This window comes from Neoarius graeffei, chromosome 7 (genome assembly GCF_027579695.1).
Source record: "Neoarius graeffei isolate fNeoGra1 chromosome 7, fNeoGra1.pri, whole genome shotgun sequence".
Lineage (NCBI taxonomy): Eukaryota > Metazoa > Chordata > Actinopteri > Siluriformes > Ariidae > Neoarius > Neoarius graeffei.
The window spans coordinates 28,458,290-28,530,378 of record NC_083575.1 but is presented as its reverse complement, the minus strand read 5'-3'; the positions used below and the strand labels follow the sequence as shown (position 1 = coordinate 28,530,378).

Here is a 72,089-nt window from a genome sequence, read left to right as displayed (position 1 = left end):
GATCATCTACGTCAGTCCGCCATGAGCGCATAAGTCCAGGCGGAAGCTCCCAGCTCTTTGTCTCTCGCGTCCGGATTCCAAGGAATCTAGACGCATAAAAAGATGCTCTCAAACCCGAAAACACCTCTTTCTTGCAAGATCCATCGTTCAGCGCGATTTCTTACCCTTGGCCAAGGTAAACTCTAGAGTCGCGCGATCTTTAAACTCAACCTGAGTTACAACCGGTTTATTCATATTAGACGTGACGTCACGACTGCAGCCCAGGCAGTTAAAAGTTAAGAAGCGATTGAAACCTTTTTAACTCAAAAGCGCTGTGCATATTATTCTGATCAGAGACTTTCCTCATCACGAGCCACGACGCATCGGATCAAGAGAAGTTCTCTGTCCACGGAATCGACTCACGTGCTCCATAACGGCGAGACTCATTAGTTTTAGAACATCTCCCTAATCTTGCATATAAGCGAGATACTGGAAGTAAGACGGTCAACATTTTGGGCATAAATAAATTTAGTCTTAGGAATTTGCTTTTATTGAAATAGTGTGAATTTAAACCCAGGTTTATTGTTACACTGTTAAAACACGCAGCGTGTTGATTTATTTTGTTTAATCTCAATTGTTTTAATAGATAGGCTGTGCATGCTTTTCTTTACTACTAACATATTTAGTTCTCTTATTATACATCTTGATCTCATCAAGATTTCAGTGGATTCAGTACTGTACAAGTTGGTGAAATTAGCCTATGGTTAATTTCTTTGGCTCATTAGCGTCCAAAGCTAATTCCTTTGTTTCATTAGCCTCAGTAGGCCTCACCAGGCCTAACCAACACACACTCACAAACATACCCTAGTTAGCCACACGGCTAATTCCTTTGTCTTAGCTTAGCCACAAAGCTAATCTAGGCCTACCACGTGCTCAGCAGGCCATCAGGCCTGATAAACCACACCTCAGCTAGAAATCCACATCCTAGCTTTTTGTTCAGGCCACGTGGCCACTCAAACACACCCTAGTTAGCTACGGCTAATTCCTTTGTCTTTAGCAACACGTGCTCAGTAGGCCTCACCAGGCTTAACAAACACACTTTAGCTAGGCCATAGGGCCTTTAACAAGCACACATTAGCAACAAGCTAGACCTAACACACCTTTCTTTAACTCCACGAGGTGGTCCTTGGGCCTTAATTCCTCCCCCACAAACACGTGGAGTTAGCCACAAGAGCCAACCCTCTCAAGAGCAACACCCAAGGTCTCTCTCTCTCTGTCTCTCTCTCTCACACACACACACACACACACGCTCTTACACACATATATGACCATCATATTTGAATATCTGCTGACATTATTCATTTTATTTTTATCTTTGTTATAATAAATTCATTTATCAAAGCTGTGTGTATTCATCTTGTTGGTGTACAAATATTTTCGAAGTCCCCAATCTCTCAAAGAATTCAAAAAGGTGCAGATGATTTATGTAATATGGTAAGTGATCAATAATAACTTGGAATATACCATAATTTAGCTGTTTGGTAATTTTATTATTAAGCACTAGAATTAATGGTATGATTCACTGAATAATTCACTTGAATGATTCAGTTCAAACGATTCAATGAGACTGATTCTATGGTATGATTCAATTCAAATGAGTCAAATTAAACGATTCAATGGGATTGATTCATTTTAATTATTAACCTTCAAATTTAATGAGACTGATCACTTAATATTAATAGTAACTGATTGTACCTACAGCACTTTAGATGCAAGAGATCTAATATTTAATAGCCCCACCTTTAGATCAAAGATGCTGGCAGCAGCTGTACAGTCAGTATGATCTAATTTTATATTGATTCGGTTACTGGAACGAACTCTCTGAATATTTCTACCTTTTTGTTTAGCACGGGGAACAGACAGTCTCGATGTAGTGGACCCTGCAGTGTTTCCCACAGACCAGGTAGCAATTTGTGGTGCTCCACTGTGCTGATGAGGGAATCGTGCGCGGTGGTGTCGTGGCGGTCGGTGGAGTCGGTCATTGGGGTGTATGCAAAATGTTTACAGCGGGCGGTGTTCAAACACAGTATTTTTCTTCAGAGTCACCTGCTGGGACTATTTTAAAGCTACAAGAAGCATTTGAGATTATTCAGTTCAATCTAAATTCTTTTAAGTTCTTTAAGAGAAGACAGCTAAAACAATTTTTCCCAGAACCCTGCCTGGTTTCATTCCTCAACCCAACTTTACATTACAGGGCAGGCCATTAGTTTGCTGGGCTTGATGTTGGTGGAAAACCTGTCTTTTAAATTTATGAAAATTACTCACCAAAATTGAAGTTAAAGTTTAGTTTTTACTAGAGATGCACCGATTGCAATTTTTTTGGGCCGATTCCGATTTTCCATGGAGTGTGACCTGCCTATACCGATTTTGGCCGATTCCAATTTCATTTTTTCAAACCACTTCACAGCACACACAGACTATTTTCTTTTTATCTTTTCTTTAATAGAACATTCTGCCAGATTTTCAGTAATAAATTTTCAACACCTCAAAGGTTGAAAACAAACAAAAAGACATTGTTCTTTGTAAAATCTTTCTTTATGTTTGGTATTAACATATTAATTCCTGAAATAGGAAATTCACACAAACATTTTTTCTTTTCCCATCCAGTATCTGGCACAAAAACAACTTCCCCCTCATATATTATTTGCCTACTGCTATGGAACACACTTTCATAAGCCTATTTAGATCTGAAAACTTATGCCTTATAGAACAACCCATTTCTTCATTCAGTATCAAAATACAAAAATAATTTCCAGTCATACTTATACCATAGCCATTCGATCATCTTTGTCAAATGTGTATTTGTAGAGTAATTTCCAATGGAATCAAGTGCAACCAAGGTTGTAAAACAAACAAAAAGACATTTTTTTTTCTTTCTCTCTTTGTACAAATCTAACTAGATGTTTGGTAATAGGCTAATATTAATTCCTGTAATGGGAAATTCACACAACCACAAACGTTTTCTTCTTTTCACATCCAATATCTGGTACAAAAATAAATTCACTATATTTGGATATCCAAATATAGTGAATTTTTTTTTGTTAACGGCGCGCGCGCCGGAGCTCGTTAGGCGCGCAGGACTGACACTGTTCTGCGCAAGCGCAACACAATCGCACTAGAAAGCATGTTCAAGCTGCCAGTGTAGCTGCAGTCTTTTTAGTTGCGAATTACGAGTATTTCCACTTTCATCCCTATGTGATACACAAGTTTTGATCGGCAGAAAATCGGCATATTTTAATTTTGACTGGCCGGTCGCCGGTCATGGCCGATCACGTGAAAATCGGCCGATTCCGATCAGCAGCCGGTCAATCGGTGCATCACTGGTTTTTACCTTAGTTTTTTGCCTTTTTGGTGGCAATCTTTCAATCATTCTTTAGTTGACATTCAAGGAATAAATTGCAAAAAAACAAGCTGGAGGTTTTTATTTTAAATATTGAACTCAACACTTACTCCAACCAATACTAAAATGAAATAAACAGCATAATGTAACAAAATAATAATAAAATATCATAATTAGATGTAAGAAACCACTTAAAGTAACACCAAGGCAACTAACAATAATAAAAAAGCATTACCCTAATTGGTGCAAAGCCTGCATGCCCTATCAGAACATTTAATTCTGCGTGGCTTCCTGAGAGAGGAAAAAAAAAAAAACTCAAGTGCCCTATCGTAAGGGAAGTCATTGCTGAAGCGGGATAAACGGGATAATGCAATAAGGCCGGTTCCTCGCGTCAAGCTGCTACTGTATGCATCAAAATTGGTTTATAGCCTGACTCAGGGATGTCCATTTCCTGTAAGCCAAGAAGGCTATGATAAAGCTCATCACGAGCACAACGTAGGCTACCTTTTAAAATAAGGGGTCGGAAGGCGAATCGGGAAGGCTGCGTTATTTTTAATTAGCCTAACAGGCCTACTTGCAGTCCGGGTGTATGCGCAACGGCAGGCCTGTGGACACGCCTCTCCGTCTCTGTCTGTGTGTGCGCGCGCGTGAACAATAAGAAAGAGCACTATGAATGAACGGAACGATACGCAACGGAATTTTTTCTTCAAAATCGCGAGTCTGATTGTGTGGCGATAGGAATCCATTGAGTGGCGCTGCGCCACACAATGGTCTATGTATGGGAAACCCTGCCCTGAGTGACGACTCTCTGCAGCTAGCAGACAGTCGTTTTAGCCTGTTTGTCTGCTCCCTGGCCTTGGCTCTGGATGGTCAGAAATTAACTAGGCCTGTTCTGAGACTATGACCTATGCTGCAGGAAATGAGAGCAGCACCTTCCCGAGTGGGATGGATACCTTCCCGAGTGGGATGGATACCGTCCCACCCTAACAGGCCAGCAGTGCCCTCAAAATTAGCCCAATTATCTATAAAGCCCACACTGTTTTCAGAGCACCACCTGGACAACTAGCAGTTCAGCGACCATAACCTGCTGTAAGCTACATCACCACGCCGCATTGGGATGGGGCCAGAGCATACTACAGCATCAGACATCACTTTCGCTAATTTAAACACCTCTACAAAGTTACTCATAGTAACCTCAGACTGACAAAGGTGTATATCATTAGCTCCTGCATGGATAACCATGTTCAGTATAAATGATACAATATATACAAAATGTATACAAAAGAATCAGTAGTGTATACGATAATTGAGGCACTAATGGTGATCGGAAGTAACAGGGCGAGTGGATGTTAAAATGTGATAGGGAAAAATCACGTGGTTACACACACACACACACACACACACACACACACACACGCGTGTGTGTGTGTGTGTGTGTGTGTAATGTGAAGGGAATGCACGAGCCATGCCAGGCCACGCCTACAAGGAGAGTGTGCGAAATTAAGACAAAGGAATCTGGAGTTTGAACTAGCCTCGGTTAAAAAGCGAGCACATGCACAATCTAACTACACAGATAGTAAACCAAGTAAATCAACAACACACGGTCCAAGACCGACTTTTATGTGAATCAAAATGCGTATATTTAAAATCATAAATGAATTCAAATAACACTGTTCACGTTAACTAGCTACAAGTAAAACTAACAAACTTTGCCCAGATGCCAGCCTTACTCATTAGCGATTGAAGTGTGCTTTCTCCGGGATAGCGCGGGATGCAGGTCTGGGAAGAAGACGGTATTGAAAGTGAGCCTTCTGATCCGAGATAGCGTGGAACACGGATCCCGGAAGAAGACAGTATTGAAAGTGAGCCTTCTGATCCAAGATAGTGCGGAACGTAGATCTGGAGTGAAGACAGTTTTGCTCCTTCCGCAGCTCGTCAGCTGGAGATCCTCGGCGTCTTGTAGGGCGCCCGATGATCTAGAAAGAGTGTTGCTTATAATTTTGTCGATGTTGGTGAAAAAAAAAAAGGGATCAGGTTGCCTCTTTATTTTTTTTGAAGTACCGCGTAGGCTGCAGTAACTATAACCGGTTCAATTATTATTACAATTCCGCGAAGGTCAAGCACATTGAACTTTGGCTAAAAGTCCAGTATCAATAGCTGGTTCTCTGTCCTTCTGTAGCGCCAAATGCATCGGCTTCTCTCTTTCACGCGTGGAGTCCACCAGAGAGGACATCCATGGCCAGAGAGAGGGAGATTTCATTTCCCTCGCTGATTTAAAGCAGTCATGACATCACTGTACCTGGTATCAGGTATCCTCTCTGTCCAATACTGTTACAGGAAGTCAGAGGAAGAGAGGAGATAAAACATGCCATCGAGTACAGAGATGGGTGTGTTTCAAACTGGTTGTGAAAGGGTTACCATGGTTACGGACATGGCCGCTGTCCTTACACCACTTTTCAAATGTATAAATTGTTGGTATAAAAAGTTTTAGTTTTAAGTAAAATGTACAGGGGAGAACATAAGGGTATTTGCCATTATCGGCAGAGTTTATTTTTTGGGTTTTGTTTGGCTTTAAAGGAGCTGCGCAGTCCGAGTGAATGACCTTGACATCTGTGACATCACAGCAGGAAGGCTATCGGTCTCATCACCATTTCCGCTATACTAAAACACAGAGCTAGCTGCAACTTCGAGCCTCCATTTTGAGTTAATTTATCGCCATGCCACATAGATGTGTTGCTGGCGGGTGCAGCAACAGGATAGAAGGTTGATTTATGTTGCATTCATGGCTTAAGAATGTTCAAACTGCAAAGATTTGAATGAATGAACCCTTATCACTGTTACCAGTGAAACTGACCATCAACCTGTCCTTACAGAGGGGGAACAGGACAGGAAGACAGGGATAAAAGAAAAAGAAACAGTAGTAACATGAGGAAAGATGAGGAAAAAAAGAACACCCCCCACTATGCTCCTATCAGGAGTACAGTGTGGGAGCATTTAAAAACCTCCACACAAGCACACTTTAAAACATGGGACTTGAGGGGAGGGGAGGAGGTAGAGGTAACCCAGCGAAAGCAAGCAGCCGTCCGCTCCTGCAGCCATGAGGGCACTGGTCACGCACCCGCTTGTCACACTGGGGGTGAAAAACTGCGACCGCGGAAAATTGGGGAAGGAATGCGAAGAATGCGAGTGTCTCTCCCAGGGGAAATGTTGCCCCAGCAACGGCCTCGATCGAGGCCGGTGCTGTTCAGGGAGCCGAATGTCGATAAGATAGAGATTGTTTGGTCTTTCGAACAGACGCAGTCTTTACACGTCCAAACCACTCGTCCATCTCTGTCCATTTTGTCCATTCTGTTCAATTCAATTTGGTCTCCGAAATACTTATTCCTTGCAAAGCTGAAACCGTCTCCAAGATGACAACCATGTTGTGGTTCAAGTTCTGCCACAGTCTGAGTGCCGACAGCTTTGCCCACCGCTTCAATCATATCGGGCAGCTTTGTGGGGCTTTGAACAGCTGTCACCTTTGTCTGATTTCCTCGATATACCAGGGCAATGCCTAATCCAATCAGCAAAAGTCCGGTAATCATGGTTCCAAATAGGTAAATATCTTCAAAGTCCTCCACAGACGTTCTGGCAGGACAGGTGGGTTCCCCCGAACCCAGGCTTCTCATTGAGAAAACTGTCTCAATTTCGTTAGGAGACCAATTTATCAAATCCATGCTTTTTTAGTTTAGAAATTCAATGTGGAGAGAGTCTCTCAAAAAAAAAAAAGTATAGGCAGACAAGACAAAACAAAGAGCACAAGCAGGGGGGAAAAAAAAAAAAAAAAGGAGAGGAGAGCAGAGAAATGTGACCACCTTCCGTGAGAGCACGGAGAGAGGGAAAAAAAAACGCGTTGGACGCGTTTTGCAAGAAATTCACGGATTGGGTGCCTACAAAGTGGTCTCTCCTCTGCACATTTTACTGAAGACTCGTACGAGACCTCTGATCTTTTGAGGAGCGTTGGCAATAAGCCCGTATTGAAAGAGGTTGCGGTACCAACAATTCAAGGAAAACTACAAGAAAAGGAAAGCAAGTTCAGCTGCATCAGTTCTCCCAGAGCGTGAGCTGAGCAGCAAATGGCGGAGTACTGAGTATGGAGAAAATGGAGAATGAGTGGACCAGTCATCAGATTTCTCTGCTGGATATGCTTCTTCCCCCCCCGCTGGATATGCTTGCCTCAGCAGCAATATCTCACCCTTATGTGGAAGAAGCGAATGAACGAAGAACTGAAAGTCAGATTGTTTCAAAACAATCAGCCACAAGCTCGGCCTTTAGGAAGCGAGATGCGACTCTAATCTGGCTACATAAACAAAAACACTCGTTGTTTACCTGTGTTGAGATTAATACATGTAACTTGTATTGTGTATTTAAGTTACCAGTATCAGATTATTTAATTTGCTTCAGAATGTGATCGTCTCAGTTCATTGATTATTTAATTAGCCTTTTATGTTTTATCAGTGAAAACGCATGCATGTACATGTATGTTGCACAAGTTATAACGCCTATCCTGTTTTAATGAGAGTCACATGAGACAATCAGTTCAATTCCATCCAATTCTCTAGATGGCTTTGTTCTCTGGCTTTATTTCGCAAGGTGGGGGCCTCCATGGCCGACGTGTTACAATTGGATTCACTTTCCGATGGTTCGAACTGATAAGGTTCTACAGTGGTGCTTGAAAGTTTGTGAACCCTTTAGAATTTTCTACATTTCTGCATAAATATGACCTAAAACAACATCAGATTTTCACACAAGTCCTAAAAGTAGATAAAGAGAACCCAGTTAAACAAATGAGATAAAATTATTATACTTGGTCATTTATTTATTGAGGAAAATGAGCCAATATTACATATCTGTCAGTGGCAAAAGTATGTAAACCTTTGCTTTCAGTATCTGGTGTGATCCCCTTGTGTAGCAATACAGTAACTGAAACTAAACGTTTCCCATAACTGTTGATCAGTCCTGCACACTGGCTTGGAGGAATTTTAGCCCACTCCTCCGTTCAAAACAGCTTCAACTCTGGGATGTTGGTGGGTTTCCTCACATGAAGTGCTCGCTTCAGGTCCTTCCACAACATTTCGATTGGATTAAGGTCAGGACTTTGACTTGGCTATTCCAAAACATTAACTTTATTCTTCTTAAATCATTCTTTGGTAGAACGACTTGTATGCTTAGGCTTGTTGTCTTGCTGCATGACCCACCTTCTCTTGAGATTCAGTTCATGGACAGATGTCCTGACATTTTCCTTTAGAATTCAAAGGTATAATTCAGAATTCATTGTTCCATCAATGATGGCAAGCTGTCCTAGCCCAGGTGCAGCAAAACAGGCCCAAACCATGATACTACCACCACCACATTTCACAGGTGGGATAGGCTTCTTATGCTGGAATGCAGTGTTTTCCTTTCTCCAAACATAACGCTTCTCATTTAAACCAAAAAGTTCCATTTTGGTCTCATGCGTCCACAAAACATTTTTCCAATAGTCCTCTGGCTTGTCCATGTGATCTTTAGCAAACTGCAGATGACCAGCAGTGTACTTTTTAAGAGGGCAGTGGCTTTCTCCTTGCAACCCTGCCATGCACACCATTGTTGCTCAGTGTTCTTCTGATGGTGGACTCATGAACATTAGCCAATGTGAGAGAGGCCTTCAGTTGCTTAGAAGTTACCCTGGGGTCCTTTGTGACCTCGCCAACTTTTACATGCCTTGCTCTTGGAGTGATCTTTGTTGGGTCAACCTCTCCTGGGGAGGGTAACAATGGTCTTGAATTTCCTCCATTTGTACACAATCTGTCTGACTGTGGATTGGTGGAGTTCAAACTCTTTAGAGATGGTTTTGTCACCTTTTCCAGCCTGATGATCGTCAACAACGCTTTTTCTCAGGTCCTCAGAAATCTTTTGTTCGTGCCATGATACACTTCCACAAACACGTGTTGTGAAGATCAGACTTTGATAGATCCCTGTTCTTTAAATAAAACGGTGCCCACTCACACCTGATTGTCATCCCATTGATTGAAAACACCTGACTAATTTCACCTTCAAATTAACTGCTAATCCTGGAGGTTCACATTCTTTTGCTACTCACAGACATGTAATATTGGATCATTTTCCTCAATAAATAAATGACCAAGTATAATATTTTTGTCTCCTTTCTTTAACTGGGTTCTCTTTATCTACTTTTAGGACTTGTGTGAAAATCTGACGTTTTAGGTCATATTTATGCAGAAATATTGAAAACTCTAAAGGTTTCACAAACTTTCAAACACCACTGTCCGCGTATAGCAGTAGCATGTACACCCACTCCAATTTCCGGACCATCACAGTCAGATGTATTACTATCTGAGGAATCCGAAGAATCTCCAATAAATCTGAACGAAAAGGCCATTGCAACCACTTTCGCCTGCAAAGTCTGGCTTTGGTCTATAGCACCGGTTACCCCAGTGACGTCATGCACTCAGGGCTGGCTGGCTCAGCGGGGCTGGCTGGCTCAGCGGGGCAGCTGGAATGCTAACTTTGCAGTTGATTTTAACTCTCAAAAAAAAAATTTTTTTTATTCCCAATTATGCAGCATACAAGAGTCAAGGATGGAGATACTATCCACTCAGAAATGTATTTCAAAATAAAAGGTTCTGCGTATCTGCTTTAAAAATCACCCACAATCCTAAGTGCACGTAAAGGTGGGGCCTTTTCAATGACGCACACCAACACGACTGTGTAGCAGGCACACAGGGTTAAACTGTAGTCTCAGGATGAATGGAAATCAGTAGTCTGGGGTGAAGGGAATATACAAAAAAAAAAAAACGAAGGATCGCATTAAAGCGGCAAAATGTGGTTTAACATTAAATCGCCTACTGAGATGAGCACAGTCCATGACTAAAGCTGTTTTCATATTTCTAAGAGTGACTAGTCTTTCAAATACATGCATGTTATTTACCAGCTGGGAGGTCCTTATTGTGAAATACCATGACCAAGATCTTGAAAGTACTGACCGAGGCCTCTGGGCCGAGGTCACGGTATTTCATGATACAGACCAACCTTAAGCTGGTAAATAATCATGGCAGCGGGGGCGTGGCCGAGCGTCGGTCTGTGAATGGTGGGCAGAGTCAGGGAAGGTGAATGGTCGCATCACTACACCTGTTGTCAATTAACGTGCTTGTGTCTCCCCTTCAGTGACCACGCACAATAAAAGGAGAGCGAGAAGAGGAGATCGGCGCCAAATGGCTCATTGACCGCTTGTATGTATGTGCATGAGTGTGTGAGAGTTTTTTGGAACCCTATGTTTCAAAGTGGTAAAATAAAAACTCCAACGCAAACAGCCGCCTGCTGTGCTTCTGTGCTCCACCCACACCTGAATCTCGCAACAGTGGTGTTGAAACCCGGGACAAGTGCAGAAGAGAACAGCCCCATGGAGTTCTCGCCGTTCAAGGACCTCATCCATGCCCTCGCCACAGCCCAGCAGAACCAGCACCAAGCGCTGGTCGCCCTCCGGAAGAAGCAAGAACAACTGTTCGAAGCCTTGGTGCTGGCCCAACAGGAAGACCGCCAGGCGTTCCGGCACCTGCTCGTGTCGGCGGGGCCCACAACCGCCAACGGAGCGGACCCTAACAAAGATGGGTCCGCACGACGACCCGAAAGTCTTCCTCGTGCTCTTCGAGCAGGCAGTGGAGGCATAGGGTTGGCCGGTGGACCAGCACACCTCCTCCCCCTGCTGACGGGCGAGGCACAGCTGACCATGCTGCAGCTCCCTGCTGACAGCCGGCTCGTGTATGCGGACCTATGGAGAGCCATCCTCCAATATGTCAGCTGCTCCCCAGAGCAACAGCAGCAGCGCTTCCGCTGACTGCACTTGGAGAAGGTCAGCCGGCTGTTCTCGTTCGGGCAGCAACTCCAGAACGCCTGCCGGCGATGGCTGAGGGCAGATGACCACAACGCCGAGGGAGTGATCGACCTAGTGACACTGGAACAATTGTCGTGCAACTTCCAGAAGGACCGGTGGAGTGGGTCCAGTGTCATTGCCTAGCATCGCTGGACCAGGCGATCGAGCTGGCAGAGGACCACATGACGGCAGTTCCGACGGCAGGAAGGCGTGCCTCCTCCTCTCTCTGCTTCCCGTCCTCACCCCATTCCCCCACCGCGGAGGCAAGGGCCGGTGCACCCGCGGTGTCCTCCCGTTTCCCCCTTCCTTGTCTGTGTCTCCTCCCCCCCAGGTGAATGCTCTCCGAAACACTGGTGCAGAGGGAGAGCCTGGGCCGGTATGCTGGCGCTACGGGGAGCCAAGACATCTCCAACATCAGTGCTCCGCGATGGAGGTGGGCGCGGTGGTCCGGGTCCCCGACGCGCCAGAAACCGTCCTCGATCGGGCCAGAGCGTATCGAATACCAGCAAGTGTCCAAGGGGATACGTATCAGGCTTTGGTGGATTCCGGCTGTAACCAGACCTTGATCCACCAAAGCCTCGTGCAAGGTGAGGCATTAGGGAGAGCACGAATGGTGAAGGTGTTGTGTGTGCACGGGGATGTTCACAACTACCCTTTAGTGTCTGTCCACATTATATTTTGAGGGGAAAAAAAAACAGTGTAAAGGCGGCGGTTAACCCTCATCTCACCCACTCGTTAATTTTGGGGACCGATTGGCCGGGGTTTAAGGAATTAATGACGCACATAGTGAAGAGTGGTTCCTGCTGTAATTCAGCTAGGGAAAGCCCCGGAATAGCATTGGTGGGAGAAGCGGTCACAGAGCCGTCTACGTCAGCACCACGTCAGGGCGATACGCGGAGTGAGGAGCGTCCTGCCCCTCCTCCCTCTCTCGGGGATTCCCTTGGGGATTTCCTGTAAGAGCAGTCACGAGACGGGACTCTGCGGCATGCATTTGACCAAGCGAGAGTAATCGATGGGCAAATTCTCCAGCCAAATGCAACGCCGGCCTTCCCCTACTTTGCTGTTATTAAGGATAGGCTATACCGAGTGACACAGGACACTCAAACTGGCGAAAAGATAACACAGCTGTTAATTCCAAAGAGCCGCCAGGAATTCATATTCCCGGCGGCTCACTTTAATCCCATGGCTGGACACTTGGGGCAGGATAAGACAAGCCCAAATAATGGCCCAGTTCTATTGGCCAGGGATTCGCGGGGATGTCCGTCGGTGGTGTGTGGCATGCCGCGAATGCCAATTAGTAAATCCCACGGCCACTCCAAAAGCGCCTTTGCGCCCTCTCCTTTTAATCAAGACCCCTTTTGAAAGAATTGGGATGGATCTCATTGGGCCATTAGCTCGGTCAGCACGGGGATATCGCTTTATTTTAGTTCTGGTGGACTATGCAACGCGATATCCAAAAGCAGTTCCTCTCCGCAATATCTCAGCACGCAGTATAGCAGAAGCACTCTTCCGCTTTATCTCCCGGGTCGGGATTCCGAAAGAAATCCTGACAGACTAAGGCACTACATTCATGTCACGCACACTGCGCGAGCTGTATGGGTTACTGGGAATTAAGCCTATACGCACCAGCGTTTATCACCCACAAACAGATGGCTTAGTAGAACGGTTTAATCGAACCCTCAGAAATATAATTCAGAAGTTCGTAAGCGAAGATACACGTAATTGGGAGAAGTGGCTCGAGCTCCTGTTATTTGCAGTACGAGAGGTCCCGCAAGCCTCCACAGGGTTTTCACCATTTGAATTGTTATATGGGCGGCACGGTGGTGTAGTGGTTAGCGCTGTCACCTCACAGCAAGAAGGTCCAGGTTTGAGCCCCATGGTTGGCGAGGGCCTTTCTGTGCGGAGTTTGCATGTTCTCCCCATGTCCGCGTGGGTTTCCTCCGGGTGCTCCGGTTTCCCCCACAGTCCAAAGACATGCAAGTTAGGTTAACTGGTGACTCTAAATTGACCGTAGGTGTGAATGTGAGTGTGAATGGTTGTCTATGTGTCAGCCCTGTGATGACCTGGCGACTTGTCCAGGGTGTACCCCGCCTTTCGCCCGTAGTCAGCTGGGATAGGCTCCAGCTTGCCTGCGACCCTGTAGAAGAATAAAGCGGCTAGAGATAATGAGATGAGAATTGTTATATGGGTGTAAGCTACATGGCATTTTAGACGTGCTACGTGAAAATGGGGAGGAGGGACCTTCACCCAGTAAGAACGAAATTTCAATACATGTTCTCGACCTGCGTGCCAAACTCCACACACTCACGCACTTAACCCAGGAGAATTTGCGGCAGGCGCAAGAACGTCAAGTCCGACTGTACGACAGGAGCACGCGCCTTAGGGAGTTCACACCAGGAGGCAAAGTACTCATATTATTGCCCACGTTGAGCTCCAAATTGGTCGCCAAGTAGCAAGGGCCCTTCAAGGTCACATGGTGAGTCAGGGGCGTTGACTATGAGGTGAGGCATTACGGATTTACCACCTCAGTCTGTTAAAATGTTGGAATGAGGTCCCCATGGCGTTGGTGTCGGTAATTCCGGAGAAGGCGGAGCTGGGGCCGGAGGTTCAAAAAAGGAAACTGACCTCGCCCGCCTCTCCAGTCCCCTATAGAGACCACCTCTCCCCGACCCAGCTCACGGAGGTAGCCCAGTTGCAGAAAGAAATTTTCCGACATGTTTTCGCCCCTGCCCAGCTGCACCCACCTCATAGAACTCCACATTGAGATGCCCCCAGGGATGGTAGTGCGCAGCCGCCCTTACCGCCTGCCCGAACACACACACAAAAAAAAGGTGGTCCGGGATGAACTTGAAGCCATGCTTGAAATGGGCATAATCGAGAAGTCCCACAGTGACTGGAGCAGCACGGTGATCCTGCTCCCCAAGACCGGTGGGTCGGTCGGGTTCTGTGTGGACTATAGTAAAGTCAACGCAGTGTCTAAATTTGACGCGTACCTAATGCCTCGCATTGACGAGTTGCTCGATCGATTAGGCGCTGCTCGTTTTTATTCGACTCTGGATTTAACAAAGGGATATTGGCAGATCCCCTTGACTCCTCTATCCTGAGAGAAAACAGCCTTTTCCACACTGTTTGGCTGACACCAATTCCTCACACTTCCTTTTGGGCTGTTTGGGGTGCCTGCTACGTTCCAGTGGCTTATGAACAGGGTCCTTGGCCCCCACGCCACCTACGCTCCCACGTATCTGGATGACAATCATCTACAGTAATGACTGGCCGCGGCACCTTGAACATCTTAGGGCCGTCCTAAAGTCGCTGAGGCGGGCGCGTCTCACAGCCAACCCAAAAAAATGTGCGATTGGGTGGGTGGAAGTATGGTATCTGGGTTTCCACTTAGGCCATGGGCAGGTGCGTTCCCAAATTAATAAGACAGCAGTGATTGCAGCCTGCCCGAGGCCCAAGACCAAAAAGGGGGCGAGACAGTTCCTGCGACTGGCTGGCTACTATCGGAGGTTCATACCTAATTATTCGGACGTCACCAGCCCACTGACGGATCTCACTAAAAAGGGAGCACCAGATCCAGTCCAGTGGATGGAGCAATGCCAACAGGCCTTATTTAGGGTAAAGGCTGCACTGTATGGGGGGCCCACTGTTACACTCCCCTGACTTTTCTCTCCCCTTTATTTTACAGACAGACGCATCGGACAGAAGGCTGGGGAGTACCAGTAGAACAATCAATGTGAGGATTGTGTTTCAACCAGGGATGGCCCAGAGCCAAAGGCACTTTCAGAGAGGAGATTATCTTCAGTTTAATAATTTATCTACGATTGCCAGACAGGAACAGAGTTACAGGAACAGTATAATGAGTGACAGGGTTCGTACACATTTTAACCAACAAATTTCCATGACTTTTCCATGAGTTGGCCACAAGTTTCCATGACTACGCATAACCTCTAAAATGTCAATGTATGTATTAATTCTGCCTTCCGTAGAAGTCATGCATTATGTTCATTGTGACTCAGTTATTTGTACAGTAAATACTGCCACATTGTTGACTAAATGTGCAACTGCAAGGTCTGCATAAGCCACGATTTCAAGCACTGGAAATTTTCAACACTGGAGCCTGGGACATAATTTGCCTTTTTACAGCGAAAGAATTATAAAGAATAAATATGCATGCAAATGTGCCATCATTCAACTGTTAGCTAGCTGTCTAGTTTTGCAGAGTGCAAGGGCAGCATAGTATGTATGAAATTCATTAAACTACACGTAAAAATTATCACTGTGAAATGACATAAGAATACGCATAATGACAAATTGTAGGGTTATACAAAACAAACATTTATTTAAACCACCACTGACATAAGCATGAATCAGCAGCCTCAAATGCATTGTTTCAAACTGTGTAACACTGGTCTGGATTGAAGACAGAAAGACCATTTCAACATACAAAAACAAGTACAAGGTAACAGTACATCAATGTGCAAACTTTACATCAAAGTGCATCAATCAATTTGAGAGCGATACTACCCACACACACACAATTCCCAATTCATTTTTTCATTTCTGCCAACTTTTCATCTATTTGTCTTTCAACTTTCACCAGAGATGCTTTCTTTTATCGTACGTCTAAAGCTGTTGGATTTTGAGATGAACGTGAGGTTGTCCGGTTTCTCTGCTTTCTCAGCATATTTGTCTGCTGATGTTTCTAGGGCACAGATATCAGCCTCAATTGTAGCCCTCTTCTTTTTCAAATCATGGAGCTCATCACTGAGGGCCTTCCTCTTGAGATCAAATGCTTGCTTTTCAGCCACTCTTTTCTGCTCATCCAGATAGGCATGATACTTCTGCCTAGCTCCTGCTGCTGATTGCAGCAGTTCTTCGTCACACCCCCCACAGATTGGACATGGTCAACAATGCGCCTCTGGGCCACCACTGACAATTCCTTCTGATTCTGATTCTCCACTATTACTTTTGTTAATAGAGAATCCCCTCTCTACACTGGCCTGTCCATGTGACAGGACCAGTACAAGTTTCATCCCATTCCAGACTGTGGAAAAGGATGGTTTTTCCCCCACTGTCTCAAAGAGAAGGGTGTCCACTCGATCCACTTTGCGGTCAAAATCACGGAAATTGGCCTGACAGCTAGCCATATCACATGCCTCCCTAAACTCCCTGAGGGTATCATCACACACTGCCTCGTCTGTGTGTTTACATTCAACAAGTGTATGTACCATTCTTGTCATTTGTCTAACACATTGCTCTTCGGATCTAGCCATGTGTGTGGGGTCAAGACACTGCATGTCTCTCATGTACTGCAATGGAGCCTTTTTCAGCAACTTGTCCAGCAGGCTAATCAAGAGTCTCTTGCTGTCCAGTCGCACCTCAAGCGCCTGCCTCTCTGAAACCTTTTTCAAGGATCGGAGTTGTTTCAGGCTGGTGTCTGCGGCAAATCCAATGTCAATTTGTGAAGTATCTTTGTGTAGAGTGATGTCCTGGTAAGGCACTTCCAGAAGCTTGAGTGGGGATGATGCCTCCTGCAGGTGTGTGCCCACCACAAATCGTCCCATCAGCCCTGCAAAAGATTTAAAGCAACACAATGTATATTTTAGTTTTATTTTGCATAGCAAATCATATTCAGAAGTCCTTAATAATTAACTCATTTTAGTTAGAAGCCTGGATTATGCCCAGAGAATAGTATACAAGCAGCATCATAGCAGCCTGGTGTTTGTGATGAATGAGGAACAGTGTTATGTGCATTGTCTAAATATATACTCGATCACACCAATTTTTACCAAGTTGTAAGCTGAAACATATTGGATAGGCTACATAATTCTGTAGGCTTTCACTTGACCATAAAATAGATAAGGAGTGTAAAATGATTGGTTCAACTGCAGTATTGTGTGTTTATATCATAATTGTATTTGTATAGCATAATTCATACAAACATGCAACAACATGCTTTAACAGACTGTAAATAAATATTTATTTATTTAAATAAATCTTACCTTTAAGGCCCACTTTACACGGGGACGGTATAAAACAAAAACGCAAAAGTCCGTTTTTGTTCTCACTTTTTTCCGCGTCTACACGACCGTTTTCAAGGAGGAAATCTGCGTCTATACGGTGACGCATAAATGTCTCCGCTATGTCTGCACGCATGCGCAACGTCTTCCGTCTTGTCTGATCTGCACCGCTGTTCTGTCAAGTTATCCTACCAAGCCTACTACGCATGCGCGAAATCCAGGAGGGTAGGAAAATTCAACAGTAGTTTTGTCCCACCGATCAGCTGGGCTGATAGAAAATTGGTGAGAATTTCACGCATTTGCCGATTTTTATGTTTTGTGCGTATTGGTCGAGTCTTTGGCCGAGTCAAATAATTTGTAATGACTTGTTTTGAATAATAAAACGGTCTGTATGAGAACTTGCTAGGATAACTTTACAGAACACCGGGTAGGAAGAAATTATAGGTAGGAAGAAATTTCAGAACACCGGCTGAGGTACTGTAGTGCTCGAGGGAGGAGCAGGAGCAAACCGAAACTCTTTTAATCTGCCTTTATTAAGTAACACTCACTCTTGTTTCGGTGAAGAAGAGAAAAGGCAGTGTCCATCTCAGCAAAATAAACCCGTTCGGCTGCTAGTTTTGTTTTCAGTCTCGGGTTTATGGTTTCACGAGCGGCTTGAATAGGCGGCGCGCGCGTGCACGCACACGCGTGTGCGCGCATGCGTGTGTGTGTAACTTGGCGACACCAAACTGAGGAGCTCCAGCCGGGCGGGTGAGCAGGAAAACACATCTACTGCATTAAAACACAGAGCAGCTTGAAGGTCCGTTGGATCGATGTAATCAGACATGCTCTTACTTTTTTACTTACTTTTTTACTTCCCGGGCTGGCATGTGCAGTATATGACATATGTATGACGTAAACGCGTACCCGACGTGAGCAGATCCGAGCAGAGTTTTGCGTATTGGGTAGTTTAGACGGATACGCAACGGGGGCCGTTTTTAACTTATCCACTCTGGAAGGCGTTTTCAATTTTATCCGTTTTTCAGCCTCGGAAACGCCGTCCTCGTGTAAACGAAAGGCACTTCTGATAAAATATTTAGTCGTTTTTACCCGACAGCGTCCTCGTGTAAACGGGCCCTAAATCAGTTTAGTCACATCTTCACAGAGGAAGGGCAGCATAGGCTTGTCTGTTTGATACATGACCATGAAGGGGTCGAGCTCTCTTGCAATGCTGATGAATATTGCCACTTTGACAGTGAACAGAGGGTCTGCAAAATGGCTCTTCACTTCATCAAATGATTTCACTTTCGGATTGGGCAGCTAGCCTTTTCCCACCATGTCAACATATGTGCTGACGTGCGGCCATAGTCGCAATCCTCTCTGCAACATTCACATTCTCGACCCACCGGTGCTTGCAGAATTTCAGCATGTTTGAATCACACCCAGTTGCGGTCACAAAATCCTCGTGTAAGGCTCGACTGTCATGAAAAAGCCAGTACAGACTTGAAAGTGCGTGTTCAATGTCCCATCCACTGGATTTGCATCCATCCCTGAAAGTGTTATGCAGGATGTGCAATCCACACGAGCCAATGTTGATGAGAGACTTGCCCGCATCCATCTCCACTTGCTTCTGCAGGGTTTGGAAGACTCTCCAGTTCACGTTAGGGCCGTCCATCGAGATCTGGACAAGGTTGAGGATTCCGGTCTCGGAAAGCATGAGATTTAATTTTTCAGCAACATCTTTCGCTGTCGAGTGGCCCAAAAATTCTGAGCCAATGTACGTCGGTTTCACCTCAGGCCCGTCCCAAAACCTGACGTGCACATCCATTTGCTTCAACTGCAAATAACGATTCAAACTTTCGTCGAACAACATAACTTTGCTCCGAGAGGCGGCTTAACGTCAGACCCTTAAAGTAGGGAGCTAGTCCAAATGTGCAGAGATATGCACGCTTGCGTTCACCACACGCAAATCTTGTGGCTATCTGACTATCGGGAAACATGGCCTGGAACAACCGGGCTGTATCCTCACACGACTTGAAGGAGTAATGAGCTTTGATTACCTTTAGCGCCCAGAATATCTCCGCAGTAAACGAGTCATTTCTAGTCACAGCACTTGAAAGCGTTCTTTGTCTCAAAGACGAAGCGGCAGTAATGCAGGTAGATGTCGGCGTGGATGTGGGTGTCATGTGAGGTTGAAAAAAAACTGGCGATTGAGTTTGCTTGGCGGACAGGACTACAGCTTGGTGCTTAGCGCCTTTGGCATGGCTAGTTAGAGCTGCTTCTCCCATGTTAGCTATGTCGAATATTTTACTGCACAAGACACATTTGGCTCTTCCAGGGTCCTCTACCCTCTCCAACCACGATTTGTATTTTTCGGCATGAAGCCAGACATTATTAAATGTACATTTCCCTGGCATTGTGTACTTTGTCTCTTGGCATAGTACAAGCTACGCAATCTGATCTAAAGACTGAGGGAAGTTTACATTGCATCTAGGCAACGCACATCACACGTGATATGAACAGTGTCCGGAGAGGGGGAAAAGCGGATCAGTAATGATCTCCGCACTGGCCGGTTAATCAAATCAACACACGATTTTCTTATTATAAAGTTGTTTACAATATACAATAACCAATTTTAAATCACATTGTCTGTTCACAAAGGAAGGCGGATAAATTCCATAACTTTTCCAGGGTGCTCGTGTTTCCAGGAGTATTCCAGTCCTGGAAAACGACATAAATCACATTCCATAACTTTTCCAGGTTTTCCATGACCGTATGAACCCTGGAGTGAGTCGAGCCAAAAATTTTCCATTTAAAGCACTGGCGGTGTGTGGAAATTGAAGCTGTTCGAGGGGAATACCAGATTGGAAGGCCAACTCTTCATCCAAAAAATTACCTTCACAGCACCAGAGTCAATCAAAGCCTCGCCCACCATTCAAAAACCGATGCCTGACCACGCCCTCGCTGCCACAATATCTAATTTACATGAAATATGCTCCAACTTACTTAATAAAGAGTTGCAATCGTAGGCCAGTAAAAGGAGAGCATTCATCAGGTTAACCAGTTCTGACGGAAACCATGTCTAAAACATGATACTTGGAACTCTAATAGATCAGGTATAAATGAACTCAGATTAAATTAAAGCTTTTACAAATACTGGTCATGTTTCCATCCTGAAAAAGAAAAAAAAAATCCTTGTCAACAAAATATTTATTCAAACACTGAAAATCAGGCTTCATAAATTAAATTGCATCTGATGCATTTTATTGTTGATATAAAATTATACTGTAACTTAAATTGGTGATCTCCAGACATTGTTTGATCAGGTAACTGCAACTCAAGCAGGTTTTTATATTTTTAATTTTGATACACACTATAGACGTGTTTTTCTAGTATTTATAATAGGATTTTGATAGAGTTCTAATACAAGAATATAATGTACATTTCTAATTGAACATAGTGCGAATTTCTTCAGCATATTGCTTTTCATGTAATTTGAGCTGTTATTCACTAAACAGATTTTAACAACTATTCAAATCAACATGGTCTCTTGCAAATTCATAAAACCCGACATTCAAATTGCATGAAATATGCCACTTTAAGGTTCGGGATGGGTGGGGTTCGTGTTCGTTTAGGGTATGAAATTCAATTAAGTCCAAATACATTCACCTCATTTATTTGAATTTGTACAAATTTCATGAGATCAGGCTATATACAATCATGCAATGATAACAGGAATGTCCCTTGTAACAAAGCCATCATGAAGCCTTAACATATTTGATTAAATTTAAAACCAGTAATCTTGTAAGACGGATCCTCAGTGAAGCCTAAACTGGTAAAGAGCCCGTAGGATGGTTGGTTCTCCTCCTCAATTAAGCAGTACACTGGGCAGCCCGTTGAATGTAGTTTCTTTGCCAATATGGTGACCAGGGTTTTGGCGTAGCCTTTCCGTCTGTGCTCCGGCAGCGTGTACAGCATTCCAACTGCGCCGGAAGAATAGGTCAATATCCATGACACCGGCTGACCCTCCAAGTCCAGCACACAGCACGAAGGGAAATTCATGATCATGTCTCTGATGAACCCTTCACTGAATTCACCTATGCCAAGCTTCCATGTACTATTGACCAGAGGAATGTGCGACTCGTCAAGTGACGACACTTGTAGGGGTAACCTGTGACGGATCAAAAAGACGTGGGTTTACCTCATATTCAGATCAATACCTAGCAAGTTGTACTGTGTACTTGGTTCCATTTGTTTTGAATTTATAGCAGAGCTACTTGCACACAAAGTGCATGTAACGGAGCTCCAGAATACTTCAGAATATGGTAATACATTGACCAGAGTTTTGATGGCTTTTGCAACCGTACAACGTCTGTACATACGTACGAATGACGTACGTGTACCACGACAAGGAACTCATTCGTAAGTGCAACGTATCTCAAACACTTGACCACCGGACAACAAAATCTGTATCTTTATTTGCAAAAGATAGACAGGATATTATCCAGCACTTATTTTTAAAAAGCAAATTAAAAATAAAGTGGGATTATTTACTAACACATTTTACAGAAAATAATGTAAAAAATGTTGTTTTTCATACCAGGTGATGTATCTTTGCAGCGTATGCTTTTTTCCCCCTGAACGATTTCTTACTCTGCACACTCATGTCAACATAAGTATCGTACAGTTCAATAACAATTTTGAGCATCTTTCCTTAGTTACAGAAGATCTAAAACTACTGCGAATTGATATAGATTAGTTCTTATGTCCAATAATACTTGATTGTAACTATATAGTAATGATGTAAAGTGAAAGCGCTAGTTCACTGCTGTCTACCAGGCACTCAGCAGACTTGCACCATAATAAATGTGTTGTTGTTTCTGGCACATGGCATGTGGTGTCAAAGATGAGAACAAACGTGTTTTTGTAACTGCAATGCGCACTTCATTATTGCCATCACTGTCACAAGACAATGCTGCAATTTATTGATGTGAAATACACTACACAATCAGAGACTCAGATTGTTTTGCAGATCAAGGGGCCCACAGGGCCCCTCCTGGGAAAAAACAGGGGCCCATTTCTACAATGGGGGGCCAGTGATTATCCTTCAGTTGAAGCGAACCTAGTGAGCGAAGCGAGCCCAATGAACAGCTGGGGCAGCCCAGGGGCTGTTTTTTTTCTTCACAATTCTGTTTTTTTTGGTATTAGAAGCCATATGAAGCAATGTAGATGACAAAAATCAATGCTTCAACCAAATATATTGAGATATTGTTTAATCAGTGGCAATATTTTGGAATTCAACCACAGGCCACTATATATCACATCTATATTATCTCCTCCTTGTAAATTATAGCACAAGAATGGGTTTCTTTTTTGCATGCTGTGACGGTCTAATTCTGCTCGTCTCTAATCATCTCTACTTCTAATTTCATTAATTTATTTTATTAACTTGTTTTCAGTTTGGTGTAGGTCTATAGTAGTAGTAGTAGTCACCAGTGGTGGTGGTAGTAGTAGTAGTAGTAGTAGTAGAAGTAGTGGTTGCTGTTGTAGTAGTTGATGTTGCAAATCTAGTATGACTAATTACCTTGGGTATCAGGGGTATCAGTTTTTTCAGGTCAATGTACTCTCTTTCTGCCGAAGAATGACAAAATAGATGTATTTTTTCTTTTTTTCTTATCCATGTTTTCTTGCCTCTTTCGAATATTCGTACATAGACCGTAAGACGCCACCTAGCGAAAGACTTGGATCAGGTTTTACTCGCTTGGGACGCTACAAACGGGGCAGCGTAAATACACAAATGGGTCCGACATATATTCAATATGGCGGCGGTCAAAACAAATTCATCCGATGCTGAAATCTGTTGAATATCCAGATAATTATGTTGGAAGTTGCATATTTGTGCAAGATTTTCGATATTGAGACCATGAAGTCAAGTAATACGCCACGAAACGTTCCAAATACGGTATAAAATGCTCGCGTCCATATTGGCCCCTGCCCCTCTCGACAATGCGTTCGTTATTCGAAATAGCGCGTCTTAGACACGGGCGCGCCAACAATCTGAGTCTCTGCACAATTCGAAGGTTCGTATGCTGTAATATTCGATTCAGGTTGATTTTGAACCCTTGCAAATATTTTGCTCATGCACTCTTCAGGAGCTCTGCTTTTAGGCAGGGCCTAAAAAAATAAGTGCTAGTATGTATGTATATTTTATATATATAAAAATTAAACTGCATACCTCCGCCAAGTCACATTCATATTTGCATCATGACCCACCTTTCCTCAAAATTTCATAAAATCTGTTCACTACTTTTTGACTTGCGCTAGGAAAAGACAAAAAAAAAATCCTGAATCCGCATTGATATAGTTAGGTCCATAAATATTTGGACAGAGACATTTTTCTAATTTTGGTTCTGTACATTACCACAATGAATTTTGAACAAAACAATTCAGATGCAGTTGAAGTTCAGACTTTCAGCTTTAATTCAGTGGGTTGAACAAAATGACTGCATAAAAATGTGAGGAACTAAAGCATTTTTTAAACACAATCCTTTCATTTCAGGGGCTCAAAAGTAATTGGACAAATTAAATAATTGTAAATAAAATGTTCATTTCTAATACTTGGTTGAAAACCCTTTGTTGGGTCTTGAACTCATGGACATCACCAGACGCTGTGTTTCCTCCTTTTTAATGCTCTGCCAGGCCTTTACTGCAGCGGTTTTCAGTTGCTGTTTGTTTGTGGGCCTTTCTGTCTGAAGTTTAGTCTTTAACAAGTGAAATGCATGCTCAATTGGGTTGAGATCAGGTGACTGACTTGGCCGTTCAAGAATATTCCACTTCTTTGCTTTAATAAACTCCTGGGTTGCTTTGGCTTTATGTTTTGGGTCATTGTCCATCTGTATTATGAAACGCAGACTAATCAGTTTGGCTGCATTTGCCTGGATTTCAGCACACAGTGTGTCTCTGAATACCTCAGAATTCATCCGGCTGCTTCTGTCCTGTCACATCATCAATAAACACTAGTGACCCAGTGCCACTGGCAGCCATGCATGCCCAAGCCATCACACTGCCTCCACCGTGTTTTACAGATGATGTGGTATGCTTTGGATCATGAGCTGTACCACGCCTTTGCCATACTTTTTTCTTTCCATCATTCTGGTAGAGGTTGATCTTGGTTTCATCTGTCCAAAGAATGTTCTTCCAGAACTGTGCTGGCGTTTTTAGATGTTTTTTAGCAAAGTCCAATCCAATGCATGCCTTTTTTTTTCGTTTCCGTTTCCGGTTGAGAGTATGTTGTGCGCATTCTGGCTGCCGCTTCTCACCAGAGCTTTTTTATTTCTTTTTCTATTTTCATTTTAATTTATTTATTTATTTATTGTGTGTGTTTGTGTAGTTTGATGTTTGAGTGTTTTGTCCGCCGGTTGTGGTGTAGCTCTGGACCCAGTTTTGGGCGTTGGTTTCCCTCCAGGCCTTGGTTCGCCGCGGGTGATGCCTGCGTTCCCAGCTATGGACTGCAGTGAGCTCGTTGCTCATTTAACATCGTGGTTGTCCAGCGCTCTGCGCTTTGACGCTTGGCGTGATGTTCCGAGCGATGTTGCTCGGTGGCGTCGCGGCAGCTGTGCAGGCGGTTTGGGACACACCAGCGCTCTGCGTGGCGGAGCTTCTCTGCTCGCTTTGCGGATCCATGGCGTGGCGTTTGAGCGATGTGGCTGACGGCGTCACGGCGGCAGTGCTGGAGATGTGGGACTTGTTTTTATATGCCTTTGGTGGGACTGTGGCTGCTACACCACAGGAATTACATCCTGACCCCTACTTGGTGGACTTTTTATTTTTTATTTTATTTAATTATTATTATTTTTATTTTCTTTATTTTTTTCTTTTTTTTTTCCTTGTCTATAATTGTAAAGCGTGGGTTTTTTGAAAGGCACTATATAAATCTAACATAATAATAATAATAATAATAATTATTATTATTAATTATTATTATTAATCTAGCCTTTTTATTCTTGAGGCTTATGAGTGGCTTGCACCGTCCAGTGAACCCTCTGTATTTACTTTCATGCAGTCTTCTCTTTATGGTAGATTTGGATATTGATACGCCTACTTCCTGGAGAGCGTTGTTCACTTGGTTGGCTGCTGTGAAGGGGTTTCTCTTCACCATGGAAATTATTCTGCGATCATCCACCACTGTTGTCTTCTGTGGGTGTCCAGGTCTTTTTGCATTGATTTCACCAGTGCTTTCTTTCTCAGGATGTACCAAACTGTAGATTTTGCCACTCCTAATATTATAATAATTTCTCGGATGGGTTTTTTTCTGTTTTCGCAGCTTAAGGATGGCTTGTTTCACCTGCATGGAGAGCTCCTTTGACCGCATGTTTTCTTCACAGCAAAATCTTCCAAATGCAAGCACCACACCTCAAATCAACTCCAGGCCTTTTATCTGCTTAATTGAGAATGATAACGAAGGAACTGCCCACGCCTGCCCATGAAATAGCCTTTGAGTCAATTGTCCAATTACTTTTGGTCCCTTTAAAAACAGGGTGGCACATGTTAAGGAGCTGAAACTCCTAAACCCTTCATCCAATTTTAATGTGGATACCCTCAAATGAAAGCTGAAAGTCTGGACTTTATGTCCATGTCCATTATATAACTATAACTTGAATATGTTTCAGTAAACACGTAAAAAAAGAAAATTTGCATCAGTGTCCAAATATACATGGACCTAACTGTATCTCAGTATGCATCTAAATAAATTGTTCATTGCCCCATGAACCACCTTTCCTCAAAATTTAATCAAAATCCATTCACTATTTCTTGAGTTACACTGGTGGAAAAAAAAAAAAGCTGGTGATGGTCACAACAGGAAAAATAAACATCTATTCAGTATATTTAGCATATACAATGTCTTGCAAAAATATTCATCCCCCTTGGTGTGTTTTGCCACATTACAAGCTGGAATTAAAATGGAATTTCGGGGGGTTAGCACCATTTGATTTAAGCAAACATGCCTACCACTTTAAAGGTGAAAATTTGTTGTTTTACTGTGACACAAACAATAATTACGATGGAAAAAAAAAAAAACAGAAGTATTCACCCCCCAAAGTCAATACTTTGTAGAGCCACCTTTTGCTGCAATTACAGCTGCAAGTCTCTTGGGGTACGTCTCTATGAGCTTACCACATCTAGCCACTGGGATTTTTGCCCATTACTCAAGGCAAACTGGGACCTTCGTCCCAGTCTCAAACCTCTGGCCGACTCAAACAGGTATTCCTCCAGAACTGCCCTGTATTTAGTGGCATCCATGTTTCCTTCAGTCCTGACCAGCTTTCCTGTACTTGCAAATGAAAAATATCCCCACAGCATGATGCTACCACCACCATGCCTCACTGTATGAATGGTGTTCTCAGGGTGGTGGGTTTGCGCCACACATGACATTTCCCATGTGTTTTCTTAAGGCATGACTTTTTCTGGCCACTCTTCCATAAAGCATCATTCTGTGGAATGTACGGCTTAAAGTGGTCCTATGGACAGATACTCCCATCTTGACTGTGGATCTCTGCAGCACCTTCAGTGTCATTTTTGCTGTTTTTGTTTCATCTCTAATTAATGCCCTCCTTGCTCGGTCTGAGTTTTGGTGGAAGACCTTCTCTTGTCAGGTTTGTAGTGGTGCCATATTCTTTCCATTTTGCTGTAATGGATTTAATGGTGCTCCCTGGGATATTCAAAGTTTGGGGGGTTTTTTGTTTTGTTTTTTTTAAATAACTCAACCCTGATCTATACTTCTTCACAACTTTGTCTCTGATCTGTTTGGAGTGCTTCTTAGTTTTCATGTTGCTTGCTTAGTAGTGTTGCAGAGTCAGGGTCCTTCCAGAACAGGTGGATTTATACAGACATCATGTGACAGATCATGTGACACTGATTGCACACAGGTGGATCTTAATCAACTACTTATGTGACTTGTGAAGTGAATTGGTTGGAGCAGCTCTTATTTAGGGGCTGAATACCTATGCACACTCCAGATTTCTGTGGGTTTTTTTTCATCTTAATTATTGTTTGTGTCAGAATAAAACAATGTGCACCTTTAAAGTGGTAGGCATGTTGTGTAAATCAAACGGTGCTAACCCTCCAAAAATCCAATTTAATTCCATCTCGTAATGCAACAAAACAGGACAAACACCAAGAGGGATGAATAATTTTGCAAGACGACGTATTCAGTTATTGACAATGCATGGAAAGAATTAGTAAAAGTGAAATGGGTCATTTTTACTCAAAAGAAAGGTAAGACTTTGTAAGACATCAAAGTTTAAAAATTCAGTGATTCATTTGCATTTGAATAACCCAGAATTAGCCAGTCATATATTCCACTCAATCACAAACAGATTAAAAATAAGACTTTTTTGAGGATTAACGGTCAACAAGCATGCAAATGATAAATCAATTACCTTTCCACTGTCAGGTTAGATGGATCCTGCAGTTTCAGCACACGGCAAACATACATTTTACTCACTGGCACCCCTCTCATCACTGCTACAGCCTTCATCATCTCCTCATGGCGCACGTCAATACCTGAACACGTTTTACAAATTTCAGAGTTTAAAATTACTTCCTAAATGTCAGGAGAAAATTTAATTCTTAAGTGAACAGAGTTGATTGGAAGGAGAACCTCTTTTTGTTTTGTACGATATCTTAATTATTAGGAGGCTTTTGAAATGACAATGAGCAGTCTGAGAAATGAATACTTAGACGAAAGAACTGCTTCCAGTCAAGAACATCTGTCCCAATCATTATGTTCCTGAGAGTTGTTTCATCCTTGGTAAAAACGCTTACGATTTTATAAGTGTCTGCTTTCTGTACATGTGAAAAACAAGCAAAAAAAAAAAAAAACACTAAAGATTAGCTAATTTGGGCAGCATATTGTCTTTTATTTCAATACAGGATATTATACATCAAGTTAAAATCAATTACACAATGAAGCAATCTTCTGACATACCTGCTGCCGTTTTGGTCTGATGAGTAGCACATTGAAATCTGGCCAGTGGTCCACCAGCACATCTATGGGATCAGCTTCGATTCTATTAATTATACAAACATATCCATATACCTGAAGACAAAAAAAACAAACAAGAATGTCTGAATGTGTGTATATATATATATATATATATATATATATATATATATATATATATATATATATATATATGTGTGTGTGTTTATTAAAGGTTTTTCAGTTTCCTAATTATGTCTTAGTAGGTGTGCATTAAAGGTAGTTTGGTCATGCTCAAGTCATGGTAGGTGGTGTTTATGGTGCTCAGGTTTTCTTGAGCCCTCTCTGAAAAGTATTTCTTTTTTTTTTTTAATCACCAGTTTTTCCTCCCCAATTTGGTCACCTGCCATTTCTCACCCATCACACGACAACTACTGTACCAACCAGGGAGACTAAAGGCTAACATTTGCTTCCTCTGAGACATCTTATGCTGTGTCACTGGGCAACAGTGCTCTCAGCACTGAGCTCACTGATGCCTCATACTAGCTACTATTACTGTGATTGACAGGGGAAAGAAAGTAAGCACTCCCTCCCACCCAGAGAGCACAGCCAATTTTGTTCACCTGGTTGGCAACCAGTGTTGGCTGTGACAACTTCAGGACTCAAACTCACAATCTGTCCAAAAAAGAAAAAGGGTGAGGACTTTTCTTTTGTGAGTCTTGGTGCCTTGCTCATGGGCACTTCAGCCCAAGGCCCCCCCATGTTAACCGAACCACAGGTCTTTGAACTGTGGGGGAAACCAGAGTACCCAGAGGAAACCCATGCAGACACGGGGAGAACATGCAAACTCCACACAGAAAGGCCCCTGGGCTCGAACCCAGAACCTTCTTGCCGTGAGGCAACAGTACTAACCGCTACACCACCGTTATAATTGAGTTATCATTACACCACTGCTACAGCCTACCTGCATAACATCATGGTCCACTATTAGAGGTGGGTTCAAAGCAGGTCAGAGTATTCCCAAACCCTTCAAAAATCAGGTGTGTGCTTTCATGGGTTAGTAAAGCACTATTATTGCTTGCAGTGCTATTAGACAGATTTCATGTTTGTTCTGTGACTTTCCAGAAGAAATGATTAAAAGTGCAGTAGAGCCTGGATTCAAGCAAGTGAAGTGCTTTATAAAATCAAGCATATAGATTTGTGACTTGTGTTCATCAGGAAGCTACATCAGCAGCAGGATATTTGCTTTTTCTACATTACTGATCATGAGACCACCCTCAGCACAAACGTTCTTTATAGAGATTCTAAAACCTCCTAAAAGTCAGAAATCCTAAACCTTGACTGGGGTTTGAAACAGAGCACATGGTTCTTAAATCCATGGTATCTGTATATGTAAGAGGTGGCTGTCTCTTGACCGGAGCGTGCTTACTGTATGTGTCAGAGAATGTAACGTTAAGCTGAAAAGCCAAACTGAAACCACCCCCCCCCCCCCCAAAAAAAAAAAAAAAAACAACCCACACTGTGTCTGTGTGTTTGTTTCACAGTGATGGCAGAGCGGTGATAAGGAGGAGGAGAGTGAAGAGGTGGCTGTCTCTTGACCGGAGTATGTGTGCATGTGTGTGTCAGAGAACATAACGTTAAGCTGAAAAACCAAACTGAAAATTAAAAAAAAGACTGTGTCCATCATCGTTACCTGCCTGTCTGCACTTCAGTGTTCCACCCACCCTCAGGGACATACTACCCTGACCTTGCCCTTTATGTGCCGAGATGTCTGCAAATTCTCTGCATCTCTTCATAATATGGTGTACTATACATAGTTTACACATGACGTCACAGAGTCGGGGATTCCCTAGTGGCGGCCATCTTGTGGGTCAAGCTTACTGTACGGGTCATTGAGCACACATTGTAACGCGCGAGTACAAAGTCTTCAAAAGAACCCAAGCAGGCTATTTAAAGCTAGCAAATGGTGCATACCTGTTGTATTCACGGCTGTTGTAATAGGTCAGATGATGACGTCAAGCGGAGCTTTTATGGAATTCCCACTGTACGGGAGCACGAAGGCGAGCAAACAAAGAAACTCAGCATACAAAGGAGAAATCTATGGCTTGCGAGAATCAGCCGCAAGGATTATCAGCCTTCCAAACACAGCAAAATCTGCTCCGATCATTTTATAAGTGGTAAGTTGTTTAAATAAACAATCAATTGTGTTTAAGTTTGTTTTTGGAAACCAAAACATCGTGTAAACAATCTCTGGAGAATGCCAAACTGGAACCGCTGAGTGTACGTTTACATTGTAATGTACACTTAATATCACTCGTTTGTCACGTTTCTATTTGACACTTGTCACTTCACTCACGCAAGGGTCATTTTTGAAAAACATTTTAGGTCTATTCTGTATGCAGGGATGCAAACAGCGCGCCTTTTGGCGGATGCCGCCTTTTTCACGGCTGAATTGCGCAGATCCGATTTGGGGGGGGGGGGGGGGCGTTGGAGTGTCTGATTATAATTTCAAAGTAAATTCTGTATTAAAATTACTAAATAAGCAAATCCGTTACAGTCCATGAAACATAGGAAGTATAAGGATGAGGAAAAAACAGTGAATCGGAAAGCTGCGCACATTTGCGCAGCTTTGCGCAAATGTGCACAGCTTTCTGATTTACTGTTAATTTTACTTAATGTAAAATTTGTCTTAAATCAACTCGATATTATACACACACACACACACACACACACACACACACATATATATATATATATATTTATATGCAGTGTTGAGAGCTCTAAAATTCCAATGTTTACATACCTTGGCTGTAATTAGGACACGACAGTCACTTGTTTTTATATGGTGGACTTCACGGACCCAGCCACAGACAAAATAATTGTATGACTCCAGCGACTTGTATGCTTTGAGGTCATCAAGCGTGTAGGCACTTTTACTATTCACGAAATAGTTCACAATATCAGGGTACGATATGGATGGCAGCCCTGCATAGTCACTTGAAAATGCATCTTTGTCCACTTCGTAGGGGTCAATTCCCCCAATCAAGGCCAGTTTGGCTGCATACCATTGTCATGAGATGTCGTCCAATGTATCTATATACTTCCATTTGCTTGATTTTGCTGACATTGATCTTTATTTTAGAAAACTGACTATATAACTTCATAAATTCGTCAGAGATAACGTAGCCGGTAATGGCGATGGTCCGTTTTGTTTGCCCCACAAGATGGCGGCTGGAGGGCGTTCCCCGGAATGCAGTGACGTCAGTGAAAACTATGTATAGATTTTGCAGAGGTGGACAGTAACGAAGTACATTTACTTGAGTACTGTACTTAAGTACACTTTTTGAGCATTTGTACTTTACTTGAGTATTATTTTTTTTGGAAACTTATGACTAACTTCACTACATTTGAAAGAAAAATATTGTACTTTTTACTCCACCACATTTCTATCAAGGTCCTCATAACTCATTACTATGAAATGGCTTTGAAAGTGGATGTTTTTTCTTTTCTAAAACATGCTTTTTTTTTTTTTTTGCAGGTGACACTGAGACAACCTAGCAGTAATCACTAGGGTCACATCCATAGACTGGATAAAATCAAGATCAATGATTTCTCTGCAGCACGATTTAACACGATCAATTGATGACAGAATGGAAGGAGGCGGTTCTTCTGGGAAATGCATGCACCCATGACTACAGCAAGAACCAACTTTTTATTCCTTTCAGAAAACTGAAGAGTTGTTTCATTTTAAACGTTTGCTTTGTTTGCCTAAAACGGAGCACATCACAGCCTTACAAAAACTTGCTGTCTGACCTGCAGAAAAGCTTGCAGTCAAGTTTTATGTGCTTTTAGAGCTAGCGATAACGTTGCAATAGCTATGCAGTCTGGTTAGTCAAATTATTTTCTATGGATTTGCCCGCCAAGTTGCCATAGCCTTGTCCACAGTTAACGATAACACATAGCTAGTTAACTTGTCAACTGCAGTCCTAAAGTCAGCAAGTTAACTGCAGTCCCCAGCCACAAAAGCACCACTGCAAGAGTCCAGAGCATCCTCCAGGTGCGACCCCCAACTGTCCACATGGGGCCGCCCTCCACAGGAGCGATGTAATGAGACTCCAACCAGACACAGGGCACCAGGATGGATCAGGCAGGTCCGAGGAGCAGAAGAGGTCAGCATCTCGATCCCAGGACCGACATGTAACTCAGAGGGACAGATTGGGGGGGGGGCAGGTTGTTAGGTATTCCCCAATGTCACCTGAATAAGTAGGAACAGTATACATATTGCACTGAGTACAAGCAGGGACTCCGGCAACTAACTATGACAGCATGAATAAAAGGGGAGAGCCAGAAGGTAACACAGGCATGAGGGAGCCCCGGGACATAAAGCAGCCGGCCACTACACCGTCAACAAACTCGAGTGAGCAAGCAAGTGGGGACTGACAGCATCCATACATCCCAGTTTACCAAAACACACTATGTCTGAGGACCCTCCAGATCTACACCTTTACCTCATAAACACCATTAACAAAAGGCTTGACTAAACAGATATGTTTTCAGCCTAGACTTAAACACAGACTGTGTCTGATTCCCGAACACTACTTGGAAGGCTGTTCCATAACTGTGGGGCTTTGTAAGAAAAGGCTCTGCCCCCTGATGTAGCCTTCAATATACGAGGTACCAGCAGATAGCCTGCACCTTTTGATCTAAGTAGGCGTGTTGGGTCATAGAGGAGCAGAAGTTCACTCAGGTACTGTGATGTGAGATCATTCAGTGCTTTAAAAGGTCAATAGTAGTACTTTATAATCAATATAAAATTTGATTGGGAGCCAATGCAGTGTGGATATGACAGGGGTGATTGTGGTCATATTTTCTAGTTCTAGTAAGGACTCTTGCTGCTGCATTTTGAACTAACTGGAGCTTGTTTATGCATTTATTGGAACATCCAGACAGTAAGGCATTACAATAATCCAACCTGGAGGTAACGAAAGCATGAACTAGTTTTTCCGCGTCATGTAGTGACATTAAATTTCTTATCTTAGCAATATTTCTGGGATGAAAGAAAGCTAGCCGAGTAATGTTATCAATGTGAGTTTTGAATGAAAGACTGGGGTCAATAATCACTTTGAGGTCTTTTACTGCTGTACGGGAAGAAACAGAAAGGCCATCCAGAGTTACTGTGTAATCAGAAAACTTACTTCTAGCTACATGTGATCCTAGTACAAGTACTTCAGTCTTGTCAGAGTTAAGCAGAAGGAAATTAATAAGCATCCAGTGTCTAATGTCCTTTACACATTCTTCAATTCTATTAAGCTGGTGTTTCTCATCTGGTTTTGCAGAAACATACATCTGTGTGTCATCAGCATAACAGTGGAAACTAATACAATGTTTACGAATAATATCACCCAGAGGTAACATGTATAAGGAAAAAAAAAGCAGTGGACCCAAGACAGAACCTTGTGGAACACCAAAAACTTTACCTCAGTACGTCTAGAAATATCACCATTTATATCAACATACTGATAGCAATCAGTTAAATAAGACCTGAGCCAGGAGAGGGCTGTTCCCTTAACTCCCACAACATTTTCTAGTCTATCCAGAAGAATGGAATGATCAATGGTATCAAATGCTGCACTAAGGTCAAGCAACACACAAGCAGCGAGACACAGCCCTGATCAGACGCCAACAGTAGGTCGTTTACTACTTTAACCAGAGCTGTCTCTGTGCTATGATGAGGTCTAAATCCTGACTGATACATTTCATGGATATTATTCCTATGTAAATATGAGCATAACTGCTGTGCCACAGCTTTTTAAGGATCTTGGAGATAAAGGGGAGGTTTGATATTGGCTGATAATTGGACAGCTGACAGGGATCAAGGTCAGGTTTTTTTAATCAGGGGTTTGATAACTGCTAGTTTAAAGGATTTGGGTATATAGCCAATCGTAAGAGAAGAATTTATTATTTTTAGAAGTGGTTCAATTACTTCAGGTATTATCGGTTTGAATAGATGTGTAGGTAAGGGATCTACTACACAAGTCGAGGCTTTTGATGCCGAGATTAATGAAAGTAATTCAGTTTCTTTTAGGGGAGTAAAACATTCTAATTGATGATCTGATACAGTTATATTGTTAACTACAGGGTCACTTACATTGTCTGACCTTAAATTAGTTGTTTGAATTTTTGCCGGATATTCTCAATTTTGTTATTAAAAACATTCATGAAATCGTTGCTACTACAGGTATGCAGGTGTCTATAGTGGACTTATTCCTGGTTAATTTTGCTACAGTATTAAATAAGAATCTAGGATTATTTTTATCATCTTCTATTAGGGAGGAGAGATATGTTGATCTAGCAGCACTAAGAGCTTTTCTATACTTCAGGAAGCTCTCCTTCCACGCTAATTTGAACACTACCAAATTTGTTTGATGCCATTTACGTTCCAATTTTCAAGTGGTCTGTTTTAATGTGCGAATGTCATTATACCAGGGTGCTAATTTTTTGTCTCTGACCATTTTCCTTTTAAGAGGCGCGACATTATCTAAGGTATGGCGGAACGTCGACTCTAAGCATTCAGTTGCCTGATCAAGTTCTGCAGGGGCTGACAGTGACCCAATCAAAGTTGATAACTCTGCGAGATCATTTATAAAGCTCTGTGCAGTAGTTGACGTGAATGTACGTTTAATACAGTAGCGTGGTGAGGTGCATATATTATTACTCAGACATGGTTTGAATGAGATGAGATAATGAGCTGAGATAACTTCAGACTGTGGAAGTATGACTATTTTCTACGTTTAACCCGAATGTTAGTATTAGATCGAGGGTGTGACCACAATTATGGGTCGGTCCTATGACATTCTGATTAACCCTTACTGAATCTAAAATGGACACAAACACTTTTCAAAGGGTCTTCTGGGTTATCGAAGTGAATATTAAAATGTCCGACAACTAAAGCTTTGTCTAAAGCCTCGGTCACAACCGGCCGTACGTGCTCCTACAGCCGGTCTACGTGCAAGAAACGCACGGAGGGCGCGCGTGTGACGTGCTGATTTTCGAGCCGTAGACTGGCCGCAGAGGTTCTTTGTCATGTCAAACAAACTCTACGGGCGCTTACGTTTTTTTCAGGTTGCAAGACAAACTTACGGCCAACGCGCGTCTTTCTCCATGAACAAAAAAAAAAAAGCAGCGATTTGGGAAACGCCAAAAATCGCACGGCCAAAAAATCGTACGTCCGGTTGTGACCTAGGCTTAAGGAAATAACCAGATCTGAGATAAAATCTGCAAATTCAGAAAGAAACTCAGAATATGGCTCAGGGGGCCTGTAAATAATAAGTAATGGAATTAACTGGGTAGACTTATTTTTCAAGGCTACATACATTATATTCGTATGAAGAACTTCAAATGTATTAAATTTATAACCAGGTTTTTGTGCTACACCAAGAATCCTTATAAATAACCACAGCGCCTCCTCCTCTGCCAGTTAGACGAGGCTGGTGTATATAACTGTATCCAGGAGGACTAACTTCATTTAATGCTATAGATTAATTTGGCTTCATCCATGTTTCAGTGAAACAAAGTACATTAAACTCCTGATCAGTAATAAGTTCATTAACCATTATCACTGTAGGTACAGTCCGCCATTTTGTGTCTAAGAACTACAACTCCCAGCCAACTTCCGCGTGACCTACGTCACGCCTGGGCGGGATCATCTACGTCAGTCCGCCATGAGCGCATAAGTCCAGGCGGAAGCTCCCAGCTCTTTGTCTCTCGCGTCCGGATTCCAAGGAATCTAGACGCATAAAAAGATGCTCTCAAACCCGAAAACACCTCTTTCTTGCAAGATCCATCGTTCAGCGCGATTTCTTACCCTTGGCCAAGGTAAACTCTAGAGTCGCGCGATCTTTAAACTCAACCTGAGTTACAACCGGTTTATTCATATTAGACGTGACGTCACGACTGCAGCCCAGGCAGTTAAAAGTTAAGAAGCGATTGAAACCTTTTTAACTCAAAAGCGCTGTGCATATTATTCTGATCAGAGACTTTCCTCATCACGAGCCACGACGCATCGGATCAAGAGAAGTTCTCTGTCCACGGAATCGACTCACGTGCTCCATAACGGCGAGACTCATTAGTTTTAGAACATCTCCCTAATCTTGCATATAAGCGAGATACTGGAAGTAAGACGGTCAACATTTTGGGCATAAATAAATTTAGTCTTAGGAATTTGCTTTTATTGAAATAGTGTGAATTTAAACCCAGGTTTATTGTTACACTGTTAAAACACGCAGCGTGTTGATTTATTTTGTTTAATCTCAATTGTTTTAATAGATAGGCTGTGCATGCTTTTCTTTACTACTAACATATTTAGTTCTCTTATTATACATCTTGATCTCATCAAGATTTCAGTGGATTCAGTACTGTACAAGTTGGTGAAATTAGCCTATGGTTAATTTCTTTGGCTCATTAGCGTCCAAAGCTAATTCCTTTGTTTCATTAGCCTCAGTAGGCCTCACCAGGCCTAACCAACACACACTCACAAACATACCCTAGTTAGCCACACGGCTAATTCCTTTGTCTTAGCTTAGCCACAAAGCTAATCTAGGCCTACCACGTGCTCAGCAGGCCATCAGGCCTGATAAACCACACCTCAGCTAGAAATCCACATCCTAGCTTTTTGTTCAGGCCACGTGGCCACTCAAACACACCCTAGTTAGCTACGGCTAATTCCTTTGTCTTTAGCAACACGTGCTCAGTAGGCCTCACCAGGCTTAACAAACACACTTTAGCTAGGCCATAGGGCCTTTAACAAGCACACATTAGCAACAAGCTAGACCTAACACACCTTTCTTTAACTCCACGAGGTGGTCCTTGGGCCTTAATTCCTCCCCCACAAACACGTGGAGTTAGCCACAAGAGCCAACCCTCTCAAGAGCAACACCCAAGGTCTCTCTCTCTCTGTCTCTCTCTCTCACACACACACACACACACACGCTCTTACACACATATATGACCATCATATTTGAATATCTGCTGACATTATTCATTTTATTTTTATCTTTGTTATAATAAATTCATTTATCAAAGCTGTGTGTATTCATCTTGTTGGTGTACAAATATTTTCGAAGTCCCCAATCTCTCAAAGAATTCAAAAAGGTGCAGATGATTTATGTAATATGGTAAGTGATCAATAATAACTTGGAATATACCATAATTTAGCTGTTTGGTAATTTTATTATTAAGCACTAGAATTAATGGTATGATTCACTGAATAATTCACTTGAATGATTCAGTTCAAACGATTCAATGAGACTGATTCTATGGTATGATTCAATTCAAATGAGTCAAATTAAACGATTCAATGGGATTGATTCATTTTAATTATTAACCTTCAAATTTAATGAGACTGATCACTTAATATTAATAGTAACTGATTGTACCTACAGCACTTTAGATGCAAGAGATCTAATATTTAATAGCCCCACCTTTAGATCAAAGATGCTGGCAGCAGCTGTACAGTCAGTATGATCTAATTTTATATTGATTCGGTTACTGGAACGAACTCTCTGAATATTTCTACCTTTTTGTTTAGCACGGGGAACAGACAGTCTCGATGTAGTGGACCCTGCAGTGTTTCCCACAGACCAGGTAGCAATTTGTGGTGCTCCACTGTGCTGATGAGGGAATCGTGCGCGGTGGTGTCGTGGCGGTCGGTGGAGTCGGTCATTGGGGTGTATGCAAAATGTTTACAGCGGGCGGTGTTCAAACACAGTATTTTTCTTCAGAGTCACCTGCTGGGACTATTTTAAAGCTACAAGAAGCATTTGAGATTATTCAGTTCAATCTAAATTCTTTTAAGTTCTTTAAGAGAAGACAGCTAAAACAATTTTTCCCAGAACCCTGCCTGGTTTCATTCCTCAACCCAACTTTACATTACAGGGCAGGCCATTAGTTTGCTGGGCTTGATGTTGGTGGAAAACCTGTCTTTTAAATTTATGAAAATTACTCACCAAAATTGAAGTTAAAGTTTAGTTTTTACTAGAGATGCACCGATTGCAATTTTTTTGGGCCGATTCCGATTTTCCATGGAGTGTGACCTGCCTATACCGATTTTGGCCGATTCCAATTTCATTTTTTCAAACCACTTCACAGCACACACAGACTATTTTCTTTTTATCTTTTCTTTAATAGAACATTCTGCCAGATTTTCAGTAATAAATTTTCAACACCTCAAAGGTTGAAAACAAACAAAAAGACATTGTTCTTTGTAAAATCTTTCTTTATGTTTGGTATTAACATATTAATTCCTGAAATAGGAAATTCACACAAACATTTTTTCTTTTCCCATCCAGTATCTGGCACAAAAACAACTTCCCCCTCATATATTATTTGCCTACTGCTATGGAACACACTTTCATAAGCCTATTTAGATCTGAAAACTTATGCCTTATAGAACAACCCATTTCTTCATTCAGTATCAAAATACAAAAATAATTTCCAGTCATACTTATACCATAGCCATTCGATCATCTTTGTCAAATGTGTATTTGTAGAGTAATTTCCAATGGAATCAAGTGCAACCAAGGTTGTAAAACAAACAAAAAGACATTTTTTTTTCTTTCTCTCTTTGTACAAATCTAACTAGATGTTTGGTAATAGGCTAATATTAATTCCTGTAATGGGAAATTCACACAACCACAAACGTTTTCTTCTTTTCACATCCAATATCTGGTACAAAAATAAATTCACTATATTTGGATATCCAAATATAGTGAATTTTTTTTTGTTAACGGCGCGCGCGCCGGAGCTCGTTAGGCGCGCAGGACTGACACTGTTCTGCGCAAGCGCAACACAATCGCACTAGAAAGCATGTTCAAGCTGCCAGTGTAGCTGCAGTCTTTTTAGTTGCGAATTACGAGTATTTCCACTTTCATCCCTATGTGATACACAAGTTTTGATCGGCAGAAAATCGGCATATTTTAATTTTGACTGGCCGGTCGCCGGTCATGGCCGATCACGTGAAAATCGGCCGATTCCGATCAGCAGCCGGTCAATCGGTGCATCACTGGTTTTTACCTTAGTTTTTTGCCTTTTTGGTGGCAATCTTTCAATCATTCTTTAGTTGACATTCAAGGAATAAATTGCAAAAAAACAAGCTGGAGGTTTTTATTTTAAATATTGAACTCAACACTTACTCCAACCAATACTAAAATGAAATAAACAGCATAATGTAACAAAATAATAATAAAATATCATAATTAGATGTAAGAAACCACTTAAAGTAACACCAAGGCAACTAACAATAATAAAAAAGCATTACCCTAATTGGTGCAAAGCCTGCATGCCCTATCAGAACATTTAATTCTGCGTGGCTTCCTGAGAGAGGAAAAAAAAAAAAACTCAAGTGCCCTATCGTAAGGGAAGTCATTGCTGAAGCGGGATAAACGGGATAATGCAATAAGGCCGGTTCCTCGCGTCAAGCTGCTACTGTATGCATCAAAATTGGTTTATAGCCTGACTCAGGGATGTCCATTTCCTGTAAGCCAAGAAGGCTATGATAAAGCTCATCACGAGCACAACGTAGGCTACCTTTTAAAATAAGGGGTCGGAAGGCGAATCGGGAAGGCTGCGTTATTTTTAATTAGCCTAACAGGCCTACTTGCAGTCCGGGTGTATGCGCAACGGCAGGCCTGTGGACACGCCTCTCCGTCTCTGTCTGTGTGTGCGCGCGCGTGAACAATAAGAAAGAGCACTATGAATGAACGGAACGATACGCAACGGAATTTTTTCTTCAAAATCGCGAGTCTGATTGTGTGGCGATAGGAATCCATTGAGTGGCGCTGCGCCACACAATGGTCTATGTATGGGAAACCCTGCCCTGAGTGACGACTCTCTGCAGCTAGCAGACAGTCGTTTTAGCCTGTTTGTCTGCTCCCTGGCCTTGGCTCTGGATGGTCAGAAATTAACTAGGCCTGTTCTGAGACTATGACCTATGCTGCAGGAAATGAGAGCAGCACCTTCCCGAGTGGGATGGATACCTTCCCGAGTGGGATGGATACCGTCCCACCCTAACAGGCCAGCAGTGCCCTCAAAATTAGCCCAATTATCTATAAAGCCCACACTGTTTTCAGAGCACCACCTGGACAACTAGCAGTTCAGCGACCATAACCTGCTGTAAGCTACATCACCACGCCGCATTGGGATGGGGCCAGAGCATACTACAGCATCAGACATCACTTTCGCTAATTTAAACACCTCTACAAAGTTACTCATAGTAACCTCAGACTGACAAAGGTGTATATCATTAGCTCCTGCATGGATAACCATGTTCAGTATAAATGATACAATATATACAAAATGTATACAAAAGAATCAGTAGTGTATACGATAATTGAGGCACTAATGGTGATCGGAAGTAACAGGGCGAGTGGATGTTAAAATGTGATAGGGAAAAATCACGTGGTTACACACACACACACACACACACACACACACACACGCGTGTGTGTGTGTGTGTGTGTGTGTAATGTGAAGGGAATGCACGAGCCATGCCAGGCCACGCCTACAAGGAGAGTGTGCGAAATTAAGACAAAGGAATCTGGAGTTTGAACTAGCCTCGGTTAAAAAGCGAGCACATGCACAATCTAACTACACAGATAGTAAACCAAGTAAATCAACAACACACGGTCCAAGACCGACTTTTATGTGAATCAAAATGCGTATATTTAAAATCATAAATGAATTCAAATAACACTGTTCACGTTAACTAGCTACAAGTAAAACTAACAAACTTTGCCCAGATGCCAGCCTTACTCATTAGCGATTGAAGTGTGCTTTCTCCGGGATAGCGCGGGATGCAGGTCTGGGAAGAAGACGGTATTGAAAGTGAGCCTTCTGATCCGAGATAGCGTGGAACACGGATCCCGGAAGAAGACAGTATTGAAAGTGAGCCTTCTGATCCAAGATAGTGCGGAACGTAGATCTGGAGTGAAGACAGTTTTGCTCCTTCCGCAGCTCGTCAGCTGGAGATCCTCGGCGTCTTGTAGGGCGCCCGATGATCTAGAAAGAGTGTTGCTTATAATTTTGTCGATGTTGGTGAAAAAAAAAAAGGGATCAGGTTGCCTCTTTATTTTTTTTGAAGTACCGCGTAGGCTGCAGTAACTATAACCGGTTCAATTATTATTACAATTCCGCGAAGGTCAAGCACATTGAACTTTGGCTAAAAGTCCAGTATCAATAGCTGGTTCTCTGTCCTTCTGTAGCGCCAAATGCATCGGCTTCTCTCTTTCACGCGTGGAGTCCACCAGAGAGGACATCCATGGCCAGAGAGAGGGAGATTTCATTTCCCTCGCTGATTTAAAGCAGTCATGACATCACTGTACCTGGTATCAGGTATCCTCTCTGTCCAATACTGTTACAGGAAGTCAGAGGAAGAGAGGAGATAAAACATGCCATCGAGTACAGAGATGGGTGTGTTTCAAACTGGTTGTGAAAGGGTTACCATGGTTACGGACATGGCCGCTGTCCTTACACCACTTTTCAAATGTATAAATTGTTGGTATAAAAAGTTTTAGTTTTAAGTAAAATGTACAGGGGAGAACATAAGGGTATTTGCCATTATCGGCAGAGTTTATTTTTTGGGTTTTGTTTGGCTTTAAAGGAGCTGCGCAGTCCGAGTGAATGACCTTGACATCTGTGACATCACAGCAGGAAGGCTATCGGTCTCATCACCATTTCCGCTATACTAAAACACAGAGCTAGCTGCAACTTCGAGCCTCCATTTTGAGTTAATTTATCGCCATGCCACATAGATGTGTTGCTGGCGGGTGCAGCAACAGGATAGAAGGTTGATTTATGTTGCATTCATGGCTTAAGAATGTTCAAACTGCAAAGATTTGAATGAATGAACCCTTATCACTGTTACCAGTGAAACTGACCATCAACCTGTCCTTACAGAGGGGGAACAGGACAGGAAGACAGGGATAAAAGAAAAAGAAACAGTAGTAACATGAGGAAAGATGAGGAAAAAAAGAACACCCCCCACTATGCTCCTATCAGGAGTACAGTGTGGGAGCATTTAAAAACCTCCACACAAGCACACTTTAAAACATGGGACTTGAGGGGAGGGGAGGAGGTAGAGGTAACCCAGCGAAAGCAAGCAGCCGTCCGCTCCTGCAGCCATGAGGGCACTGGTCACGCACCCGCTTGTCACACTGGGGGTGAAAAACTGCGACCGCGGAAAATTGGGGAAGGAATGCGAAGAATGCGAGTGTCTCTCCCAGGGGAAATGTTGCCCCAGCAACGGCCTCGATCGAGGCCGGTGCTGTTCAGGGAGCCGAATGTCGATAAGATAGAGATTGTTTGGTCTTTCGAACAGACGCAGTCTTTACACGTCCAAACCACTCGTCCATCTCTGTCCATTTTGTCCATTCTGTTCAATTCAATTTGGTCTCCGAAATACTTATTCCTTGCAAAGCTGAAACCGTCTCCAAGATGACAACCATGTTGTGGTTCAAGTTCTGCCACAGTCTGAGTGCCAACAGCTTTGCCCACCGCTTCAATCATATCGGGCAGCTTTGTGGGGCTTTGAACAGCTGTCACCTTTGTCTGATTTCCTCGATATACCAGGGCAATGCCTAATCCAATCAGCAAAAGTCCGGTAATCATGGTTCCAAATAGGTAAATATCTTCAAAGTCCTCCACAGACGTTCTGGCAGGACAGGTGGGTTCCCCCGAACCCAGGCTTCTCATTGAGAAAACTGTCTCAATTTCGTTAGGAGACCAATTTATCAAATCCATGCTTTTTTAGTTTAGAAATTCAATGTGGAGAGAGTCTCTCAAAAAAAAAAAAGTATAGGCAGACAAGACAAAACAAAGAGCACAAGCAGGGGGGAAAAAAAAAAAAAAAAAGGAGAGGAGAGCAGAGAAATGTGACCACCTTCCGTGAGAGCACGGAGAGAGGGAAAAAAAAACGCGTTGGACGCGTTTTGCAAGAAATTCACGGATTGGGTGCCTACAAAGTGGTCTCTCCTCTGCACATTTTACTGAAGACTCGTACGAGACCTCTGATCTTTTGAGGAGCGTTGGCAATAAGCCCGTATTGAAAGAGGTTGCGGTACCAACAATTCAAGGAAAACTACAAGAAAAGGAAAGGGCAATTCCATGTAAATGTCAACCTCACCATGCAAAAATAAAGCAACATGTAATACATCAAAACCACTCCCAGAGATCTCACCTAGGCCTGTATTTTACAGATGTGAATAAGTTGAACCAATTTGTAACCAACCTAATATGTCACTGTCAGTCTTTCTTTCTTATAATGTAAACCCCAAGCTAAAATCAACTTTGATCATGTACAATTCTATATTATTGCCACAAGCCACAGAAATGTATGCTAAAATCCACAAAACAGCAAAACAATAGCCATCCTAAATATTATTTAAGAACTTTGATAGTTTTAGCTGATATTTAGAGAGTTTTTCAAAGGGTTATGGTGGTTAAATTGCTGATTTTCTAAACATATGCCATGTCTATTTCAGACGCGTCACATCCATAACGGAATTTCGTCACATCCATAACGCTGACTTTTCCTTCTGAAACCCTGCATGAAATACAAAATATTTTAAACAAAGATTTTTTAATATTCACCTTGGACCCCTCTATCAAATGGATATCTCCATTTCGACATTAGGTTTACAATTTCACAGAGTTTGATAAAAATGTACAGTCACCCAAGAAAAGTGATACTTTTTCTGTCACATCCATAACGCATCTTTTATTGGCATTTTCTGGCATGCCCTAGATGTACTATGGGAATTGTTCTTGTTCTATCACTTCTCCAGTATGGCACAGCCTTAAAATATGCAACACCTGTTTAAATACTGGGAGACAATAAAACATGCACTGGGTCATTTGTTGCCATTTTGAGTTCAAGTGTCACGTCCATAACGCTGGAATTGCTCGAAAGCAAGTTCAGCTGCATCAGTTCTCCCAGAGCGTGAGCTGAGCAGCAAATGGCGGAGTACTGAGTATGGAGAAAATGGAGAATGAGTGGACCAGTCATCAGATTTCTCTGCTGGATATGCTTCTTCCCCCCCCGCTGGATATGCTTGCCTCAGCAGCAATATCTCACCCTTATGTGGAAGAAGCGAATGAACGAAGAACTGAAAGTCAGATTGTTTCAAAACAATCAGCCACAAGCTCGGCCTTTAGGAAGCGAGATGCGACTCTAATCTGGCTACATAAACAAAAACACTCGTTGTTTACCTGTGTTGAGATTAATACATGTAACTTGTATTGTGTATTTAAGTTACCAGTATCAGATTATTTAATTTGCTTCAGAATGTGATCGTCTCAGTTCATTGATTATTTAATTAGCCTTTTATGTTTTATCAGTGAAAACGCATGCATGTACATGTATGTTGCACAAGTTATAACGCCTATCCTGTTTTAATGAGAGTCACATGAGACAATCAGTTCAATTCCATCCAATTCTCTAGATGGCTTTGTTCTCTGGCTTTATTTCGCAAGGTGGGGGCCTCCATGGCCGACGTGTTACAATTGGATTCACTTTCCGATGGTTCGAACTGATAAGGTTCTACAGTGGTGCTTGAAAGTTTGTGAACCCTTTAGAATTTTCTACATTTCTGCATAAATATGACCTAAAACAACATCAGATTTTCACACAAGTCCTAAAAGTAGATAAAGAGAACCCAGTTAAACAAATGAGATAAAATTATTATACTTGGTCATTTATTTATTGAGGAAAATGAGCCAATATTACATATCTGTCAGTGGCAAAAGTATGTAAACCTTTGCTTTCAGTATCTGGTGTGATCCCCTTGTGTAGCAATACAGTAACTGAAACTAAACGTTTCCCATAACTGTTGATCAGTCCTGCACACTGGCTTGGAGGAATTTTAGCCCACTCCTCCGTTCAAAACAGCTTCAACTCTGGGATGTTGGTGGGTTTCCTCACATGAAGTGCTCGCTTCAGGTCCTTCCACAACATTTCGATTGGATTAAGGTCAGGACTTTGACTTGGCTATTCCAAAACATTAACTTTATTCTTCTTAAATCATTCTTTGGTAGAACGACTTGTATGCTTAGGCTTGTTGTCTTGCTGCATGACCCACCTTCTCTTGAGATTCAGTTCATGGACAGATGTCCTGACATTTTCCTTTAGAATTCAAAGGTATAATTCAGAATTCATTGTTCCATCAATGATGGCAAGCTGTCCTAGCCCAGGTGCAGCAAAACAGGCCCAAACCATGATACTACCACCACCACATTTCACAGGTGGGATAGGCTTCTTATGCTGGAATGCAGTGTTTTCCTTTCTCCAAACATAACGCTTCTCATTTAAACCAAAAAGTTCCATTTTGGTCTCATGCGTCCACAAAACATTTTTCCAATAGTCCTCTGGCTTGTCCATGTGATCTTTAGCAAACTGCAGATGACCAGCAGTGTACTTTTTAAGAGGGCAGTGGCTTTCTCCTTGCAACCCTGCCATGCACACCATTGTTGCTCAGTGTTCTTCTGATGGTGGACTCATGAACATTAGCCAATGTGAGAGAGGCCTTCAGTTGCTTAGAAGTTACCCTGGGGTCCTTTGTGACCTCGCCAACTTTTACATGCCTTGCTCTTGGAGTGATCTTTGTTGGGTCAACCTCTCCTGGGGAGGGTAACAATGGTCTTGAATTTCCTCCATTTGTACACAATCTGTCTGACTGTGGATTGGTGGAGTTCAAACTCTTTAGAGATGGTTTTGTCACCTTTTCCAGCCTGATGATCGTCAACAACGCTTTTTCTCAGGTCCTCAGAAATCTTTTGTTCGTGCCATGATACACTTCCACAAACACGTGTTGTGAAGATCAGACTTTGATAGATCCCTGTTCTTTAAATAAAACGGTGCCCACTCACACCTGATTGTCATCCCATTGATTGAAAACACCTGACTAATTTCACCTTCAAATTAACTGCTAATCCTGGAGGTTCACATTCTTTTGCTACTCACAGACATGTAATATTGGATCATTTTCCTCAATAAATAAATGACCAAGTATAATATTTTTGTCTCCTTTCTTTAACTGGGTTCTCTTTATCTACTTTTAGGACTTGTGTGAAAATCTGACGTTTTAGGTCATATTTATGCAGAAATATTGAAAACTCTAAAGGTTTCACAAACTTTCAAACACCACTGTCCGCGTATAGCAGTAGCATGTACACCCACTCCAATTTCCGGACCATCACAGTCAGATGTATTACTATCTGAGGAATCCGAAGAATCTCCAATAAATCTGAACGAAAAGGCCATTGCAACCACTTTCGCCTGCAAAGTCTGGCTTTGGTCTATAGCACCGGTTACCCCAGTGACGTCATGCACTCAGGGCTGGCTGGCTCAGCGGGGCTGGCTGGCTCAGCGGGGCAGCTGGAATGCTAACTTTGCAGTTGATTTTAACTCTCAAAAAAAAAATTTTTTTTATTCCCAATTATGCAGCATACAAGAGTCAAGGATGGAGATACTATCCACTCAGAAATGTATTTCAAAATAAAAGGTTCTGCGTATCTGCTTTAAAAATCACCCACAATCCTAAGTGCACGTAAAGGTGGGGCCTTTTCAATGACGCACACCAACACGACTGTGTAGCAGGCACACAGGGTTAAACTGTAGTCTCAGGATGAATGGAAATCAGTAGTCTGGGGTGAAGGGAATATACAAAAAAAAAAAAACGAAGGATCGCATTAAAGCGGCAAAATGTGGTTTAACATTAAATCGCCTACTGAGATGAGCACAGTCCATGACTAAAGCTGTTTTCATATTTCTAAGAGTGACTAGTCTTTCAAATACATGCATGTTATTTACCAGCTGGGAGGTCCTTATTGTGAAATACCATGACCAAGATCTTGAAAGTACTGACCGAGGCCTCTGGGCCGAGGTCACGGTATTTCATGATACAGACCAACCTTAAGCTGGTAAATAATCATGGCAGCGGGGGCGTGGCCGAGCGTCGGTCTGTGAATGGTGGGCAGAGTCAGGGAAGGTGAATGGTCGCATCACTACACCTGTTGTCAATTAACGTGCTTGTGTCTCCCCTTCAGTGACCACGCACAATAAAAGGAGAGCGAGAAGAGGAGATCGGCGCCAAATGGCTCATTGACCGCTTGTATGTATGTGCATGAGTGTGTGAGAGTTTTTTGGAACCCTATGTTTCAAAGTGGTAAAATAAAAACTCCAACGCAAACAGCCGCCTGCTGTGCTTCTGTGCTCCACCCACACCTGAATCTCGCAACAGTGGTGTTGAAACCCGGGACAAGTGCAGAAGAGAACAGCCCCATGGAGTTCTCGCCGTTCAAGGACCTCATCCATGCCCTCGCCACAGCCCAGCAGAACCAGCACCAAGCGCTGGTCGCCCTCCGGAAGAAGCAAGAACAACTGTTCGAAGCCTTGGTGCTGGCCCAACAGGAAGACCGCCAGGCGTTCCGGCACCTGCTCGTGTCGGCGGGGCCCACAACCGCCAACGGAGCGGACCCTAACAAAGATGGGTCCGCACGACGACCCGAAAGTCTTCCTCGTGCTCTTCGAGCAGGCAGTGGAGGCATAGGGTTGGCCGGTGGACCAGCACACCTCCTCCCCCTGCTGACGGGCGAGGCACAGCTGACCATGCTGCAGCTCCCTGCTGACAGCCGGCTCGTGTATGCGGACCTATGGAGAGCCATCCTCCAATATGTCAGCTGCTCCCCAGAGCAACAGCAGCAGCGCTTCCGCTGACTGCACTTGGAGAAGGTCAGCCGGCTGTTCTCGTTCGGGCAGCAACTCCAGAACGCCTGCCGGCGATGGCTGAGGGCAGATGACCACAACGCCGAGGGAGTGATCGACCTAGTGACACTGGAACAATTGTCGTGCAACTTCCAGAAGGACCGGTGGAGTGGGTCCAGTGTCATTGCCTAGCATCGCTGGACCAGGCGATCGAGCTGGCAGAGGACCACATGACGGCAGTTCCGACGGCAGGAAGGCGTGCCTCCTCCTCTCTCTGCTTCCCGTCCTCACCCCATTCCCCCACCGCGGAGGCAAGGGCCGGTGCACCCGCGGTGTCCTCCCGTTTCCCCCTTCCTTGTCTGTGTCTCCTCCCCCCCAGGTGAATGCTCTCCGAAACACTGGTGCAGAGGGAGAGCCTGGGCCGGTATGCTGGCGCTACGGGGAGCCAAGACATCTCCAACATCAGTGCTCCGCGATGGAGGTGGGCGCGGTGGTCCGGGTCCCCGACGCGCCAGAAACCGTCCTCGATCGGGCCAGAGCGTATCGAATACCAGCAAGTGTCCAAGGGGATACGTATCAGGCTTTGGTGGATTCCGGCTGTAACCAGACCTTGATCCACCAAAGCCTCGTGCAAGGTGAGGCATTAGGGAGAGCACGAATGGTGAAGGTGTTGTGTGTGCACGGGGATGTTCACAACTACCCTTTAGTGTCTGTCCACATTATATTTTGAGGGGAAAAAAAAACAGTGTAAAGGCGGCGGTTAACCCTCATCTCACCCACTCGTTAATTTTGGGGACCGATTGGCCGGGGTTTAAGGAATTAATGACGCACATAGTGAAGAGTGGTTCCTGCTGTAATTCAGCTAGGGAAAGCCCCGGAATAGCATTGGTGGGAGAAGCGGTCACAGAGCCGTCTACGTCAGCACCACGTCAGGGCGATACGCGGAGTGAGGAGCGTCCTGCCCCTCCTCCCTCTCTCGGGGATTCCCTTGGGGATTTCCTGTAAGAGCAGTCACGAGACGGGACTCTGCGGCATGCATTTGACCAAGCGAGAGTAATCGATGGGCAAATTCTCCAGCCAAATGCAACGCCGGCCTTCCCCTACTTTGCTGTTATTAAGGATAGGCTATACCGAGTGACACAGGACACTCAAACTGGCGAAAAGATAACACAGCTGTTAATTCCAAAGAGCCGCCAGGAATTCATATTCCCGGCGGCTCACTTTAATCCCATGGCTGGACACTTGGGGCAGGATAAGACAAGCCCAAATAATGGCCCAGTTCTATTGGCCAGGGATTCGCGGGGATGTCCGTCGGTGGTGTGTGGCATGCCGCGAATGCCAATTAGTAAATCCCACGGCCACTCCAAAAGCGCCTTTGCGCCCTCTCCTTTTAATCAAGACCCCTTTTGAAAGAATTGGGATGGATCTCATTGGGCCATTAGCTCGGTCAGCACGGGGATATCGCTTTATTTTAGTTCTGGTGGACTATGCAACGCGATATCCAAAAGCAGTTCCTCTCCGCAATATCTCAGCACGCAGTATAGCAGAAGCACTCTTCCGCTTTATCTCCCGGGTCGGGATTCCGAAAGAAATCCTGACAGACTAAGGCACTACATTCATGTCACGCACACTGCGCGAGCTGTATGGGTTACTGGGAATTAAGCCTATACGCACCAGCGTTTATCACCCACAAACAGATGGCTTAGTAGAACGGTTTAATCGAACCCTCAGAAATATAATTCAGAAGTTCGTAAGCGAAGATACACGTAATTGGGAGAAGTGGCTCGAGCTCCTGTTATTTGCAGTACGAGAGGTCCCGCAAGCCTCCACAGGGTTTTCACCATTTGAATTGTTATATGGGCGGCACGGTGGTGTAGTGGTTAGCGCTGTCACCTCACAGCAAGAAGGTCCAGGTTTGAGCCCCATGGTTGGCGAGGGCCTTTCTGTGCGGAGTTTGCATGTTCTCCCCATGTCCGCGTGGGTTTCCTCCGGGTGCTCCGGTTTCCCCCACAGTCCAAAGACATGCAAGTTAGGTTAACTGGTGACTCTAAATTGACCGTAGGTGTGAATGTGAGTGTGAATGGTTGTCTATGTGTCAGCCCTGTGATGACCTGGCGACTTGTCCAGGGTGTACCCCGCCTTTCGCCCGTAGTCAGCTGGGATAGGCTCCAGCTTGCCTGCGACCCTGTAGAAGAATAAAGCGGCTAGAGATAATGAGATGAGAATTGTTATATGGGTGTAAGCTACATGGCATTTTAGACGTGCTACGTGAAAATGGGGAGGAGGGACCTTCACCCAGTAAGAACGAAATTTCAATACATGTTCTCGACCTGCGTGCCAAACTCCACACACTCACGCACTTAACCCAGGAGAATTTGCGGCAGGCGCAAGAACGTCAAGTCCGACTGTACGACAGGAGCACGCGCCTTAGGGAGTTCACACCAGGAGGCAAAGTACTCATATTATTGCCCACGTTGAGCTCCAAATTGGTCGCCAAGTAGCAAGGGCCCTTCAAGGTCACATGGTGAGTCAGGGGCGTTGACTATGAGGTGAGGCATTACGGATTTACCACCTCAGTCTGTTAAAATGTTGGAATGAGGTCCCCATGGCGTTGGTGTCGGTAATTCCGGAGAAGGCGGAGCTGGGGCCGGAGGTTCAAAAAAGGAAACTGACCTCGCCCGCCTCTCCAGTCCCCTATAGAGACCACCTCTCCCCGACCCAGCTCACGGAGGTAGCCCAGTTGCAGAAAGAAATTTTCCGACATGTTTTCGCCCCTGCCCAGCTGCACCCACCTCATAGAACTCCACATTGAGATGCCCCCAGGGATGGTAGTGCGCAGCCGCCCTTACCGCCTGCCCGAACACACACACAAAAAAAAGGTGGTCCGGGATGAACTTGAAGCCATGCTTGAAATGGGCATAATCGAGAAGTCCCACAGTGACTGGAGCAGCACGGTGATCCTGCTCCCCAAGACCGGTGGGTCGGTCGGGTTCTGTGTGGACTATAGTAAAGTCAACGCAGTGTCTAAATTTGACGCGTACCTAATGCCTCGCATTGACGAGTTGCTCGATCGATTAGGCGCTGCTCGTTTTTATTCGACTCTGGATTTAACAAAGGGATATTGGCAGATCCCCTTGACTCCTCTATCCTGAGAGAAAACAGCCTTTTCCACACTGTTTGGCTGACACCAATTCCTCACACTTCCTTTTGGGCTGTTTGGGGTGCCTGCTACGTTCCAGTGGCTTATGAACAGGGTCCTTGGCCCCCACGCCACCTACGCTCCCACGTATCTGGATGACAATCATCTACAGTAATGACTGGCCGCGGCACCTTGAACATCTTAGGGCCGTCCTAAAGTCGCTGAGGCGGGCGCGTCTCACAGCCAACCCAAAAAAATGTGCGATTGGGTGGGTGGAAGTATGGTATCTGGGTTTCCACTTAGGCCATGGGCAGGTGCGTTCCCAAATTAATAAGACAGCAGTGATTGCAGCCTGCCCGAGGCCCAAGACCAAAAAGGGGGCGAGACAGTTCCTGCGACTGGCTGGCTACTATCGGAGGTTCATACCTAATTATTCGGACGTCACCAGCCCACTGACGGATCTCACTAAAAAGGGAGCACCAGATCCAGTCCAGTGGATGGAGCAATGCCAACAGGCCTTATTTAGGGTAAAGGCTGCACTGTATGGGGGGCCCACTGTTACACTCCCCTGACTTTTCTCTCCCCTTTATTTTACAGACAGACGCATCGGACAGAAGGCTGGGGGCCGTTCTGTCCCAGAAGGTGGAGGGGGAGGAGCGTCCCGTGCTGTACTGTCATGACCACTTAGCTCAAAGCAGGCACAACATAAAAGGAGACCACACCGTTTGTTCAGGTTAACCCATACTTTATTAATATATAAATTCTAGGGATAAATAAAAAAAGAATAAAAGAAAGAAACCTGCTCCCGTCGGCCCGTGCAGGGCCTCCACGTAGCAGGACAACAAACACAACCAAACCCCCAAAGCCAGCAGCCAGCTCCCGAATGCCAATTTTGGGCCCGTATTTGAACTTCCTGGCCTTGTCTAGCACAGGTGTTGCAGTACTAGACAGCTCCCCCTTCAGACTGGAGGGAGAGAAACGGCCAAGTTCAAGTTTACTATTCAAAAGGGGCAGTGCGCACCCCCAGCATGGCCACGCTGGGCGTGACATCACATTAGCCGAAAGCTGTCGATGCGAGAGGGCAGGTAGAGCACGATCGAAAAAGAGTGCCTAGCCATCAAGTGGGTGGTCCTCGCCCACCGGTACTACCTGCTGGGGCGCCCTTTCGCCCTCTGTTCAGACCACGCGCCCCTCCACCGCATGAAGGACGCCAACGTTCAGATCACCCGTTGGTATCTTGCACTCCAGCCATTTAAGCTGGAGGTGGTCCACAGGCCGGGGGCGCAGATGGTGGTAGCGGACTTCCTCTCCCGGACAGCTCTCTGGCCTGAGTCAGGGGGTGGGGATATGTGGCAGCAGGGGCATGGCCGAGCATTGGTCTGTGAATGGAGTCAGGGAAGGGGAGTGGTCGTGTCACTATACCTGTTGTCAATTAATGTGTTTGTGTGTCTCCTACAGTGACCGCGCCTGATAAAAGGAGAGCGAGAAGGGGAGGTCGGCGCTGAGGGCTCATTGACAGCCTGCATGTATGTGAGAGAGTGAGTTTTTTGGAGCCCTATGCTGAAAAGCGGTAAAATAAAAACCCCTCTTCAACGCAAACAGCCGCCTGCCGTGCTTCTGTGCTCCACCCACACCTGAATCTCACTACAATAATATATTTACTTTTTTCTTTACCAAATTCTAACAGAAAACGAGAGCGCCCGAAAAGGAAAACATATTTAGAACAAACCTGCTACAAGCTCATTTTCGGCTTTCTCCAGAAATGTTTTCTTTTATTTCATCTTCATCAGGGTGGGTAAAACTCACTTTCACTGTGAAGACTGTCATTATCGCTATCCATACTGTAAAACTAATGCTATTCTCTTGAGAAATGCAAAAATAAATATTGACAAAAACTGCTCCTATGTTTGTTGTTATTGTGAACGAGCGAGTCGCCAAAGGGCCGTAACTGGGGTCCGGATCGTAGGATTCTCGACCTCTCGCCAGCCAATCAGAGCGTACAATTTGATGGAAACCAGACCGTGAAAAAAATAAAACGCATTATTTTTTTTCACAGCCCGGTTTCCATCAAATCCTGCGCTCTGATTGGCTGGCGAGCAGGTCCGTATCCTACGGTACGGACCTCTGGCGACTTGCTCATTCACGACAACAAACATAATAGCAATTTTTGTCAACATTTATTTTCACATCTCAGTATAATAGCATTAATTTTACATCATGGATAGTGATAACAGTATTCACAGTTAAAGCAACTTTTACTACCCTGAGGAAGAAGAAATAAAGGAAAACATTTCAGGAGAAAGCTAAAAACCTGCAACTGTTGCTAATGTCAAGCAAAAACATGGCTGAATCCTGAATGACTCAATTTTGTATAAATAGGGGACTACATAGGTGGCAAAATGTAGTTTTTTTTTCTGCCATGGAAGTGCACTTGTATACCGAGGAGGAAGGTATTTGCATTACAGCCGTGAATGAGGATTCAAAATGGCGGCTCAGCTCGGTTTTCCCTTTCAGGCACTCTCGTTTTCTGTTAGAATTTGGTAAAGAAAAAAATAAACATTATTTACCAGCTTAAGGTCTGTCCGTATGGTGAAATAACGTGACCTGGGCCTTGGTCAGTACTTTCAAGACCTCGGTCACGGTATTTCACGATGCGGACCTCCCAGCTGGTAAATAACATGTCATTCAGATTATTTTTACACCGTTTTGATTGGCTGAGTGAACTGCAAATAACTGCCTACAAATAATGGTACAGTGCTCAGCGGAAATGAGTACACCCCCTTTGAAAAGTAACATTTTAAACAATCTCTCAATGAACACAACACAATTTCCAAAATGTTAACAAGACAAAGTTTAATATAACATCTGTTTAACTTATAACGTGAAAGTAAGGTTAATAATATAACTTGGATTACACATTTTTTCAGTTTTAATCAAATTAGGGTGGTGCAAAAATGAGTACACCCCACAACAAAAACTACTACATCTAGTACTTTGTATGGCCTCCATGATTTTTAATGGCAGCACCAAATCTTCTAGGCATGGAATGAACAAGTTGGTGACATTTTGCAACATCAATCTTTTTCCATTCTTCAACAATGACCTCGTTTAGTGACTGGATGCTGGATGGAGAGTGATGCTCAACTTGTCTCTTCAGAATTCCCCATAGGTGTTCGATTGGGTTCAGATCAGGAGACATACTTGGCCTACTGAATCACTTTCACCTTGTTCTTCTTCAGAAATCTAACAGTGGCCTTAGATGTGTGTTTAGTCATGTTGGAAAAGTGCACGACGACCAAGGGCACGGAGTGATGGTAGCATCTTCTCTTTCAGTATAGAGCAATACACCTGTGAATTCATGATGCCATCAATGAAATGCAGCTACCCGACACCAGCAGCACTCATGCAGCCCCACATAAGGACAGAGCCACCACCATGTTTCACTGTAGGCACCATGCATTTTTCTTTGCATTCCTCACCTTTGCGACGCCATACAGTTTTGAAGCCATCAGTTCCAAAAACACTTATCTTGGTCTCATCACTCCAGAGTAGAGAGTCCCAGTAGCCTTCATCTTTGTCAGCACGGGCCCTGGCAAACTCTAGGCGGGCTTTTTTTGTGCCTGGGCTTTAGGAGAGGCTTCTTTTGTGGACAGCGTCCACGCATGCCATTCCTCTGCAGTGTACGCCGTATCGTGTCACGGTAAATAGTCACCCCAGTTTAGCTTTCTACTTCTTTAGATAACTGCAGTGAACTTGCATGCCGATTTTCTTCAACCCTTCTCATCAGAAGACGCTCCTGTCGAGGTGTTAACTTCCGTGGACGACCTGGACGTCTCTGTGAGATGGTTGCAGTTCCATCTTTCTTAAATTTTTGTACAACTTTTGCTACAGTATTCTGACTGATAAGTAAAGCTTTGCTGATCTTCTTGTAACCTTCACCTTTGTGGTGTAAAGAAATTATTTTCTTTGGGGAATTCTGAAGAGACAAGTTGAGCATCACTCTCCATCCAGCCACTAAAAGTGGTCATTGTTAAAGAATGGAAAAAGATTGATGTTGCAAAATGCCGCCAACTTGTTCATTCCATGCACAGAAGACTTGGTGCTGTCATTAAAAATGCATGGAGGCTATACAAAGTACAAGATGTAGTAGTTTTTGTTGTGGGGTGTACTCATTTTTGCACCACCCTAATTTGATTAAAACTGAAAAAATGTGTAATCTAAGTTACATTATTAACCTTACTTTCACGTTACAAGTTAAGCAGATGTTATATTAAAACTTTGTCTTATCAACATTTTGGAAATTGTGTTCATTGAGATATTGTTTAAAATGTTACTTTTCAAAGGGGGTGAACTCGTTTACACCGAGCACTGTGTGCATGCGCAGTTACTTCGCACTTTTGGATTTTGAGTTCTCATCTCCTCTCCTCTAGCCGCTTTATCCTGTTCTACAGGGTCGCAGGCAAGATGAAGCCTATCCCAGCTAACTATGGGCGAAAGGTGGGGTACACCCTGGACAAGTCGCCAGGTCATCACAGGGCTGACACATACTGTAGACGCAGACAACCATTCACACCTACGGTCAATTTAGAGTCACCAATTAACCTAACCTGCATGTCTTTGGACTGCGGGGGAAACCGGAGCACCCGGAGGAAACCCACGTGGACATGGGGAGAACATGCAAACTCCGCACAGAAAGGCCCTCGCCAACCACGGGGCTCAAACCTGGATCTTCTTGCTGTGAGGTGACAGCGCTAACCACTACACCACGGTGCCACCAATTTTGAGTTCTATGAGACGTAAAACAGTGACTGCATTTTATTTGTTATAGTTTGACTCATTGCACAACTTTTATAAACCAGTGTATATATACACAAATATAATTATTATTATTCTTTTGGCTGCTCCCGATTAGGGGTCACCACAGCGTATCTTTCGTCTCCATTGCTCCCCGTCTTCCGCATCCTTCTCGACCACACCTGCCACTTTCATGTCCTCTCTCACCACATCCATGTATCTTCTCTTTGGCCTTCCTCGTTTTCGTGTGCCTGGCAGCTCCATCCTCAACATTCTCCTTCCAACATGCTCTGCATCTCTTCTCCGGATGTGCCCAAACCATCTCAGTCTCATCTCTCTTCGCTTAAAGGAACAGTCCACCGTATTTCCATAATGAAATATGCCCTTATCTGAATTGAGACGAGCTGCTCCGTACCTATCCGAGCTTTGCGCGACCTCCCAGTCAGTCAGACGCAGTCAGACGCGCTGTCACTCCTGTTAGCAATGTAGCTAGGCTCAGTATGGCCAACGGTATTTTTTGGGGCTGTAGTTAGATGCGACCAAACTCTTCCGCGTTTTTCCTGTTTACATAGGTTTATATGACCAGTGATATGAAACAAGTTCAGTTACACAAATTGAAACGTATTTTCTATGCTATGGAAAGTCCGCACTATAATGACAGGCGTACTAACACCTTCTGCGCGCTTCGGCAGCGCATTGATATGGAGCTCAGATATCAGTGTGCTGCCGAAGCGCGCAGAAGGTGTTAGTACGCCTGTCATTATAGTGCGGACTTTCCATAGCATAGAAAATCGCTACGTTTCAATTTGTGTAACTGAACTTGTTTCATATCACTGGTCATATAAACCTATGTAAACAGGAAAAACGCGGAAGAGTTTGGTCGCATCTAACTACAGCCCCAAAAAAATACCATTGGCCATACTGAGCCTAGCTACATTGCTAACAGGAGTGACAGCGCGTCTGACTGCGTCTGACTGACTGGGAGGTCGCGCAAAGCTCGGACAGGTACGGAGCAGCTCGTCTCAATTCAGATAAGAGCATATTTCATTATGGAAATACGGTGGACTGTTCCTTTAATTCCCAAGCTCTCTACATGTGCTGTCCCTCTGATGTGCTCGTTCCTTATCCTGTCCAACCTCCCATCGCAAACCTTAACAACATCCTCAACTCCGCCACCTCCAACTTTGCCTCCTGTCTCCTTGTTAAGGGTATGGTCTCCAATCCATACATCACAGTTGCTCTCTCTCAAATAATATTTATTTATAATGAATGATAAAGTAATTATTGAACTTGGTTTTCACAAAATATCGTGATTTGTGAGTGTTTCCGCCTTCAGTATCGGTTCACATCACTACTACGAAGCCATGAAGTTGCTGAACAAGGAAGAGCTGAAGGAAGCAGGACAGCACATGTAGAGAGCCTGGGAATTAAGCGAAGTGAGATGAGACTGAGATGGTTTGGGCACATCCTGCTGCTTGCGCAACACTAACAAAGCACGATATTTTGTGAAAACCGAGTTCAGTAATTGCTGAGTTTCAGGTCGGACAAACATTGTCAAGTTACTTCAGTGCTGTTTACAGACCTGTTGCGACTGGGGAAAGTAATGTCTGAGCGCTTCCTCTGCTTCCTTCAGCTCTTCCTTATTCAACAACTTCATGGCTTCGTAGTAGTGATGTGAAATGCGCAAAAGCATCGGCTCTTATAGTGAATCAGAAGAGTCGGCTCCCCACTTTTTTTTTTTCATTTCGCTACTCAACTCTCACGCTCAGTGGCTCAGCTCTGCTCACGGCAGAACTTTGTTTTGATTGGCAGCATGGCGGCCTTGTGGCCAATCACAAGTGAGGATATAGGATCATACCATTATGTGAAAACAGAGAGGGGGACAGACGCTACAGTCAGGTGGAGCCATAGATTTACATAGAAGACTAGATTCCTCACCGCCTAGAGACCCCTTTCACTGACGTCACCCGAAACCGGAAGTAAACAGACCCTGCGCCATTTTGGAAGACCAACAATCTCGTGATAAGGGGGAAATAACAGCAGCGGTATGTGAACTCACGAGAATAAAGTGGAGTGGCAAACGACTTAAACAAACAAATCTGAGCTGCATATTTTTTGCCAGGGGTTGTCGTATAGATAGTTTTCACATGACGTCACAGAGTCGGGGAGTCCCTGGTGGCGGCCATCTTGGAGGGCTAGCTTACCGTACGGGTCACTGAGCACACATTGTAGCGCGCGAGTTACATTCATTTATATATTATTTACATGTATAGTTACATTACTACTATTTAAAGCTAGCAATGGTGCACACCTGTTGTATTCACGGCTGTCGTAATAGGTCAGATGATGAAGTCAAGCGGAGCTTTTATGGAATTCCCACTACGGGAGCAAACAAAGAAACTCAGCATACAAAGGAGAAATCTATGGCTTGCGAGAATCAACCGCAAGGATTATCAGCCTTCCAAACACAGTAAAGTCTGCTCCGATCATTTTATAAGTGGTAAGTTGTTTAAATAAACAATCAATTGTGTTTAAGTTTGTTTTTGGAAACCAAAACATCGTGTAAACAATCTGGAGAATGCCTAACTGGAACCGCTGAGTGTACGTTTACACTGTAATGTACACTTAATATCGCTCGTTTGTCACGTTTCTATTTGAAACTTCTGACTTCACTCACGCAAGGGTCATTTTTTAAAAACATTTTAGGTCTATTCTGTATGATTTAATGTGTGTTTGGCATGCAAACAGTGCGCGCGGATGCCGCCTGAATCGCGCAGATCCGGTTTTTTTTTTTTTAGGTGGGGCGTTGGAGTGTCTGATTGTAATTTCAAAGTAAATTCTGTATTAAAATTACTAAATAAGCAAATCCATTACAGTCCATGAAACAAGAAGTATAAGGATAAGAAAAAAACAGTTTAAATCGGAAAGCTGCGCACATTTGCGCAGCCCGAGCGGTGTGCAGGACTGCGCAAATGTGCGCAGCTTCCCGATTTAAACTTTTTTTCTCATCCTTATACTTCCTGTTTCATGGACTGTAACGGATTTGCTTATTTAGTAATTTTAATACAGAATTTACTTTGAAATTACAACCAGACACTCCCAACCCCCCCCCCCCCCCCCCAAAAAAAAACCCGGATCTGCGCGATTCAGGCGGCATCCGCCAAAAGGCGCGCTGTGAATATATAAAGTTGTAAGACAGCCTTTAAAGTTTGATGAAGTCAGTTGCAGGCTTTGGCAGTTTCAGGCTTTGGCAGCCTTGCATAGTCACTTGAAAATGCATCTTTGTCCACTTCGTAGGGGTCAATTCTCCCAATCAAGGCCAGTTTGGCTGCATACCGTTGTCGTGAGATGTCGTCTAATGTATCTATATACTTCTGTTTGCTTGATTTTGCCGACATTGATCTTTATTTTAGAAAACTGACTATATAACTGGCGGCACGGTGGTGTAGTGGTTATCGCTGTCGCCTCACAGCAAGAAGGTCCTGGGTTCGAGCCCCGGGGCCGGCGAGGGCCTTTCTGTGTGGAGTTTGCATGTTCTCCCCGTGTCCGCGTGGGTTTCCTCCGGGTGCTCCGGTTTCCCCCACAGTCCAAAGACATGCAGGTTAGGTTAACTGGTGACTCTAAATTGAGCGTAGGTGTGAATGTGAGTGTGAATGGTTGTCTGTGTCTATGTGTCAGCCCTGTGATGACCTGGCGACTTGTCCAGGGTGTACCCCGCCTTTCGCCCGTAGTCAGCTGGGATAGGCTCCAGCTTGCCTGCGACCCTGTAGAAGGATAAAGCGGCTAGAGATGATGAGATGAGATGAGACTATATAACTTCATAAATTCATCCGAGATAACGTAGCCGGTAGTGGCGATGGTCCGTTTTGTTTGCCCTCCAAGATGGCAGCTGGGGGGCGTTCCCCGGAATGCCGTGACGTCAGTGAAAACTATCTATTGAGGTATATCACCTGACGTCACAGGGTCACGTGACACCCCGGTGTCCACCATTTTGAAGGTCAAGCTAGCTAATGTCAACAACATAGTAGCTAGTATGTTACTGTAGCAATGTTTACGTTCAGTCATTTGGATGACTGTTAAAACCTTTCAGTCTCAAGTTTTTCCTTTACTGTATTTACCAGTTTACTGTAATTATGATCCGGCAGCTATTTACACCGGATCTGGTGTAAATAGCTGCCGGAGCGTGCTCCGGCTTGCTCCCCCTCAAATTAAGCAGCGTGCTCCGGCTTGCTCCCCCTCAAATTAAGCAGCGCGCTCCGGCTTGCTCCCGGAGTGCTCCGGGAGCAAGCCGGAGCGCGCTGATTAATTTGAGGGGGAGCAAGCCGGAGCGCGCTCCAGCAGCTATTTACACCGGATCCGGTGTAAATAGCTGCCGGATCATAATTACAGTAAACTGGTAAATACAGTAAAGGAAAAACTTGAGACTGAAAGGTTTTAACAGTCATCCAAATGACTGAACGTAAACATTGCTACAGTAACATACTAGCTACTATGTTGTTGACATTAGCTAGTGCTAGCTGCTAGTACACTGCTACAACACAGACACCGACCCTAATAATACAGTTCTTGGTCATTGCCTGGTAACAGCAAATTTATAACGGGCCATGTCTCAACAGACTAAGAAGTTATTTCAATGACATTTAATAACATTTTGTTTATCCTGAGGACTGAAAGTAAATGAAAATGTGAACAAACCTTAGCTGTAATAAGATGGCGACCACCGGCTCCAGGGACAACCCACTGATGTAGGCATGTTACCCAGCCTGACACAAAATATTTGTAGGCATCCAAACTCTTATACGCTTTCAGATCAATACCTGTGTATGGCGATGGGTTTTTAATGACATAGGTATACAGATCATGTGGGCCGAAGTCAGGTAAAGACGAGGGCTTCGTGTACTTCCGTACGTCAGTGAACAATCCTGGTGGAAGCAGGTAAACGTCGTTCTCTAAGCCTGCTAACCTCAATTTTTGCAAATACCTCTCCCTCTGCTCGTCCTGTAAATGCCCTACGTCGCTGGATAGTGAAGGTGTTTTCTGCATCTCGCTCCTTTTTCTTTTATGTTTTTCGTTTGTCACCTTCCTCGCATTCAAACTGATTCGAGCCATGACGTCCAAAATGGCAGCCTAACAATGCATCACATGACTTGGTCACGTGGGTGAAAAACCTCAATAGACCCCTTCGCATGTTTGTAAACAAACCGACCGTTGCCAGGATGCGTGCGCAGCCTGGACCCAGAAACAATGGCGCTGCCCATAGACCGGCATTATGAGCTGTCAGATTATGCCAAACAATTGTCGTTACAAAATCAAGAATGCTACATAAATAAGTTAACTCTAACAAGTGGACATCGCCTACTGGATCCGCATTTAATTAAAGAGTGGACGGACGATGTTAGTAAGTTCCCTGGTATACAATGGCCAGATATATACTCGTACCTTATTGACAAGACTTCAGTGTACACCCACGAAAAACTTCGTGCCTACAAATCTTTAGATGCATATGATTGTTATGTGCGGGCATGTACAACTTGATTAACAATGGGACATTCATATTCATTTTGTTTTAATCAAATTATGCCAGTGATGTGATGGCAATGTGGCTTTAGCTAAAACAGCAAATACCAACACTAAACAGCAATTTGCAGGAGGTAATGGCATGAAAGGAATGATAGTGTAAAGAGTGCAGCTAAGAGAAATCAGAGCTGCGTAAAAAGCGAGAGGCAGAGAGCAGAAATGAAACTGAACGGGGCGGGAGCTACGTTAGAGCAGTCAACGTAAGTTGGCATTTAGAGTGAGGGCACACAATTTTACCTTTCCATCCTTGCTTTAAAATTGTGATTTTCGGCATACACAAATAATGATGGCACAAAATCTGGACTGCTTGAGTCAAGCGAGACCTCTCCTACAAACAAAATTGCATGCAAAGCTAAGTTAACATGCTAACAATATTCATTACATTGTGTAACTATGACCCAGCTAATCAGACAAACGTTACCAAAGTATTTTGCTGCATCAATAAACGAAGACTAGAAAGAATAAAAAAGAAAGATTTAATAAATAGCCTGATCTTACCTGTGATGAAGTGGGCGCTGCAAACCCGCGCATTTTTGATAGTGCTTTCATCCCAGTCTACACATTTGATGGCTTGTAGTCATAGACGTCGGCGATTTTTTTTTTGGAATGGGTGAGATCCTGCTGGAATTCTGAACATTTTAACCCCATCACTGCTACAATTCTGACACCCGAAAACACAACAACTAGGCATTTCTGAGTCTACGGAAGCGTATTAGGGCCACTTGGAGAAAATATTTTTTTCTAAATTCCGAGATTAAAAGTCGGAAATTTCAAGAAAAAAATCAAAATTACGAGAAAAAAAGTCGAAATCTTCGAGAAAAAAAGTCGAAATCTTCGAGAAAAAAAGTCGGAATTTTCGAGAAAAAAGTCGAAATTATGACATACAAAGAACGCATGCTCTAACTGCTGCCATGGCAACGAATGGCCACCGGAAAGGGAAGTCGTGGAAAGTGGCTGCCAACCGGCCTGGCCCTGAACATGTGAACTTAGCGACGTTGACTCTGAATGCAAGACACAAGGGATGCAGTTGAAAGGTAAGATTATCATTCTGTTCTGTTTGATGTTACATTGCATTGTGGATATGGTTAAGGGTACGTAATATCAATTAGGATCAGAAGTGACACTTACTACCATGCAGGCTGCATGCTACAACCACAAGGCGTACTGCTAGTTTAGAAACCTGGAAATGACACTACCCTTAGTAGCCTATCATGTCCGAGTGCCAAACGTTTGTGCGTACAGTGAAACGACACAATTGGTGTCCGTATAATGACTGCAGAAACCCATTTCATCTAGCTAGTATTGCTAATATTATGCTAACGCCACTATAGTAGGCCTAAGCCTCGTCTGTAGAGCAGAAGGGTTTCCAAGTCACCTCTAATATTTCAATCTAGAGACATCAGACATATAATTTGCCTCGGCAGGCTAGATGAATAATTCCACTTATACCTACCTGAAGTGTCATGAGTCCAGGAGTTAAATTCCTATTAAACGTTTTCTGGTGAGATTAGTAGGCCTGACGGCAAACAATCGATTAATCGTTGGTCGACCAAAAAATTATTAGCCGACCAAAATTCCATTGGTCGCAGGGAAAAAAAGGGCTGAAGGGCTTTTAATTTGACGGGCATGATAAAGGAAGTCGTGACACTAATTTACTGTTGGTGATTTTTTTAACACGGGCAGACGGCATGTCTGGAAGGAGCTCTAAAATATGGGATCATTTCGAAAAGAACAAAGATGACCCAAAGAGGGTTACGTGCAGAATTTGCAAAAAAAACATTCGCCTTTCATTCTTCCACGACGAACATGCTTTACCACCTCAACCATGTAAGTAGCCTACTAGCCTAGCTAGCCTACCCCTTGCAACCTGAAGTTTGATTGCAATACGTAGGCCTACTGGTTACTGGCTACTGGTAAAGCTAAACTATCCAGCTCACTGTTTTACAATCTCTCTACAGGCGCATCCACTTTATTGCGATGAGCCAGCCTCCTCCACGGCATCCTCATCCTCATCACTGACTGAGCAAAAGCTCGTAATGAAACCTTCTCTATCTGAAAAAAGGAAGAGAGACATAACTGACAAAATAGCTGATTTCATCGCGCTGGACATGCGACCTGTGAATATCATCAGTGGTGAGGGATTTAAAAATCTAATTGAATACCTCGAGCCAGGATACAGCCTGCCAAGATGTGACACAGTGATGCACGCGGTTACGAGCAAATACAACTCTACAAAACAAACACTTCAGGGCAAGATCGAAAACTGCAAAGCAGTCAGTTTCACAACGGATATATGGACATCTAACCAGATGGAAAGTTACATGACGGTCACGGCGCATTTTATTTCTGATAACTGGCGACTGCATTCATTCGTGCTGGAAACTAAAGTTTTGGAAGTGAGCCATACAGCTGCTAACATAGCAGAACGACTCAGTGAAGTAATGGCAGACTTTAGAATCCCCGCTGAAAAAAGGGTCGCTCTTGTACATGACAACGCAGCGAACATGGTGCTGTGCGCGGATCAGTTATCTCAAAACCCGTCCTGGGGTAACGTCCAAGGAGTTCGCTGCGCAGGGCACACTTTGCAGCTGTGCATCAATGTGGCTCTTAAAAAAGATCCCATTTGCCGAGTTATAGCAGCTGCCAGACGTCTTGTTGGACATTTTAAGAAAAGTGCCAAGGCTACAGCAGCTCTTACCCAAAAACAACAGAACGTCGTTGAACACAAACTCATCCAGGATGTCTCCACGAGATGGAACTCTACTCACTGCATGTTGGAGCGCCTTCTGGAACAGAGGTGGCCGGTCACCGCTGTGCTTTCCAACCCCGTTACCACCCACAGATCTGACTGCGATTTGGATCTCACCACGGCCCAATGGAGGATAGCGGAAGACATAGTCTCGGTGCTGAAGCCGATGGTCACACTAACCGAGTTGCTTTCACAGGATGTTAACGCATCTCTCTCTGCCACGCTGCCCATGCTTATAAACATGAAAAGACGTCACCTGTTGCTGCGCGAGGATGACGGTGCGGCTGTGACAGCACTGAAGAAAACACTTCGTGAGGAAATTGACAAGAGGTGGGAGCTAAAAGAGGAGCTACAGTCCAGCATATACATCAAAGCTGCTGTCTTGGACCCACGCTTTAAAAATTTATCGTTCATGGAGGAAGAGAAACGGGACTAGGCATATACTACGGTGTCGGACTTGGCTGAGAGTCCATCTCCAGCAGAAGAGCCTGGCCAGCACGCCAGCAGTGGGGATGACAACGAACTTGGCCCCGCACCAAAGAAGAAAACGAAAAAGACAGAAAAGTGGGACGAAATATCCATGCTGATGGGTATAGATAAGGAGCAGCAGACAGAGAAGAACAGAGCAGTGAAATGAAACGGTACTTGGAGGATAAAACAAAAGTTGAGTCGGGACCACTATCATGGTGGCAAAAAAACAAGGAGCGCTACCCGAAGCTGGCCAGAGCAGCCAAGCGTATTCACTCGATCCCATCCACGTCCACACCATCGGAGCGCATCTTCTCCAAGGCCGGCTTCATTGTAAGCAAGATGCGGAGTTCACTTCTCCCAGACAATGTGGACAAATTGGTCTTCCTTTCTCACAATTTGAGAAAACTCAGAGCCGAGGAGAAATCACTGTGAGTTTTTGTATCATGCAAGGCTACCTCGTGTGTCTGTAAATCTGCACTGTTTCAGTTAGGCTAGACCTATTTATTCGTTTATTTGTTATTTTAGGCCTATTCATTGAGTTTTTATTTCATCAGGGCTGCCGTTGGTCTGTTTATTTGCACTAAGACTTTCAAAAAAGTGTTTCAGATTTGTCGATTGCCGGTTGTTAATTATTATCTAATTTTAATAATTTTTATTATCTAATTTTAATAATTTTAATTTTAATATCTTCATTTTCAAAAGAAACGAAAATATATTTTTTTATTAGTTTAAGGCTGTATTTTGTTTTATTTTGTTACAATCATCTTTCATGAACAATGTGTGTGTGGCACGTGTTTTAAATAAATATTCATCAGAATGTTCAGAGTCCGTCAGTCTTTCTGATTATTTTTGTGACACATTCAAACATTTTGTTAGTTGCACATCCCTGTACGTCCCCTATTTCAGGCAATCAGACAACATAACCATTTTAAAATTCCTGCATGGCTGAAAATTGCATGAAGGTTACCCCCGCCGTTAGTGGTAAATGCGCATAGATACGGCAGCCCGGCATTACAGGTAAAGCCTCACAGATGTGTATCCCGGTAAAAATGGGCAGGTTTTTTTTTTGGGGGGGGGGCGATTAGTCGGAGTGAATGCACGACCACTGGTCGACCAAGAAAATCCTTGGTCGGGGACAGCCCTAGAGATTAGCCCACTGAATTGTTTTCGTTTTGGATTAATTGGCTATGAAAGTAGTTTAATCAAGGAAGATAACGTTAGCCTAAATTTGGGCTCAGCATGGGATGACTTTTGATGTTATCAGGGAAACCTGTGGGGATAAGATGGAACAGGCATATCTGTCCATACAATGTGATAGTAAAATATTGTGATTTCTACACAAAGTATCATATGTGAACGTTCTGTTATGACTTCTCAGTTTAACGCACTGATTTTCATATTTTCCTGTATGAAGTAGTGTTATCACACATGAAAATTAAATACATGATGTCAGAAGCACTTTGCAAATATTATCTGGTGCTACTCAAATTCTTCAGTGTTATAATTTAATGCACTTGATCTGAGAATTTGTTACACATGGCATTACACAATAGTGCCTCGGCCTAAAAAACCGTCCCATCCCTAGCCCAGGGCCCCTACTACTGGGTCCTGGATAATGAATCCCGCTTTGCCTCCCACTTCAACACCCCTGCTCCTGGTTTGTTTGTATTGTGCCCACCCCCTCTCCCACCCAAATGAAACCATTTCAACCACTCCATCTTAAATAATCAGGATACTGTTACTGAAACTGTAATACAGAATTTATATACTGAATATTATGTCTGATCTCTAGGAAGAAGTTGATGGGGTTGTATCGACTTGGAATGACCAGAGTCCATCAAGTCCACAACTCTCGTTCACCTCATGGACGTCCCTCCATATTACATGCAGTCCCTCAGCTGTACGGAGGCAGAGACTATTTGCAGAATGTGGACCTGGAGAAAGTTGAAGTCTGCCTTGAAGAGTGTATGTTCAAAGACTTTCCATGTGATGAGGATGTGTTTCACATTTGTGTGGACCTAATGTCAGAGCATAATCTGTCATTAACAAATGTGTTTGAAACAGTTAACCTGTATCTCACACTCAGACAGCTGATAAACAATGATCTTGGTGTAAATCATTAATTTTATTGGACGCGGTCTTGTCACCTGTTGTAAGATGAGATAGTACTGTATTCAAGCATCCCGTAACATCCACAACAAGATACACATACACATGATGTCAAGGTTGCCATGGTCGTGGATACCTCAACAGGCACAGGCCATTTCAGAGATATCTTTTTGTTTTTTCCTTTGCTCATTTTATTCACAATTTGAAATATTGCAGTTTAACTGATTGCCAATTAAAATGTTTTTTTTTTTTTTACTTGTAATACCTGCTTTAAAAGATGTAGCTTCTTATTTTCACATCAAATGTATTAGCAGTCAAGTTATTTTGTTCTACCATTCAACATTTGCAAATATGAATAAAAATGCAAAATCCTAACAAGTTTTAACTGAATTATTTATTCAGATATTTAACAGATCACAATACAAAGAATGTAAAACTATATAATTTCATTGGAACTGTTGTGGGTGCAATCAGTTAATTATTGAAATTAAGTGATCAATCTCATTAAATCAGTCTCATTAAATTTGTAGGTTAATAATTAAAATGAATCAATCCCATTGAATCGTTTACTTTGACTCATTGGAATTGAATCATACCATAGAATCAGTCTCATTTGAAGTGAATCATTCAGTGAATCATTTAGTGAATCGTTCAATGAATCATTTAGTGAATCATACCATTAATCCTGGATAAATTACCCAACAGCTAGATTATGGTATATTTCCAAATTATTATTGATCACTTACTATATTACATAAATCTGCACCTTTTTGAATTCTTTGCGATTGAGGACTTCAGATATTGTTCACACCAACAAGATGAATACACACAGCTTTGATAATAAATTAATTTATTATACAAAGATAAAAATAATAATATATACAAGCAGTGAGGTGTGTGTATATATATATATATATATATATATATGTGTTAGGCCCCTAGGCCTGAGCCAAGGTGTGTGTATGAGGGAGCTATAAAATTTGGAATGTTCTTATCTGATGTTTTGGTATGTTGAGTATGGAGGAGGGGCTTGACCATGTGTTTAGACAAAAGGCTAGTTCTGTATAGCTAACCAAAATGTGTTTGAGCACGAGGTAGGCCCAGATTAGCTTTGTGTTGCTAAGCTAAGACAAAAGGGAAGCTATCTAAAGTGCATCAGGCCTGGTCAGGCCTGTTGAGCACGTGTTTCTAAGTAACAAAAGGATTCCACACTCATAACATTACCAAACTCCTGAACTCTTAATAAGATCAAAATGTGTGTTAAGAGAATTATGTTAGTAAGAAGAATAAGAGAGAGAGAGACATGCACAGCCTATTAAAACAAATGAGATTAAACAAACAGAACAATTAAATTCGACACGCTGCGTGTCTAATAGTGTAATGAATAAACCTGGGTTTAAATTCACACTTTCAATCAAGCAACTTCCTAAAACTAGCTTAATTATTATGCCCAAATATATTTTACTCAATATCTTGCCTCTAGCAAAGTTCTGAGAAGATGTTCGCCATTGCAGAGCTTCGCTGTTCATGAAGCACGTGAGTCGATTCCATGGACAGAACTTCTCTTGATCCGACGCGTCGTTCGTGATGAAAGGAAAGTCTCTGATTAATGTGCACAGAACTTCAATCAGGAGGAATTCTGGTCGTTCCTAATTACAAATTAAAACTGCGTTTGAGCTGCAGTCGTGACGTCACTTCTAATACGAATAAACCGGTTGTAACTCAGATTGAGTTTAAAGATCGCGCTATTCTGGACTTTTACCTTGGCCAGTGGTTAAGCACAGAACGCGCTGGATGGTGAATCTTGCAAGAAGGAAGTGTTTTCGGGTTTGAGAGCATCTCTTTTGTGCGTCTAGATTCCTTGGAATCCAGACACGAGAGACAAAGAGTGGAGCTTCCGCCTGGACTTATGCGCGCATGGCGGACTAACGTAGATGATCCCGCCCACGCGTGACGTAGGTCACGCGGAAGAGGACTGGGAGTTGTAGTTCTTAGAGACAAAATGGCGGCATGATACCTACACTGTAATGCCACCTTAAAATCTTTACAGAAGGAAGCCTTCAAAAGTAAGGTTTTTTTTGTAAACAGCAACTGTATGGAGTAAAACAGTGGTTGCCATGAGAAATGTAAACAAGTAGTCATACATTGGTAATTCCGACTAAAATCCATGACATCTCATCTGAAATTATTTATAAAGATAACTGGAATTTTCTGCTGATAACTCTTCCCAGGCAGACAAAACAACAACAGTACAACAGTAGGCCTAATCCATTATTAGAAGGCATTTTGTTGTCCTTAAAGCACACAACAGGTATTCACAATTCTCTGCAGCATACCACTTAAAGTTCATGCCACTTAAAGTGTGTAAAGTAAACTCAAAAACAAAATACAAAAAAAAAAGTGGTCAACAAGGCGGTGACACTAACATCTAGTGAATGCTGCTGAAAGTCAGTTAACTCACAGTCAAAATCATCAAGCTTCCTGTCTGCATTTCTTCCACCTGGAAAAAACAACTGCACAGCTTTATCAATCAAGTCTGATTTTTTACTTTCCTTCTGAACACTCATTTTTCTGGTTCCACCTCCTTTTTTGGTTCGTACCTGCACAAATTCCCCTTTCCTAAAATGCAACCATCCCAATTCAATTTTTCTCTCATTCTTCTGAGCATTGTGGTTTGACACTCACTCTCAGACACACGATCAGCTTTTTTCCCTGCAATCTTTGCTTTAAGCCGCTCAAAGACCTTTGACTTGTGACTTCTGGGTTCTTTTTCCTTCCGTCTGCAGTATCCAAAAACAGCCAGTCGGTCACCATAGGAAGGCAGATATTCCTTTAGCTGGTCATCTGTCATTAGGTTTATGATGCTGGAATCAATCTACAATAAATATATACATTATTAATTCTCAGATCAAGTGCATTAAATTATAACACTGAAGAATCTGAGTAGCACCAGATAATATTTGCAAAGTGCTTCTGACATCATGTATTTAATTTTCATGTGTGATAACACTACTTCATACAGGAAAATATGAAAATCAGTGCGTTAAACTGAGAAAAGTCATAACAGAACGTTCACATATGATACTTTCTGTAGAAATCACAATATTTTACTATCACATTGTATGGACAGATATGCCTGTTCCATCTTATCCCCACAGGTTTCCCTGATAACATCAAAAGTCATCCCATGCTGAGCCCAAATTTAGGCTAACGTTATCTTCCTTGATTAAACTACTTTCATAGCCAATTAATCCAAAACGAAAACAATTCAGTGGGCTAATCTCACCAGAAAACGTTTAATAGGAATTTAACTCCTGGACTCATGACACTTCAGGTAGGTACAAGTGGAATTATTCATCTAGCCTGCCGAGGCAAATTATATGTTTGATGTCTCTAGATTGAAATATTAGAGGTGACTTGGAAACCCTTCTGCTCTACAGACGAGGCTTAGGCCTACTGTAGTGGCGTTAGCATAATATTAGCAATACTAGCTAGATGAAATGGGTTTCTGCAGTCATTATACGGACACCAATTGTGTCGTTTCACTGTACGCACAAACGCGTTAGCACTCGGACATGATAGGCTACTAAGGGTAGTGTCATTTCCAGGTTTCTAAACTAGCAGTACGCCTTGTGGTTGTAGCATGCAGCCTGCATGGTAGTAAGTGTCACTTCTGATCCTAATTGATATTATGTACCCTTAACCATATCCGCAATGCAATGTAACATCAAACAGAACAGAATGATAATCTTACCTTTCAACTGCATCCCTTGTGTCTTGCATTCAGAGTCAACGTCGCTAAGTTCACATGTTTAGGGCCAGGCCGGTTGGCAGCCACTTTCCATGACTTCCCTTTCCGGTGGCCATTCGTTGCCATGGCAGTAGTTAGAGCATGTGTTCTTTGTATGTCATAATTTCGACTTTTAATCTCGAAAATTTCGACTTTTTTTCTCGAAGATTTCGACTTTTTTTCTCGAAAATTTTGACTTTTTTTCTCGAAAATTTCAACTTTTTTTCTCGAAAATTTCGACTTTTTTTCTCGAAAATTCCGACTTTTAATCTCGGAATTTCGAGTTTTTTCTTGAAATTTCCGACTTTTAATCTCGGAATTTAGAAAAAAATATTTTCTCCAAGTGGCCCTAATACGCTTCCGTATGAGTCTTTTTTGGGTCCAGGCTGCGCGCGCAATTTCCGCTTACGTATGAATGACGTTTGGGCGGCCATCTTACCACAGACAAGGGGTATGAAGACTTACGCAAGCACAGGACAGCCCAGCACTCACATTATGATTTACAGGAAATCAAAGTACTGACTTTGATGACAAGATGATGTGTGTGTCTGTGTGTTTTAATTGTAGATGTTTATATCAGTATGTTTAGTTTTATTTTAACTGCACATTGGAGCCTAGTCAAATGAAATTTCAATCTTCTGTGCTAACATATATTGACTTTGACATGATAATCAGCTTTGAATGTTCTTTTTATAAATGTAAAGATATCTTTTTATCCTTGGAAGTATAACCACATGTGATTAATTAAATTCTTTTTTTGTCACAAACTACCGTGAGTCGCTGTCACTGTTTTATACTATTACTTACTCGGGCAGTGCATTTGTTATTATGCTATGATGTGAGTTTACATTTGTTATTATGCTATGATGTGAGTGCATTAGGTTTTTGAGGTGGGTGAAGTATTTCTGAAGTTTCAGAAGTGAGTAAGCTGTTTATTTAACTTTAGCTTCCCCTACGGCCCTATCACATGTAAAAATATTTTCACTAAAAATTTGAAATAAATTATATGGTTATTTGTCCTAAGGCCGCAGTTATCCATAAGTATGCAGTGTTAGGCTTCTCACAGCATAGGAATTTCAGCATGCATCCTGTCTTACAGTCTGTAGAATACTGAAATATTTTCGCCAAGCTATGCGTATTTTTTTAAAACATAAAATGATTATTCATCATTAATATCATAAATACATACTTCCGTTTGTTTTTTTTATATAACAAACCGTTTGAATATCGATTGAAATTTGAGGAAGTTACGGTCATCTGAAAAGTACATATCGCTACCAACACAATGTAATCGGTAAGCCAGCTGTCTGAGGTAAGATGGCCGCCATGTGCGGACGTTCGACTTCGTTGATGGGCAACGGGGATGAGGCATCTAGTCTTCTATGTAAATCTATGGGTGGAGCGTCTTTCCATCCCCGTCAGCAAGGACGCGTTAT

At 43.2% G+C, this 72,089-nt stretch overlaps 2 protein-coding genes across 3 annotated transcripts; one reads left to right on the top strand and one right to left on the bottom strand.

Moving 5' to 3' along the window:
* Window positions 1-20,528: 20,528 nt before the first annotated feature.
* Window positions 20,529-57,703, bottom strand: LOC132889209 (glycine N-acyltransferase-like protein Keg1). The gene is made up of 5 exons (XM_060925472.1): window positions 57,540-57,703; window positions 28,278-28,388; window positions 28,027-28,135; window positions 27,730-27,853; window positions 20,529-21,461 (listed from the first exon to the last, which is right to left on the bottom strand). The coding sequence occupies exons 1-5, from the start codon at window positions 57,648-57,650 to the stop codon at window positions 21,059-21,061; spliced, it is 858 nt and encodes a 285-aa protein (XP_060781455.1). The 5' UTR covers window positions 57,651-57,703; the 3' UTR covers window positions 20,529-21,058.
* A 2,771-nt stretch (window positions 57,704-60,474) lies between these two features.
* On the top strand, window positions 60,475-67,241 carry LOC132889208 (zinc finger BED domain-containing protein 4-like). 2 transcript variants are annotated; one of them, XM_060925471.1, is made up of 3 exons: window positions 62,579-63,361; window positions 63,493-65,182; window positions 66,547-67,241. In XM_060925471.1, exons 1-2 carry the CDS (start codon window positions 63,272-63,274, stop codon window positions 64,717-64,719), a joined length of 1,317 nt encoding a protein of 438 aa, XP_060781454.1. In that variant the 5' UTR covers window positions 62,579-63,271; the 3' UTR covers window positions 64,720-65,182; window positions 66,547-67,241. The 2 variants fall into 2 exon arrangements, 1 of the variants encoding a protein (XP_060781454.1); XR_009655022.1 differs by lacking the exons at window positions 62,579-63,361; window positions 63,493-65,182 and adding an exon at window positions 60,475-62,568.
* The last annotated feature ends 4,848 nt before the right edge of the window (window positions 67,242-72,089 follow it).

Coding starts and splice junctions, on each gene's coding strand:
- LOC132889209 (XM_060925472.1), bottom strand. CDS start 57,650: ATGCTTTTGCGCATTTCACATCACTACTACGAAGCCATGAAGTTGTTG. Junction 28,389..57,539: donor ACTTTCCCCAGTCGCAACAG/GTCTGTAAACAG, acceptor TTTTGTCTTCAG/GTATATGGATATGTTTGTAT. Junction 21,462..27,729: donor TCTAACCTGACAGTGGAAAG/GTAATTGATTTA, acceptor GATCCGTCACAG/GTTACCCCTACAAGTGTCGT.
- LOC132889208 (XM_060925471.1), top strand. CDS start 63,272: ATGACCCAAAGAGGGTTACGTGCAGAATTTGCAAAAAAAACATTCGCC. Junction 63,362..63,492: donor TGCTTTACCACCTCAACCAT/GTAAGTAGCCTA, acceptor ATCTCTCTACAG/GCGCATCCACTTTATTGCGA.